The sequence below is a fragment of the Pantherophis guttatus genome, chromosome 4 (assembly GCF_059756535.1).
Source record: "Pantherophis guttatus breed Tessera chromosome 4, ASM5975653v1, whole genome shotgun sequence".
In the NCBI taxonomy this organism is placed as follows: domain Eukaryota; kingdom Metazoa; phylum Chordata; class Lepidosauria; order Squamata; family Colubridae; genus Pantherophis; species Pantherophis guttatus.
Window position 1 is genome coordinate 75591276 of NC_142066.1, and position 72089 is coordinate 75663364.

General features: G+C 36.7%; 1 protein-coding gene across 1 annotated transcript; it reads left to right on the top strand.

Moving 5' to 3' along the window:
• Positions 1 to 25757: 25757 nt before the first annotated feature.
• Positions 25758 to 49399, top strand: INHBA (inhibin subunit beta A). The gene is made up of 2 exons (XM_034416274.3): positions 25758 to 26449; positions 48157 to 49399. Exons 1-2 carry the CDS (start codon positions 26062 to 26064, stop codon positions 49020 to 49022), a joined length of 1254 nt encoding a protein of 417 aa, XP_034272165.1. The 5' UTR covers positions 25758 to 26061; the 3' UTR covers positions 49023 to 49399.
• The last annotated feature ends 22690 nt before the right edge of the window (positions 49400 to 72089 follow it).

Sequence of the window (72089 nt, forward strand, 5' to 3'; positions counted from 1 at the left end):
GTTTCCTTCTTGCATAGGAGTTCCTGGCACAGGTTTGATTATTGAATCTGAACCTTCTATTTGTCTGTCTTCTTAACTGACCAAATTTATCAACTAGGATTAAGGCTGGTCCTAACAGTGATCAAAGTGAAGCAGCTGGCAGCAAGTTGTTTGTCAGTTTAATTTGCTGTTACACTTTTTTCACACCCAGGAATGGGAATAGGTATAAAATAACATGGCTGGATTTAGAGACTTTGCTCCTTTATTTTGTGGCTGTGGTAATTGACTGTGTGCATCTGGCAGAAGAATGGCTTGAGCTGGTATAGGCCAAACCAAAATAACAAGGACTCTGGTTTTTAAATGTAAAAAGCTCAGGTTTAATCATCCATTCAATTGTAGAACTCATGTTGGATTCAGGGAAAACATTAAGGTTTAGCCTGAGCTCAGGGCACTGGAAAAATCTTGCAAAAGTACTATTAGTTACAAGTAAACTCTACAAGTAAACTCTTCTCTTTTAAAGAAGAATTGCATTCATTTCCTAAATTGGCCATTTCATTTGCTCCAACCACACTAATCAGTGTGATAATTATTGAAGGGTTTTCTTTTGTGATGTGTTCCCTCTGTGGTTGGTCATTCTTGACATATTGCCTACTTGACAGCCTCTCAACTTTTATTCTTATCATTGCAGATGAATCATTTCCTTAATAGCTTCTGTTCCCAAAACAATGTTTTTCCCAGTAAAAGTATTGCAAAGATCTGTGCTTATTTCTGTTTATCTAAAAGACATAATTAAACTATTCAAACCATTAGCATTTGGAAATATTACAGCTAGATGTGTGTTCTGAAAAGTTTAAATGTAGTTTATTCTTATTCCTAGAGTAAAGTCTAAAAAAAATTGCCAATATATTATAGTTTATTGCTGTAAAACATAGGCTGCTGAGAAGTCATTGAAATTAATGAGATTTAAATCAGCATAATATGTGATGATTGCAGTCACATATATTTTAATTGTATGAAAAACCTATCTTGTTAGAATCATGTTACGAACTTTGGGACTAAATTTATGTCACTAAAAGCAGTAGAATGGGATGAGTTCTTCCTCTGTCCCCAATTTGCAGACTGATATTAGAATTCAAGTTTCAAGGTTCACTGAAAAACGGTATTGATAAAATGTCCCATTTTTCTTCTATTTTTTCCTCTATTTTTCCTAGGCTATAGAAATTTTAGTGGTAGGATGTACATATTGCATGCTTAGCAAAATACATTGTTCAATTTGAAAAGTTTCAGTTTGTGCTGTGCCCAAATTTTATAGCATTCTTTAGTACTTTAACCACATAATTCATGTAACACAACTCCATTGGTTCATAGAATCCTTCACATTCCATCCTTTATGTTGGACACAGAATTCTCAATATATAGAATGGAAAGTTATGTCAGTTTTGACTCCTATCCCACTGGCTTCCAAAGCTATTTTTCCAATCTCTTGAAAGAATTACTCTAGAGGAAATTTCTAGCAGAAAATAAATGTATAGGCACAGTGAAAAAGAATGGAAATACATATATGTCAGTGGAATGGCTTGCCTCCAGCAGTTATGGGTGCTCCATCACTTGAGGTTTCTTAGAAGACACTGAACAACAATTTGTACAGAATGTTATAGAGCAGGGGTGTCAAATTAGATTCCATCATGGGCCGCCTCAGGAGTTTGTTTGTCCTTTGTTTGCCTCTTTGGGGGGTGCTTGGCCTGGTCATCACGGCCAACTGGGCATGGTTAGGTCCGGGGTGGCAGGGGCCGATCTGTTGCTGTCTCTGGGACAGCCCCACAGGCCAACTCTGCAGCCTATCACAGGCCTGATTTGGCCCATGAGTCCACGTGTTTGACATGTCTGGTATAGAGTCTCCTGCTTGAGCAGGGGATTGGACTAGAAGACCTCCAAACTCCCTTCAATTCTGCTATTCTATTCTATTAGAGTTGGGAATGTTAAAAATGGGTGAATAAGAGCACTTACAAAAGTAAATTTAGTTAAGAATATAGAGTCCTTATGTCCTTCAGTGATCAGGTTATGAGCAGAATCTACTCAAGGTATATATTAATTGTTCACTATGGACTATTATCTCCTTTGCCTTCTTGCATCTCCTAATAGTTAGAGAAAAGAATCACAGTGAGTTGTGAAGGTGGTGTGACTCTTAATTTTATTTGCATTCATTTATCTTGATGACATTTTTTGCTTTTCATTTGCTCCCTTTGCCTTAGAAAGTTTGGCATTCTGAATACCTCTTGGAATGTACTTGAAATTGAAGATGCTTTCATAATAAATAGTTTAGCTATAATCTACTGTAAAATATGATTTTCCACCAATGTTTCCCTGAAAATAAGCATTGTGACCTTAAAACTTTATACTATATTTTTTTTTTCCAGTCAGAGCAGCATGAAATTGAATGTCTATGTTTGGTCAGAAAGGCCATCTGAGAAGTGGTAAACATGTTCATGTGTCATAAAAGAAATACTTTCACAAAGCTGACTAAAGCCAGTTACCCAATCCTTTGAGAATGATTTCACCCATTCTGCTTCCTTTTAATCATTATTAATAAAATAGGGGATTATTTCAGGAACTTATATTGAATAGGCCAAAGTGACATCAACAACAGCTGAGCAAACTGGCTGAGTTTGGATGTGAATTTTCCCCCCTAATAAGACAGTGGCAATATTTGATGAAGCAAAGGCTCTTGGAGTTGGAACTTTTTTTAAAAGAGCGATCATTATTTTAATTCTTTTGCTTTATTTTCTAATCAAGTGATGTTTTGTTGACAAAAAGATGGACATTGCCTACATCTTATTCTGATATATTACCGGATGTGCTATACATTCCTTTTCATTTGTTTATATTTTTCTTTCCTTCTTGCTGATTTCCATTTGTCTGGAGCATGGGGAATTATAATAAGCCTAAATAAACATTAAACCCAAGAATGCAGAATGACTCCAAATTAATCTGCAAAACAAAGCTGGTTTTAATACCTTTTCCAGATTGATAGGGTCTTATAAAAATCCTGGTTGCTATTTAACCTTTGGAGGCTTGACCTACCCAAAATTGGATCTGGCCAATAAGAAATATTTATCATTGAACTAAAATAAACCTATGGAAATACTGCCTGCATAAATGAATAAAAGAGATTTTAATCCTGCTGAGAAACAAGACTTCCATTATATTGTTGACCATAGTATAGAGGTGTCTTACCTGACCGTAAGTACTTGTTGTCAGGTCAACCTTCCTCCCTCCCTCCCTCCCTCCCTCTTTCCCTTCCTCCCTTCCTTCCTTCCTTCCTTTCTGTAGCACACATAGGTTACTCCAGGAATCTTACAACATTTTAAAAATGACACCATATAATAAAAATCTATTGGAAAAACCATACTTCACACCCCATGGCAGAAACAAGACAATTAAATCAGGCTTTTCAGAAAAGCACAGGATGGAAGCCCACTGTACCTTGGGAAGAATGATATTTCATAAACAATGAAGCAAACAATGTGACCACAATCACATTGTGGTGGGTCCAGGCCCTTTATCCTGGATCCACCAGATGTACATCCCTAATTAATGGGACCTGGACATAACATGCCGGCCTTTCCATTCTTGTGGGCTGTGTGGATGTAATAGAGAGAAGGAGCCTGGCCCCAAATTATATAGGGTTTTAAAGATGATAACCACCTTGAATTGTACCTGAAAGTATATGTCAGCCAGTGCAATATATATGCACAAGTCTAGGCTTGCAAGAAATTGTTTGGTCCGCTGCATTCTGAACTAACTGAAGCTTCCAAACACACTTCAGAGGAACCCTCATGTAGCACACATTACAATAGTGTAGACAGGAGGTGACCAAGGCATGGATGACTGTGAGAAGGACCTTTTGATCCAGGAATGGGCATAACTGGTGCACAGCATGAAGTTGTGCAAAGGCCTTCTGCCACCTGCTCTTAGAGTAGGAGCTGCAAGTCCAGGAGAACTTCAGATTTCCACCTGATCATTCTGGAACAGTGCAGCCCCATTTATAGCCAAATATGTTAATTCTCAAAGAGCCAAACAGCCTGTAATCTAGAGCCACTCCATCTTCCCAGAATTCAGTTTTAGTTGTTGCTCCTTATCCAGAACTCAACAACTCCAGGCACTGAGAAAGGGTAGTTGCAGCATTGTTCAACTCACAATGAGCAGAACTGTACAACTAAAAATTATCAGCATACTGATAATTTCACTCCACAGTGAGTGGAGGGGAAAAGTCATCATACACCATGTAATGACAATGTGATGCAGTGAGTTTGACAACTCTGGTCTAAGCTATAACCCCTCTTCCAGAGAAAATTTATCATCACCAGAAATCACCTGCAGGTCATTTCCTGGGAGGCCTTAACCAGTTAGGGAAGGCACGAACCTAAAATACAGATCACTGTACTAATTTTCTCTAAGATCCTGTTTATTTCCTCAGGACAACTGATGCTTGAAATGAGCCCATGGTTGCCACATACTTAGCCCTTTGGCATAAGATTTAGAAGTTGTATACCAGGGGTGTCAAACTTGCAGCCCACGGGCCGGATGCATCACACACTGGCCACACCCACCCCTGGTTTAGCGAAGGGAAAAAAAGTTACAATATTCACGTGACAACAACATGACGCCATGACTTTGACACACCCCTGTTGTATACCAATAGCAGAGAAGATTCCAGTACTACCCCATCATCAGATCCCAGAGCTTAGGAAGAGAACTTGGTCTGCAGCAACATGAGGATTTAAACTTGTTTCTACAATCCAATCTGAAATACAGACATTCACAGCCTGTCATGTTAGAGATATGGCTTCTTGTCTGTTACAGATGAAAATACCTAACCTGATATCTGTAAATATGTGTGCTTGTTTATATGTCATTGTGTGATGTCATTGTGTCACTTACCATTGGTTAGTACTTACCATTAGCCCCGCCTTCTCTGTATATAAGTTCTTGCTCCTCCCAGATTAGTGCCTGTCTAATTGTGTTCCTGAGGAAGAAAAGAAATAAATATTACTATTACAAGAAAGCCTACAGTCTCTTATATATGGGCCTAACCAGGATAACCAAACTAGCAACAAATTGGTAGCAAGAGGATGGTTTGGTAGGCCCAACCGAACATAAAGATGCAAGACTCACATAACGACAAAAGAAGACCTGCCACCAGATACATAACGAAAAGAATGGCAGCTCAACTAACTCCTGACAAATATACACCACTTGAAAATATTAAGAAACAAACGCAATTACAAGAAAATGAACTGCTAACACCAAACAAAGAAGATGAGGTAAAAAGAAAAATACTAGAATTAATAGAAACAACTACAGCTGAATCAAATCTGCTTGTGAAAATCCGCAGCATAATAAACGACCACGGAACAGCAGCAGATAACGAAAATAACAAACAAGAAAACTGCAAGGTAAGAAATTCAACCCCTGACTTCAAAAATGACACCAAAGATGGCGACAGCTTCCCGCCTTTTTCATGGCAGCCATCTTACCCACCTAATACCTCTAAAATGCCTGACCAATTACTAAAAGAATTCCAAACCTCAAACTACGAAATAAAAAACAAAACCTACCAAGAAGATGATTACCCGAGTCCAAAAACAAATAAAAAACAATTATTTAAACAAAACAAAGCTCAACCTACTGAAGTAGAAATAGACAATGCTATACAGGTGCTAACTGCAGCACTCGGGACTAAACTAACAATACCAAACAAACAACCAGAAAATGAAATAGAAAATTCTAAACTACCATCTACCAAAGGCCAAAAAGAAATAGACTGTCTAAAGAAAGGCCTAGCCACCCGAAGAAAGACAAGCTGGCAATCATACTTACCTACTGAAGAGCAGCTCCCTGAACAACCCGGCTCCATTGGCAATGGCGGCCCGCCTCAAGCTCCACTTACTGACGACCTCAGAGAAGACTCCCCGATGAGCAGAGCAGCACCCCAGGCATTCTTCAGTCACCAGAGGCCCTCCGGAAACAAAGCAGAGCAACAGAAGGCCGTCTGGGACTTCACCCCAGGAGCTGCAGACACAGGAACCTCCCTCATCGACTGCTGGAGAAAAATGAGGACTGAGCATGCCCAGAACGAGCCTGCAAAGAAAGAAGAAGGAAACATAAATACAAGTCAGCGCAACATAGAGATAAGTAAATACAGACATACATCTACCATACCCAGGCCTTATTGTGAGTATGCTAAGGTCTTAAATCATGGACAGCTACTAAACATGAATAACACCTCACTACACTCAGGGACAATACCTCCAGACTTTATAAAATTGAAATTAGATGGAAGCAACTTAATGGAATGGGATCAGTGTTTACAGATTGTATATATGAAAGAAAATGTTTTATTTTTTATTGATAACCCACCAAATAAGCCTTGGACCTATGAAATAGACTGCCTCCACCACAAAGCATACTATATGTTAATTGTTTCTATTTCCCCAAGTATACTCCCCAGTATAGATCATAATTTAACTGTATTTGAAGTATATCAAAAATTATTCAGACTGTTCTATAGCAAAAATGTAGCCACTACCACAAAAATCTCTAGGGAATTCTATTCTGCCAAACTAAAACATGATACATCCATGAGTGAGCATATCTTGAATTTAAACGCTGTAAGAGCAGACCTTATTCAAAGGGGAGAAACCATTTCTGACAACACCATGAAAAGCATTATAATTAACTCACTAGATCACAGCTGGGATAACTACATTACACTAATAGATAACCTAAGTATAGAGCAAATTACTTTAGAAAACCTTACCAATAAGCTTATTACTGAAGATAGACTTAGAAGAGAGCGATATACACAACAAAGAGAAGGTAGAAATCAAAGAAGGACTGATTTCAGGGCCAGAGACAGATACCCACATGAATGTCTCACATGTGGATCTGAAAGACATCAGAGTAGAGACTGTCCCAAGAATATAGGATACAGTGACTCATATAAACACAAGGATAGAAGAATACACTTTTTAGACAGAACCTCCCCAGATTACAGGTATAAGAGAAGAGAATCACCACACTCTAGAGAAAGACAAACATACAGAAATAACCCTAGAGAAAATAAGAAAGGATCACTATATGGAATAAGAAATAATAACACTTTGATATCTGATTCACTCAACACCTGGCTCATAGATTCAGGAGCCACATGCCATACAACTCATAATAGAGAAATATTAAGTGACTTCACTGAAAAGAAATATTATATTAAAGTAGCAAACCAAAATAGAGTCCTAGTGAGAGGAATAGGAGACACGCATATAAAAGGTATAGGAAAAATAGAGGGGGTACTATTTGTGCCCGAAATTCCAAATAACATATTGGCAACCCTAAAGTTAAGCTTAGACAATGCAATAGAAACCACTTTCAGAGGTGGAAAGGTATTCATGACTAAGAACAACAGAAACATAGGTAAACTATTTACAAATGATGGACTAACATACCTACTGCCACAAGATAACGAACTAGTCTATGCAAACTATCAATTAAGAAACAAAAAACCAAATTCAGATAGCCATGATGAAAATAATGATAAGAATGCATCAAACACTGATACTAATATGTCTGAAAATTTAAACAATGGAAAACCTATTCACGATAATTGTAGTCACTTACTCCACAGAAAGCTAGGACACGCGAGCTTTCCAGTCATACGAAAAATGTTAGAGTGTTCCGAAGATTTAAAAATAAAGAACTGTAAAAATTACTTAGAATGCTCTGTATGCAATTCTTCCAAAATTAAAAACAAGCCAAAACCCAAAAAAGCCACCCGCACCACACAATCAACCTTTCAACTAATTCATATGGATGTAGTAGGCCCATTAAAACCTTCAATTAAATACAAAAAAAGATACTTCCTGACCATAGTCGATGACTATAGTAGATTTGGTTTTGTATACACCCTTAACCACAAAAGTGAGGTTTTCAAAAAATTTAAGGAGTTCTTTAAAATGGTAGAAACACAATACAATACCAAAATCAAACAAATAATGACTGACAGGGGGTCGGAATTCCTATCCAACGAATTTTCAATTTGGCTAAAATCACAAGGAATATTGCACTTTAAATCTTGTCCATTTTCCCCATTCCAAAATGGAGTCTCTGAAAGGAAGAATGGTTTGCTACAAACCATGGTTAAATGTGTGTTAGATGATGCTGGTTTAAAACAGTCATTCTGGGCTGAAGCCCTTAATTATTCCAATTACACTATAAATCGCTTATGGTCCAGTACAATCAATAAGACCCCATACGAACTCATGTATGGAAGGAAACCAAAAATTGGGCATTTACACGTATTTGGTGTATCTGCTGATGTATATGTGCCCTCACAGTTAAGACGCAAAGGAGAGAAAGTATCCAAAAGACTGATATTTATGGGGTACGAATCAGGAACCAAGGGATATCGCTTCATTGATAAAAATAATCACTTCATTGTATCCAGATCTGCCGTGTTTCATGAACACATGAACTGGTCAAAATTACATCTCAATGAAATTTACCCAGAATCAAAAAATATTACACACACGCACGCAAAACATCACACATCAGATACGAACCCCAAATCCACATCTACTAACAGAATCAAATGCCCAGTAATAGTTAATGATGAATGGAAAAAAGGACACCCCACTTTGAAAGTAGATCAATTAACCGAAAAAGAAGCTAAGTATATGCATAGCGATGAACATCCCCAGAATAGGCCCATTAGATCCAATAGGGGCATAATTCCTAAAAGATTAGATGATTACGTACTGTCTATCCAAGCTAAACACCTGACTCCTAACACATATGATGACATACTTAAGCTACCCCTAGAAGAAAAAAGTAAGTGGGAGGAAGCAATGAAAAAAGAGATGGACAGTTTGAGAGAACTAAATGTATATACACCAACAGACCTGCCCACTGAGAAATCCCCTATTGGCACTAGGTGGATCTATAAAATCAAGGAGCTAGAGGATGGTAAATTCCTATACAAAGCCAGGTTGGTGGCTCAAGGCTTTGCCCAAAGATTTCCGGATGACTATGAAGACACTTATTCCCCAACCGTTAGATCAGAAAGCGTGAAAACAGCACTAGTGTTAGCTTCTATCTTAAATCTGGAAGTATATCAATTTGACGTGCAGACAGCCTATCTGCACGCTGATCTAGATAAAGAAATTTATGTGAAAGCACCCCCAGGAAAGGATACAAAAAAGGGAGAAATTTGGCTATTAAACAAGAGCCTTTATGGACTAAAACAGTCCGGTAAGCGGTGGTATGAGTGCTTATCAAAGATACTTAAAAATATGGGTTTTGTAGCTACTTCATCTGATTTTTGTTTTTTCACAAAAAAAAATAATGATTCTATTGAATATGTTTTGATTTATGTTGATGATATATTGTATTTTGGACACGACAAAATTAAATGTGATAATTTCGCTGAACAACTAGGCAAAAATTTCAACTTAAAAATATTAGGAAAGGTAAATAAGTATCTAGGAGTCCAAATTGACAAAACAGATAAGGGGTTCAAATTATCTCAGAAAGACAAGATTATGGAACTCATACAAAAATGTAATTTAATTAATTCAAAAATTTGTGATACTCCTATGTCAACTGATTTTTATAGGAATGTGTATAATGAGTACGAACCATTCAAGGATAACACGTTATATCGATCAATTATTGGGTCCTTATTATACATATCTAATTGGACCAGGCCTGATATCACCCTTGCTGTAAATTTGTTGTCAAGACATGTAAGCAATCCTAACTCATACCACTGGGAAGGAATTAAGAGGATTCTAAAATATCTAAAGTCTAGCATTGATATGTGCTTATTCTTAGAACCATTCATTTCTGAAAAACCAACTTTGACCTGCTACGCTGATGCTGATTGGGCTACTGATTCAAAAACCAGAAAAAGTACTTCTGGATATGTTTTTCTTATAAATGGCTGTGCGGTGCACTGGTACACAGGCAAACAGAATTTAATTGCCACTTCCACAGCGGAAGCCGAATATGTTTGTTTATCCAAAGCGGTCAACAATCTAACTTGGTTCGATGACTTGTTAACCAATGTGTGGGATGAACCTGTTTATCCAATTATTATCAATGAGGACAATAAGGCAGCAATTGATATATCAGCTTCCGAAGCAATAGGTCAACGATCTCGACATATCGATATAAAATATAAACATGTAAGACAACTGTCAAGTATAGGATTTATTAAAGCTATCCATTGCAATACTAGTGAACAAATTGCTGATATCCTCACTAAGCCATTGCCAACCAAACAACATATGTATTTGACTTCCAAACTTGATGTGCATATATAATCTTAATAACCCACCATTAGTTAGGTATTTTAGAGGGGGATTTGTTACAGATGAAAATACCTAACCTGATATCTGTAAATATGTGTGCTTGTTTATATGTCATTGTGTGATGTCATTGTGTCACTTACCATTGGTTAGTACTTACCATTAGCCCCGCCTTCTCTGTATATAAGTTCTTGCTCCTCCCAGATTAGTGCCTGTCTAATTGTGTTCCTGAGGAAGAAAAGAAATAAATATTACTATTACAAGAAAGCCTACAGTCTCTTATATATGGGCCTAACCAGGATAACCAAACTAGCAACATTGTCACCAGTAAGATGTCACAGAGAATCATCACCTCCTTTTCCCAAATTTAGGACAGTCACTGGCAGAGGACCTGGAACCCAATAGGATGGCATCCCATCTCTTGCAACACATTTCAGGAACATATGCCAGGTTGGTTTATCCATGCACCACTAGAAATATGGACAAAGATGTTCTTGCTACAAAACTTTTTACGAATTTGAAAGAAAAATGTGATTTAATTTTTCAGTTTTATTTTTTATTAGCTTTAAATGTCAAAAGAATTAAGAATATGATAAAAGCTTGTATCTGACTGAAAGATTTGTACTCTATTCTGTTACAATAATTATAGCGATGTCCACATGAAGATGACATGAGAACTGTAGCAGCCTATCAGACCACAGAGTGTCCTATTGTCCTTGAATAGTTGAAATTATATTGGTTACAACATCATTGTTAACTAATCTCATCTCCTTTTAACCAAATGGATAGCATTATATATCCAATGGGAATCTATATTTATTTCAATGCCAGAAACATCAACATTCTAGTAGATCAGCAAACAGTGCCAAGACATACACTACCCTGATGTAGTGTCAGAGGGAACATGCTTTTTTAAAAAATACAGTTTTTTTAACAGTTCACAGTTATGGAATGTATAGTATCATTTCCATTTATTTGCTGTTATATTTTTGACTGGACTGTTAAGAAAAACGACTTTCAAATTTTAATGATGAAATGATTTCTTAATACAATAGGGAATAAGTGTATTAATATTTGTTGTATCATATCCATATTGACAGAAAAAGATCAAGTATGATTTTTTTTTGTGCCAATATGGATGAGTTTCCTTTTGCTGCATAGATTTGCATTTGCCATTTTGAGATGCAATTTTCCAGTTAGAGCTCTTTAAAGCTTTTTGCAATCTTTATACATTTGCTTCTTTGTACAGCATTATGTTATTAGCAAATGTGGTTACCTCATTGCTCAACCTAAATTCAGATTGTTTATAAATAAATTCAAAAGTACTCTTTTCCAAGAGACCATAGTCAAAACATCTTTCCAAGTTCAAATGCTCCCTTAGGTGTGAGACTTTTTCAAAAATAATTTGAAAGTTCAAATAAATAGGTTCTGAAGCAATTCAGAAGTAACTCAGAAACTACCTAGACTCAACATGTTGAGTAGTTTGTAGATATGAGTTTATTTCTGATTTAGCAGCAGTTCTTTTGAAATTAAAGCAAGCATATTTTCCCCTTTGCAAGGCTGCAGCCCAATGAAGCCTTTGATTATTTTCTCACTGATATTTTTTCTTGCCTCATCTAGGTCCTGGACTTGTACCATTGTGCTTGAAACTCACTCCAGACAAAATAAAGTCCGATTTGCAATCCCAGATTTCCATTGATCATTCGAGCTGAATGGATTTCTCCTAAAGATGGAAGCTTATTGTTTCATGCTTCAGAATCTTTGTCATTGGAAGTGTAGATTGCCATACTTCAGAACACCTTTTACTCATTGAGGTTGGCATACAAGCAGTATTTATATTGTAGAAGTGTGGACCATTGATTGTTATTAAACAATACATACTTCTATACCAGCACATTTTCAGGATTGACTCTGGGAATTGTTCAGAAACATCTGGATGTATGCTTATGGCCTTTCTACCTTAGCTAGATAGAAATAGCTTGGTCTCATTTATTCATTAATGAATTCACATTAGATGATAGCAATAGCAATAGCACTTAGATTTATATACTGCTTTACAGTGCTTTACATCCCTCTCTAAGTGGTTTACAGAGTCAGTATATTGCCCCCAACAATTTGGGTCCTCATTTTACCCACCTTGGAAGGATGGAAGGCTGAGTCAACCTTGAGCCTGGTGAGATTTGAACTGTCAAATTGCAGTCAGCTGGCAGTCAGCAGAGGAAGCATGCAGTACTGCACTCTAACCACTGCTCCATCACGGCTCATGATGTGTTAAAGACAAGGATCCTTTTAAAAACTATTAGAAAGTACCACAGCTGTGAGGCTGTTAACCAAGATAAAATATTCTACTCAATTAATCTTTGTGCAAAAGCAACTCTCCCTGTTTATTCCAAGATCATTCAATTCCCATTGCCAATTTTGATTATAAAAATTCTCCAGAGATTAAGAACAGTAAATCTGAAATATTATTTATTTTTTGTTGGAAAGCTCTTATCAAAAGCTATATAAAGTTGCGAGGTTGAGAAAGGATCTTTTAGTAATGATGAAAGCTCTCTTTAAAGATGTTAACGTAGTGCTTGCTTTGACATCATTTAAGTGCAAAGGGAAAAGTCTATATATTTTTATGTATTTTTAAATGTGTTTTGCCTTATATCTAGTCTAGACTGTTTTTCTGATGTTTTCAAGCCACATTTTTATTCATGAAAGTAGTAATATGATAAATTTGTTATGTTTACATTAGTGAACAATTTAAGTTAGTCCTGCAGTTTTCTTGGCAAGATTTTAGAAATGGTTTGCCATTATTTCCTTCCTAGGGCTGAGAGACAATGATAGTGCAAGGTTAGTACTAGAACTCACAGTTTCCTGGTTTCTATTCTGATGCCTTAACCACTATACCAATGGCAATGGATAGATGAAATGGATAGAGGAAAGGAAGTTAGAATTATTACTTTAATGCTGTAAAATGGAGGTGTAGTGTAGAGTTAATAATATGCATATGATAATTTTATAATACAATGTGTAGTCTGACATTATACAAGGTTTTTTGCTTCTGAATCATATTATTATTAATAATAATTAATAACTATATATTAATTATTGTTATGCTATTAATTATATTGTTAATTATATTATTAATTAATTATACATTACTGTAATTTATAATAATTATATTTTACAACTACACTAGACTACAGCTACTCTTTTTTGCTTATTTCTTTAAACTCCAGCTATAGGTATAGGTGTTTGCCAAGTTTTCATTTAGCTAACTACAAATCTGGTTTATGAATTTTGCTGAAAAAAACAAATGTTGCATATTTCTGTGAATAAATAGATTTTTGAATATAATTTGAGAGTACACACATTTTATATGACATTTTATATTTTATTTGACATTTTATATTTTATTTGATATTTTATATTTTATTTATTTATTTTTATTTATTTATTTATCAAATTTCTATACTGCCCTACTCCCGAGGGACTACAGGCCAAGATAAAATACAGATAATACAAACATTAAAAGTCCATTAAAATTATTAAATATTTTGGCTGAAAACAAATTTAAAACACCCAATTTGTGAAACAGATTAAACGATTTAAAAATTTAAAAGGGAGAGTTAGGCCAGGCCAGCCTGCTGAAATAAAAATGTTTTGAGAGCACGACAAAACATGCGCAGATCCTAGATCCTCCTTATCTCCGGGGGGAGCTCGTTCCAGATGGTAGGTGCCCCCACAGAGAAGGCTCTCCCCCTGGGGGCCGCCAGTCAACACTGTTTGGCCAACGGCACCCTGAGAAGCCCCTTTCTATGGGAGTGTACTGGTCGGTGAGAGGCTATTGGTAGCAGAAGGCGTTCTCGTAAATACCCCGGTCCGATGCCATGGAGCGCTCTAAAGGTGGTAACCAAAACCTTGAAGCATACCCGGAAGACCACCGGAAGTCAGTGCAGCTCGCGCAGGAGGGGGGGGGTCACATGGGAGCGCCATGCCGCTCCCATAACCACCCACGCGGCCGCATTTTTCCCATAACCACCCGCGCGGCCGCATTTTGGAGCCTCCGGGTGCTCCTCAAGGGGAGCCCCATGTAGAGAGCATTGCAGTAGTCCAGGCAGGAAGTAACGAGAGCATGAGTGATTTTATATTTTATATGACATTTTATATTTTATATGATATTTTGTTTCCTATGGTATTATATTTCTATTTGCATTTTCCCATGATTTATATATTCATTTCTATTCCACATCAGTTAGTTGATAATTTAAGATACCTTACATATTATACCGTAAAGTGGTTTGTTTGTTTGTTTAATACATTTTTGAACTAAGAACTGGGATACATTAATTTTTATCTACAAATTCATTTCAGGGTGTCTTATGCACTGAGAAGTCCAAATTCATTTTATTTTTATAAGCTTTTTTGTGCAATGCATTTCTAATCTGCTTGTATCAGGAACATTTGTTGCAAACAATAATGAAGAGAAAATGATGATATGAATGCAATGACATTAAATAAATGCTTCAGATTTATACTTGCATTCATCATCTGATGCAAATATGTAAGTTCCAACATTTGTGCCATAATGTATTTCAACTTTATATCTTTTGCCCTCACCAGTGGAGGCCCATGAGAACAACTAGCTCCATTTTTAAGTTTAATTGCCCCCCTCCCCAATTGTTGATGGAGGATCCTTATACAAATGACTACATTAAGTGTAGTCTGGTTCTAATGCTCAAAGAATATGTTCTAGATTTGGAAATTTAGTATATTCGCAGAAATAAAAGCAATTTAATAGCAATAGTCTTATTAATTGCTCTGAATTTATTCAAAGTTAAGTTTCAAGATTCAAAAAGGGATCAACTTAATTTTAATTAGTGATTTGAGAATTAATTTGAAATCTTGGCAATCAAATTCAATTTTAGCTCTTGTAAGAGTCCAGATTTGATGGGGGGGGAGGGGAATGATCCACAGGTTATAATAGGGAAACTTAAAACATCTAAGCTGCTTCATCCTGCTTTCATAATGAAAAATTAAGGAGATCTTTTGGAGAATTTTAATCTTGCAGATCTCAATTGGATACCTTCAAAGATAGAAAGAGAACTAAACAGTTTTTTTCATAGAGAATTAGTTAAGTCGATACATAGCATGTATACTCTAATATAAAATATAAATTTAGATGGATACTATGGTCAGTGGTATCAAAAGTTGCTGGGAGAATTAAAGGACTAGCAGGATTTCTATCCAAGTCCTGACCAATGGCATCCATAAGCAACCAATGTTTCTTTGTTCCAAGTCTATGCCTGAAACCTGATAGAGAAATAGTCCATATAAACTGTTTCCCCTTGGGTATTCCTCAGTAAACACAATCTTGATAATCTTTTCCAAAATTCTAGGTTATAATTGGTTATTAAGGATCACTGGATCCAGAGAGAGCCTTTTAGGAGAGAGTTACCACAACTTCTTTAAAGGATTTCAGTTCTACCCCTTTCTTGAAATAATACATTGATAAAGTCCAGGAACTAGCCTGTCACATTTACCTAGCTACATGGAAGATCTCTACTTTGATTGTATGATGGAGTTATAGTGATTAAAGCTTTGAGAAATCTAATCATTCACTTGAAACTTTTCACAACTTTAATATCAAAATCCAAATTCAAGACATATCCACAAAATGAATACTTGTATTCCTTCAATATCTGAAGTTTATCTTCAGAAGTTTAAAACTACTTTACAGAATGGCCCAATTTCTCCTATAATTACAACCATATCATATTTAAAAAAATGCTTTCTGAATTTAATCTTAACCAGGGTTTGATGTATAATTCTAAGAAAAAAAAATACTAAAGAAATAGTATAGGAAATGACTTCAATTGTCTGTGATCAAAGCCAACCAATAATAACAATATTAATACTCAGCGCTTACAAAGGCCTTTAATCTTCAAAGTACCTCGAATGACTGATTGTCTGCAAAGATTAGTAATGAGCTGCTGTCTTATGAATCTTTGCCACATCAGATCCAACTCAGGTCAAGAGAAACTAAAATGATGAATATTTGATAATTGATGACTATTTAGTTAACTGATTCACTGTTCGTCTAGCTATGAGCACATTTCCAAGTTAAGAAGCCACAACTGCCAATCTGTCCAATTGTTTAAAAAAACAGTGTGGAAAAAAGTTAATCACTTCATGAAAAGGAAAGGAAAAGAAAAGAATAAATATGTTAATATCACATTCATTTAAGTCTTATTAGGTGTTGATTTAGAGTTTGATTAAGGCATTTTTGCTGAAAAATGTTGATAATGCAATGACATTAAACTGATCTGATGGTATCACACATGATGTTATTAGACTAACAGTGTGGACATCCAAGGGAAATAGAAAACTTAATTACAATTAATCAAGCTAAATTTTGCTTTACTAGGATTTTTGAATATAACATTTTGATAGCATTCAATACAAGAAATATTATATTTCTTCCTTTTTTAACTGCTGATCTTTCATGAAAATTGCAAAAGAACAATTAAAACAGACACAGCAATATGCACAGACACAACAATGAGTCTATTTTGTATGCAAAAACTTCATGCTGATCATTTTTCATCTTCTTTTAACAGGTCAATCATAACATTTATCATGAAACTTGGTCCTTTTCAGTAAACATATAAATAGGAAATCAGAGGAAACTGAAATACATTTGCTGTTTCTTCTTCATTTTCAGACATTCATCTAATTTCTGAAAATGTTGAGCATGTAATATTCTCAGTTACATGAAGGTAATTTTTTCAGGTTCTCAACCTATAGGAGTAACATACTATAATAAATGTATATTGTAAGCAGTTTGATTGTGCACATGCTCTATTCAGGCCGTCAACTGGATATAATCCTGATTATGATCAAGTGAAAAAAAATTCTCTTTTGTTATAAAATACTATTAACATCTCAAGGAAAAGTTTGATCAGTATTTATTTGCTGATAGTTTAAAGTTAATGCTGTTTCAAATTCATCCATGATCAAATACTTCATAGGCTCTAAAGTTGAAGTGAAAGATACTTTGGACTCTCATTTGCCATCTGTGTTGGGATATTAGTTTCTCATTTTGAAAGGATTGCCAACATTTTATTTGTTGATGCTCTGCTGTTTATAACATGGATAATAATATTAAGAAGTCATCAGTATTTATGGACATGTTTAAAGTATTTGCTTTTCTCTTGTTTTAACTTGTTAGGAAGAAGATATAAAACAAGATTTGCGATGTATAGAAAAATAAAAGAAAGGTTTCCTGAATTAGTAGTGAAAAAATTGCTACTTGGAGAAGTGCGGGAGCACTCAGTTTTAAGAAAGTTTGGATCAGTGTAAATACATCTGCATTATACTTCATATAATGCTTTTCTGGGTAAAATTGTTTCTGAATACAGATTCACTTACAAACAACTTCAGGAAGAAGGCATTTTGAAGGATTAAACTAAGATCTTGGTCATTGTGGCTAAAAAGATCTAGCCAGGAAGATTCAAAAAGACAATAATTCTTCTTTATATGTGGGAATTCCATACACTGCTTTAAAAGAGAATATGCTTCAACCTCTTAAAACCATCCATGGATTTAAGATCTTAATCTAACAAATGCCCAATCTGGATCACATATATTTGTATGATATACAAAATATACATTTTTAATTATAAATTCATAAAAAAATGGCCGATTCCCTAGAAATAATAAGGAGTCCATGAAATTTAACTTCATTCATTGCTGACAACTGTAGGAGGCATTCATCTCCATTTAAAGACCATAAGCCAGAGCTATCTGAAGACATTTCCATGGTCATTTGGCCAGCATGACATCATGGAACACTGTTTCCTTCCCACAAAACTGGTGCCTATTCATCTACTTGCATTTGTATGCTTTGAAACTGCTAGGTAGGCAGGAACTAGGCAAAGATGAGCTTTCACCCCCATCATGCAACGCTTGGATCTCAAACCCGGGCTGTCGGGTCTCCAGAAATAGGCAATATTTTCCCAAGAAATAGGCAAATGATTACTTTCACTGCTCCCATTCAATTATAGTTTTTGGAATTTTCTGTTTTCAAAAGAAAAGATGAAAAACAATATATAGTTGATTTAAGTTTTTAAAGTATCCCTTATGATGGATCTGTTTATAGACTTATAGTGTATCTATGAATATAAGATATATACATTGAAGGTCTACAGTACTAATGAAAAGGCAAATAAAAAAAGCACAACAGAATTGTCATTGTATTTATATAATCTTTCATGGGTTATTAAAAATTTTTAATTCCCTCCCCTTCTTGAATAAATTTCTGAATTTTTTTATCTCAGTGTGGGATTTACTAGTATAGTATTATACTAGTAATATTAATTTTATTTATTCATTTGTTCATTGGGTTTATAGTTTTCTTCATTCCTAGGTGACACCTGGTAACATACAATTAAAAGATGTTACATTTAAAAACTGTGTCTGGGAAGGAAAACTCCATTACTGCAGGAAAAAGGTCCAACAAAGCTTAGACATCCATACTAACCTCAGGCCAGGTTTTCAAAAACTTAGGAAACGAATGCAGAGGGGAGAGCCATCTGGCTCTCGGGCGGGGGGGTGGGGGAATGTTGTTCCAGAGGACAGGTGCTGTAACAAAAAAAGAAAAGCATGCTTTGCGGCTCCCTATGAATGACATTGTTTGATTAAAGAGAACTGAGGCTTGCCGACTGCTGAATTTAATGATGGACAGAAAAGATTGGAGACAGGTACCCCTATGTCATAATGGGTTTTATAGGTGAGAACAAACAGCTTGAATTGCCTCTGGAAGGCCCCTGCCACTACTGCAAAGATATGGGTAACAAATCTACCACTGTCATGCCACCATGCCAATTGTAGATCAATTGCAGTTCTGAATGGTCTTCAAGGGTAGAGTGCATTACAGTAGTACATTTGTGATATGAGTACACATTTACATATCTTACTCTGATTTGATATTGATTTAATAGAAAACAAATGATGTCCTTTGAGTTAAGGAATAGCAAACTTTAATGCCATGTTAAGTTTCTATGTGTTTTACAAACCAAAGGTGAGAATGAGAATTCTGTCTAACCTCTGAAATGCATTTTCTTAAGATTAGTGTTATGTTTAGTAATTTTCTATTTATGGCTGAAAAAATATTCTCTCATGTAAGTTTTATTTTCCACAGGATCAGAAAGTAAATGCAGACTTTTCAATCAGGATAATTTACAGTGGTATGGCATTCCAAGAACTTTACACAATATTCTCTGTGAGTATATTTTTTTAACGCTTGCTTTCAAAGCAGAAACAAAGACTCACAGATTGTCCTTTTTGAGTCAAAAGTTTAAAACATCAGAAAAATTGAGCAACACCTACTGGTTTATAAGTGCAATGACAGTTCATCTTTCTACTCTTAACAAAGATTAAATGCAGAATTTTCAAAAGGCAGTTAATATGTTGATACAGTACATTAACATTTTTGTTTAGCAAACATATCTAATAAAATAAAACCAGGAATATATCTCAGAGGTTTTGCCTGAGGGGTTTTCTGGAAGGAAGGAATCCACCCAGCTATATTTACAGAAATAGTTATAATTTTACTTTTATATTTAGATTTGCAATATTTTAATTATTAGATGTTCAGTTAATTTAACTTACTGAATTTACTTAATTTAATCAATGATTTTCTGGCTTGTGAAAGAAATAATCATCCATCATCAACCAGATCATTTTTTTTTCCTTGGCAGGGAGAAATAATGTTTGAAGCAGCTCATGAATACGGCTTGGCAGAGCTTAATGCCAAGTGATGTGGAGGATTGTTTAAATGGGTCCTTCCGGCTCACTGCCAGCAGGTGCTGCTGTAGGTACAGGAGAAGAAAACAATGAAATCCACAAGGGGGAAAAATCAATGAAGGATAGACGGAGGTGGAAGAACTGAAAAGAGAGAGAGAAAGGAAGAGGGAGAGAGAGAAGTGAATGTGAAAAAAATTAGTCATCAAATGTAGCACTCATTAAGCATTTGGAAAAGCTGTAACCCATCTCCCTGAGGGAATAAGGAACATGTTCTAAAAAGAACAACAGTGTGTTTCACAATTTATCCAAACCCAATGCCTTTCTTGTTTCTGTAGCTGCAGTGGAATTACCAAATTATAAACTATATATCATAAACCTAAGGATCTAATGCTATGACATGGTTGTACAACCATTCCATTTACTATACTGACTGAAGTCATAGAACACCATAAATTGTGAAAAAATAAATAAGAAGAATAGGCAGCAAAATTAGATCTTTGATTTAATTCAGTTCTGTGGGTGTGTATTTATCTATTGGGTCATCCCTTTGAACATGGATATTGCAGATTGAAATTTGAAAGATGTTTGCAACTATGATACTGTTTTTCATGTTGCAATGCTACATTGACCCCCAACGAAAGAATAAGCAGGTAGCAAAAAGGCTAAGCATATTAAAAATAAAAACATGAGTCTGAATTCTCTTTTGACACTTCACTCTTTTTCACAGGAGTAAAAACATACATCTGAAAATGTAGTGTCTATATTTTCAAAATATAGGTTGCTGGAAATATAATGTGCTACACTTACAATATAATTATTATATATGAATTTCACATCCCTAAACTAATTTTCAAAGGGAACTTGAATAACTTTCAAATTAAAAATATAATTCTAATACAATATTAAGCCCTGAAAGTTCATATGTCAGGGTGAAAATGTATGGTTCTGATGAGAAAGACACAGGCAAATGAAACTCATCCAGCATTGCTTTTAAATAATTTTTCCAGGCACATTCATAGTAAAGGAGGTTCCATTATTCAAATGGAACTTACTTTCATTGTTATTCCAATCCTTACGATGTCATTGAAAAGTGCAATAGTACAAATTATAAATGATGAAGGAATAGCCATAGGTTTGTAAGGCTCAAATACTTGATTTTATATGTTCAACACTAAGAAACAAACAGCCTGAATCATAACTAACGTTTGCATTTTTAGTACTGGAACATTATGGTGATAAGATTCTTATATAACAATGAATATGGCATATTGGTTAAAGAACTGAATTGGAATCTGTGTTACATTCACACATGCCTGTCAGTCTAAAAATCAAGACTCTGGTAGCTTTTCAGATTAACAAATGTTATCAAAAGTCATCTTTCATCTCACAAAAACTTATTCCTTAAATAAAATTAATTAGTTTCAAATATGTTACTAAACTAGTTTTTTGCCACAATAGGCTTCTCTCCTCCTATGGTATTTATCAACCTGATATGATTGAAGGTTATCATGAGAAGAAAATGGAAAGGCTTATCTCCTTGAGGATATAAATAAATAGATATGAATTAATACTTGTAAGTAGCTAAGAAGAAATGAAATCACATATTTTGAATTCTTTTAACATGAGCAAATACAATGCCAATAATCATAACAAGGCTACAGGCTAGAATTATTCAGTTATTGTGTTCAAAATGCAATAAACTTTGATACTAGTATCTTTGGTTAATTTTTCCAAGGCTGTGTTTTAGGGAATTGTTGCATTTCTTCAAAATGTTTTGCATATTTCTCATTGAAAATCCTGACACAGAAAAAAAACTTTATAGACGAACTATTTTGGAAAAGAGTTTTCTGTTTGTTTCCCTCCACATCACAATGAAGAGGGAATGTGGTTAAATAACTTAAGATTAGGATGGACAGTCTATAACTCATAGATTCCAGGTAAACCTAGCCCAGTTTTGCAGCATGCATCAATTCAAAGATTGTTCATATCATAAAATCAGCAGTTAACCACCCATTTTTGGCAGTACAGACCTGCATATGTGTGTGCACGGACCCACACACACATTTTGAATAACATACCTTAAGACCCGTTTATTTAAAAAAGTTGAAAATATGTACTGAGCCATAAAAACATTGTATTTTTATGAAGTAGTCTTAGTTTATGTACAACAATTATAAGGCTCATGTTATGTGTGAATTTGTTACGATCTAGAACCGTGATGGCGAATCTCTGGCACGCATGCCACAGGTGGCACGCAGAGCCCTCTCTGCGGGCACGCCAGCCATCGCCCCAGCCCAGCTCCACTGCAGTCAGCTGGTCTTCGGGTCTCTGTCACTCATGCATGGGGAGCGGGGCGAATGAGGGGGCACTTGCATTGCATTTTGGGGGTTCACGCATGTGCCCCCTGTGCCTCATTTTTGGCCTGGAAGGCCTCCTGCACCAACCTGGAAGCCAAAATGGGGCACGGGGGGGCCAAGGCACATGCACACATTGCATTTTGGGGGTTCGGTCACGCTTTGGGCCTCAGCACCAAAAAGGTTAACCACCACTAATCTAGAATATTTCCTCACAATCTTTTGAAATGGCTGTCAGACAACTTGATTTAAAAAAAGATGTTTAAGAGTAACAAGCTCATTGTTTTAAATAGTAACTCACAATTTGTAAATCCATGTATTCATCTGAAGTATTAAAAAAGAATCTGCAAGGGGCTGGAATTTTTAAAAAGAGTTTATGAATTTATTTTGAGATTAAGATCTCTTCTTTAAATAAAATAAATTCTTTTTCTCTTCTAAACTATTGTTTTAAATGATACAAAGACTCATTTGAATCTTAGTTCAATATATTTAACTTCCCTAAAGTGTGTTTTTGAAGAAATTGTGTGCACTCTGGACCTGGAATAAGACAACTGTTCTGTTTGTTTCTAAATTAGAAACAGTATTCCAAACGTGTCTCAAGAATCTGGTTTGTTATTCAACTCCACATTTACTCCATAACCCTCACAAACCTCCCTGCTACTGCTTTTTTCTTCAGACAAGAATCATGATGCTCTGAATAATTTTGTTTGCATTAAAATAATATTGATTTCAAAAAAGCTAGACATATTCATTTTTGTCCTTCAAAAAATCCTAGAGCTACATGCTAAACCAAAAAGTTTAAATAAATTCCAGAACAAACCACTCTCTGCAACACTGCATGCCCATTTACTCACCAGCAGTCAAGAATCCCTTGACATTTTTAGACTTGAAGTCAGAGAACTACAGTTTCTCTTATTCTGGGAGTCAATGAGTATTGCATATTAAAATGGAATGCTACACAGGTTTTTGATTTTTTTTAAAAAATTCAGCCCAAATTCCCAGTTCAAATTAATAATTCATTTTACTTTAAGGGTTTCTTCTGGCTGAATAGATTCTTGTTACATCTCTTCTATTTTGTAAGATAGCTTACAATGCTAATAACAATATTAATAATGCTGAAGGCAGAAACAAACTATCTAAAATAAATTAAATAAAAACTTATTCCCAAGTAAAAGTGCATAAAATTGCAAAGTTAGTGATATCCTTAAATAAGCATATTGTATATGCTTATGACGTTTACACATATGAAGGCTAGCCATTAAGTTGCAATACATTATATCATTCTTCTAGATTTATTCTTTTAAGTAAGTATTAAATATTCTTTTCAGCACTAGTGTCTCTAATCTTTTTTAAAAAAAGTTAAGTAGCAGAGAAAAGACAAGAGAAAATAAATCCAAAATGTATTAGGGGCAGATCAGAAACTATTATTCATTTTTCTTTTAAATGAGTAAGTAAAAGGGCGAATGCTCTTGGAACAAAATAATATCTAATGAAAATTGTATTTCTGAAAAGATGGGTTTTTGTTTTTTTTTAAATGCAGATACAGATTATAGGCAATCTTTTGTCATGCCAAGCAAATAGGAATCTCCATTAGGTAATTGTCATGAAGTATGTCTCATACAGGAAAACCACTGAAATGCTGATGTAACGTGGCATTGGCCAATCGAGTTCCAACTCCATCCCACAATTTTAAGTATGACTTTTAAGTAAATGTACAGAATAGTACAAAGCTCTGTGATCTGATTATCATTACAGAGAGTTTTGAGATCTTGTCAAGTTTCTATGGCAGAGATCACTAGGAACCTGGGGGCCAGAAAGGCAAAATATAATTGTTGTATTCCCTCATTGACAGTCCTAAAGTTTTATCCAGAAAAATCATATATGGCATATGCCTTCCTTATCATTATAGAAATGTTCTATTACATGTCTACTATCACTATTAAATTTATCATTCAAATGTAAGCTTTTAGCCTATTAACGAAAAGCAAGCTGTCCAGAATGAAGGTGATGTTGCAAATATAACTACTGAAGGAGTGACACAATAGAATTTTTTTTAAAAAAAATATAATTTCTCAAGTGAGAAATATTCTCAAGTGAGAATATTTATATACAGAGTAATCAAACTTGGTGATATCAAGGGAGATCTAAGCAGCATATGTAAAGGAAATGAATGTTGCTTTTATTGTTAAAAAGCTGTATACAAATACACAAACGTACAACCATTAGTACATTTTAATTATTTCATTAACAATATATTTGTGATATTATTGTCCCTTGGATTGTCTACTTGTCTTGGAGATCATAGGATCTATTCTATTATTTGATGTATTTCTAAAAGACTAAATCTTAAATTGCAGTGTAAGAAAAATATGCAAAGTGGTAAATTCTTGGGTAGAGCTATATGTATGATTAAAGTAATTAAGATAATATAAATTAAATGGGACAAAAAACAACAACTGAGGTTTCAAACATGGTTTATTATCTGACCAAAATATAACAAAGGTATGGAATATCATCATTGTCTCAATGAAAACTAACAGTTGCAGAAATTAATGAAAATCCATTTACAGTAAACAAATATTTGCCTCTTAACAGAGCAATGTTTTTTTTAAAAAAAATCACAGGGTTTCAACATGTGGCATCAGAAAAAAAAGAGTAATTTCCATTAAATCAAATGAAAAGGATACAGTTTTAAATAATATGACTTTGTCAACTCGTTAAAATTTTCAACTTTAGTAATTTTTAGTTCAGTTCTCTCCAAGCTATAAGCATGGATTAATCTTAAAAGTGTTACAACAGATGAGAAAGGACTTCAAGTTTTAGTAGGAGTCCACAGATTTAGTAGAGCTGTCCAAGTCTTATTGTGGACAGAATTTGAAGTAGGAAGCAGTTGGAATTTTCCTGAACATCTCCTTTGGGTGTGTTCAGATGTATTGTAAGGCTATCAATAAATAGCCTTCTCATTTCAGTTTCACTTTATTAAATTGGTCTGAGGGACTTCGTGAAAAAGATAGGAAAAAGAAAAAACCCAGAGATGTCTAATGTGGGGTGGGGGGAAGGGAGGGAAGGAAGGAGGGGAGACAGGAAACTACCAGGCAACTATGAAAAAAAAAAAAGTGATTTCAAAGGCAAAAGTGGCCAGATCATAAGCCGGAATGCCAATATAAATGAGAAATATGTGCTAGAGTGCAATGAGCATAAGGAAGGCTTAAGCTGTTTCTCCGCCTTCTCAATCAGAGCTTTACTCATAGACAAAACTCCCTCCCTCTCTCATTCAACTCACTTAGGCTATCCTCCTCCCTCATTTCTCTCTGCCTATTTCTCAGCGTGTGCTTTGCCTACAGCGCGACAGAGTCAGACTCCTCTCACTGACAGTCAAAGACATCATTTGCACTTAGTGAATTCAGAGAGGGACCTTCCAAACCAAACTTCACCGAAAACTTTTTGTTCTTCCTGAAGAGAAAAGAGGAAGCAGAAAGGGGAAAAATCCAACTGGGTGAAGAAGTAATTGTGGTGGAAGAAAAGCCTTGCCTTTTTAAAAAGGAATCACAACAACTTTTGCTACAAGGATGCCTTTGCTTCTGACTAGAGGATTGATGGTGTTATTTTGCTGGATTATAGCACAGAGTTCCCCAGCATCTGGATTGGAGGGGCACAGTTTAGTTTCTGATTGCCCATCCTGTGCCCTTGGCACTCTCTCCAAGAATGTGCCCAGTTCCCAGCCTGAGATGGTGGAAGCTGTAAAGAAGCATATCCTAAACATGTTGCACTTGAGAGACAGACCTAACATCACTCAGTCAGTGCCCAAAGCTGCACTTTTAAATGCTATCAAGAAACTCCACGTCGGAAAAGTGAGAGAGGATGGCAATGTGGAAATAGAGAATGACATTGGAAGAAGAACAGAAAAGAATGAGTTGATGGAGCAAACATCTGAGATCATAACGTTTGCAGAATCAGGTTGGTGCTATTGAAAGTGGGGGTGAAGAGGAAAGCACAGTGTTGTTAGAATTGCAATTAACTTTTCTTTGTAGCTGTTACGTTCTAGATAAGGTGGTGGGAAAGAAAAGGGGAAAAGTGTGAAGGAATGTGGATCTCTAGAATTCAGCCTTGATTGCAGATGTTTTATTTATATTTACCAAACTAGCCAACAAGTGAAGTACAAGCATCTAACATTTTGGGTTCAATATTAAGAGGTGGATACTTCCTTCCCTACTTGAGAAAAGAACTGATCAGTTCTAATCAGAATGAGATAGTAAATAGGCAAATGGGCAAGGAGTGTTCTTTAAAATGGTGTAAGTAAAGAAAAAAAGTTACGATCAGTTTCTGAATCAACTCACTGTAAAATCTGTCAAGTTGAGGATAAATATTTGTTACTCAGTTCCTAGCAAGTGTTCAGGGCAGTAAAAGTGTTAACAGCTACTGTCAGAAGACCTAGTACTAAGTGGGGCAAATAGTTGTAGGCAATCCAAATTGTAATGCTGACTTTTGCACAGTGGGGAAAAAAAACAAAGCAAAAAAAGATGGTAGTCCTAAGAATTCTCTGCCAAAGAGTGCAACTTTGATGGGTTGCATTTTCAACTACTGGTACTTATTTTTCAACTCATTTTCAACTTCTGCAAACAGGTAATTAAATGATAAATATAGACTATCATTCAATGTATGCATTATCTTCACTGTTTAGCCATTGTACACACACACACACACACACACACAAACACACACACCACATCCATATGTGTGCCTGTGTCTAGACAGTCATATATTCAGATTTACCAATAATAAGAGATTAAAGAATCACAATTTAAAACTTTCTGAAAATTAATGCTGTTCCTTAGTGAAAGCACTTTTCAGTGATGCCAAGGCAGCTTGCAAGGAATCTCATTGTTTTGCTTACTCAACATATGGTAGTAAAAATATGCATAGGCACACTGAGCATTTTTGTTTAAAAGTTTGTTGGAGCAATATAAACAATTAAGGCAACTCTCTCAGAGTTTCCAGTTCTGAAAACCTGTTGACTCAGATGTTCTGTTTGCAGAAAAAGACATACAGAGAAGCATGTATGGTTTAACAGCAGACATTCCTGCTGATAAATGGCATGAATTCGCACTGTATGGTTATCCTTAGTATATATGTCAGTGTAGCACTTACCAAATTGCAACTCCCCACCACTCCACCCCGGTTTGCCTGAGAAGGGTTTGCTATGAAAGCAAAGGAAAATGACTTGTTCTCTCCTTTTAAAAGGTGGTGGGAAGTGATTTTACTCCAGTGGTTTTACTCTATGAAGCAATAAACAGTCAGAAGCAGGGAACTTGATAGACCATCTGATGGGCAGATACTGCCTCCAGTTTACCACAGAACTCTCTCTAAGACAGATGGAATGAAATGTGGTTTCTCGACATTGTGTGAGTTCTAGGTTTGTACTGTTTCTGCTTAAAACAGGCTCCAAAGGCAACTGTGTCATGCTTCAACTGTGGTGCACAGCCCAATTGGCTTAAAGAATCACATGGTTAATATTTGTTATGCCACTGCCCAGAAAGTGGCCAATAGTCCAGCAACTCATTATTTCTTTCAACTAGAATTTATAAATGTTCAAATTACTGTGATTTGTCTTTTGTAGAAGCAATCGTGATTATAATTATGTCAATGTTTTATTTGTCGTGTTATCAGTACTGACTAGAGTTCAGTATAGTAAAAGCAGGAAAACAACAGCAGCAACTGCAACAAAAATCCTGAACTCTCTTGAAATATATGTTCTTTTGTTTAGATTATAGAACATAATTTACTTCAAGCATAAAGACCTTCCTCAAGATCATTTATCTTTCTTCACCAGTTTATTCCATGCTGAAATGTGAAGGTCAAGGAAAGTTTTGTTGCACAAAACAATATTGCATAATATTCAATTTATATGCTGATTATAGCCCTCTTGTGGTTATCAGGTATCTTTTTAGAACTTTAGAAAATGATAAGAAACAACACTTTACATCTAATCATAAAGGACGTTTATAGAATATGGAGCTGTTGAAGTGTACAAGTAGAACTCAAAACCTGCTTTAGGTTATATTTAAAAAATAATTGAACAAAATATGAGAAATATTCTTTACCAGTATTCTGCTTGTTCTTGAAAACAACCATCTTTTCAATGGAGCAGTAGAGAATAAATGAAAGTGAATGGAAACATATCTTCAGTTTTGTCAAACTTAAATTATGAAAAAAAAGCAGTGTAGTTTTTTTTTAATTTTTGAAAGCAAGTTAATTAACAAAGTTATCTCAGTGGTTTCAAAAGTATTCTGAGAAAGTTTCTAAGTTATAGTTTATAGAGTTCTCACAAGTACACACATCCTTTCTGAACTGAGATTAAGATCATTTGAAATGTGGAAAAAATAAAAGGCTCAGAGGCAACTTTCTAGATGAAATAAGAAATGGACAGTTCCAAAGATTGATATACAAACTCATACCAAACTACAGATCCAAGAGACCAGGTAAATTCTTGGCAGGTGCTGCTGACAATCCAGATTAATTTTTGTTAAACTAATAATAATAAATAAATAGAAGAAAAATGCTAATTTAATATGGCATCACAACTACATTTATTATAACAATTAACAAAAGATATTTGAAAATTACGTAAAGCTTTTTCACTAGTAAGATCAGATTTACAGTCAGCTAAAATGCTTGTATTTTGAATTGCCTTTGGGAAGCAAGAATGACTATTGCTGTACTTATCAAGAATATCACAAAAGTGAATATTGCTGCAATAAACTATGGTAATCTAGCTAACACCCTAAATTTTACACTCAGATGACTAATAGCTACTGGACTATGTTATGTACTGTTGGATTTATAATATGCTATTGGTAATTAGAAAGCCACTTTGGTTAGTGGTTAAGGCATCAAACTACAATCCAGAAGTCTCTGACTTTTAGTCCTGCATTGGGCACAAAACCAGTTGGATGACCTTGGCCTGGTCACTTTATTTCAGCTCTAGGAATGACAAATCACTTCTGGGGGAAAAAAACAACCCTGCAGGGACTTGTCAGGCAGCATCTGAGAATCAGACATGATTGAACAGAAAAAAAATGGTAATTCAGCAAGCAAGTTTTTAAAAAGTTGTAAATTACAATTATGAGTAAGGAGGAGATAATATTGACATTCTAGTGAAAATGATAAGCAGGTAATCAGGAATAAATGGAAACTTTAACCAAATTTATACCAACTTTACCTGAATCTGAGCAGGTTTACTAAAAATAAATGTCTTAATGTTTTCAGAAGTTATCTCATGTATATTTTTACTTCCTTGACATCTGACAGAAAATCTCCACAAAAGAAAATGTAATGATTTTTTAAAAATAAATTTGCAAAAAAGTATTGAAGGGAGGCAATTTATTAAGTTTTCAGATTCATTCATTTAAAAAAAAAAGGTTTCCAGTGGTTCATTTTTTATATTGAAGACATAAAAGCAAGTAACCACAAGAGGGCGAGTGCTTTAAGGTCCGTCCGTCTCTCCCCCCCACCCCATTCCATTTCATTCAAATTAACCTAGCTTCAAGTTTCTGTTTTTTTTTATCTAACCGGCTCTGAAAGAGAAATTTTGCAGGGTTAATTGCTCTTTTCTGCTTCTTTGTCTTGTATTTTTTTATCCAGCAAATTGGAGAATTTCTTTAGTGATAAACTACTGAAGAATATGATATTCAGAAACAAAGCAAAGACAAAATGGAGAGGAAAAGGGGGGGGGAGTAGAGGGAGGGTGGCAGAGAGAAAAAGAATACTTGGAAGCTAAAAACTAGCTATTGTTAAGGGGGAAATAGTGGTGTCATTCTTTTTTTTTTTTTTTGAAGGCCATCTGACGAGTTTAATTTCTTACCCAACATAGCCTGAAGTGGATACTCTGTGAGGAAGGCTGGATTATAAATCTTGACTATTTTGCTTCTTTTTGCAAATTGGATGTTTGTTTTTAGTTAAGTTTCATGTATAGTGGGAACAACTTTACCAATCCATTGATAAGCAAAATAAAATTGGAAATATTCTTTCAATCTGAAATTCTTTCTGGGAAAGAATGACAGAAGCAAAGAAAGATATTGATGAAGGAGACTAACAGACAGTAATCGTAAATAGGTAGTTTAAAAGGGTATCCATGGCAGCTGAAGATATATGTGAACAGGCTGCTGTGTTTCTATATTAATATGTTGTTGCAGATTAATGGCTGCAATAATGGATGCTTAGAACTGTGCCTGAACATTTTACCGTTTCCTTCAGTTTTTACATTTGCTTTACTAGTTACCAGTGGAAAGGTTTTATCTTCAGGTAAATTTGCTTTGCAGGGCAGAAGGACCTTTCTCCTTTTTTAAAAAAAGTGAATTTTGAGTCAAGCCTTCGATTATCTTAGATTTTTTGTTTTGAGGCAAGTTGCAGCACTTATGCCCTGGCTTACAATGTGTTTATATTAATTACCAGTTTGTGACACGTATCAGGATATGTCCCGCAACCCTGAAGGAGTATTAAGTTCTGAGACTGAGTCTCTTGCTATTTCTTTGAACATTCTCAGTTTAGCTTTTCCAACAAATTGGGAAGGATAGGAAATTAGATAAAATGAGTCAGAGCATCACTGCTGCAACTTGCCTCAAAACAAAAAATCCAGGCCTCAAAGCAAGAAATCCAAGCTGATTGAAAGATTTTGATATTTTTTTCATTTAAAGCTCCAAATGAATCTGGATGTGTTTCAGATGGGTTTTAGATGTTCAGTGAATCAGATTAATGGGTGGATTTGACTCATTTCTGGTCACAAATATATGCATTGTAATGGTTCAGCTCAATCCAAATCTATTCATATTGGTCCATTTGCAGTGGTGGGATTCTGTCGGTTCCAGGGGGTTCGGCCGAACCCTTTGTTAAATTGCTGGCTCACCCCGCCCCTTGCCCCGCCCCTCCGCACCACTATTTATTACCAATAAATAGTGGTGGGCGAGGGGCGGGCGAGCCAGCAATTTAACAGACGGTTCGGTGTTTTTTTGTAATTTTATTGGCCTGCGGAGCTTCAGCATAGGCTAATTAGCCCCTTGATTCTATGGGCCTCCCGACTCTCAGCTGATTTGCTCTCAGCTGTTTTGCTCAGGGCTCTGCTGCTTGCTTGCAAAGAGTGCAGATTTTTTTTCCCCTATCTATGCTGAAAAACAAAACTGAAAGTAAAGCAGGCTGTTGGCTTTGCTGTAACGTTGGAAAATTAGGCAGGCAGATTTATGTTCTTTTTCCTCACCAAAAAAGGTAGGTGCAAACTACCTTTAGTGGAAAGGTAGTTTTCCCTAAAGAGGTAGTTCCTCTTTAGGGAAAAAGAGGAGAGTTCAAGATTTTAAAACACAAAAGAAAAAAAGCTCTATTTAAATAGGGAATTGTAATAATTGAGATACTATTAATTGTATATTGTGTTGAAAGCAGAAATGGTTAAATTGTGGTTTGGAGGAATATATAGGGGAAATTATTTGGTTTATTATTATTGGTAAATATACTTAATTGATTTGTAAGAAACTGGATTGCATGGAAATAATTGGAATATTCATGTTCATATTAATTAATATACAAAAAAGATAGTTATATAACTAATTGATTTATATTAAAATGTTGAATTTATATTAAACAACTGTAATATTACATAATTAACCAATGTGAGGATGGATATAAAAATAGATGACAATGAGAAGGGGTATAATATAGAATAGAAGGAAAAATTGAATTTGATTAAAATTAGAGATGAGGATGAAGGGTAATATTGTTTTTTTTTAAAAAAATAGATAAGGAATAAATATGGCAAAAAGGAAATACAGAAATTGTAAATTTAATTGAAATGACTAAACACTGTTTAAATTTGTGAACTGGCCAATAACTCTGTTCAAAGAAAATACATTGTATGTTTGTATGTGTGTTTCTAATTACTGCTATTTATTCATATTTATTCTCTTTTATTCTTTAAAGTTTAACAATTCATTCTTTATCTTAATATCTTTATATTTGTTTGGGGTTGCCTTTCTTCCATTTCATCTTTTTTACTGTACAGTAATCTTTCTCCTCAAACCTACCACCTCTCTCTTTTCTTTCCTTCTTACTTTCTCTTCCCACCCTCTTCTTTTCCTCCTCTCTTCCTCCCTCTCTTACCCTCACTCCTACTCTAATTTCCCTTCCCTTCCTCCATTCTCTTCCTTCCCTGTCTCTCCTTCTTTCTTCCTCTCTCTTCTCCTTCCTTCATCCCTCTCTATTGCTGTATCCTTTTGTGCATATGGATTACTCAGAGGGCTGAAAAAGTTATTTTTGACTGGTCCTCGCACTTTTGACCACTCCTCGAACTTACGACTGTCCTCACATTTTACGTTTTTCGCCCTATCTTGTCACCATGGTGAAGAGAAGCAGTTGTGAAATGAGTGACACGGTTGTTAAGAATGTTACAATGGGCATAAATGATGACCAGGCATAAGGGTGAGGACCGATCAAAAGTGCGAAGACCTGTCAGAAATGACTTTTTTCAGCTCTCTGAATAGTCCCTATGTGCATAGGACTAGTCAGAAGGCTGAAAAAGTGATTTTTGACCGGTCCTCGCACTTTTGACCAGTCCTCGTACTTACGACTGTACTCACATTTTATGTTTTGCGCCCTATCTTGTCACCGTGGTGAAGACAAGTAGTGGTGAAATGACTGACACAGTTGTTAAGAATGCCGCAACGGGCATAAATGTGAGGAAGATCATAAGTGCGAGGACCGGTCAAAAATGTGAGGACCAGTCAGAAATGACTTTTTTCAGCCCTCTGAATAGTTCCTATGTGCATATGGACTAGTCAAAAGGCTGAAAAAGTTATTTTTGACCGGTCCTCGCACTTTTGACCAGTCCCTGAACTTACGACTGTCCTCACATTTTACGTTTTATGCCCTATCTTGTCACCATGGTGAAGGAAGTAGTGGTGAAATGACTGACACGGTTGTTAAGAATGCCGCAATGGGCATAAATGTGAGGATGGTCATAAGTGCGAGGACCAGTCAGAAATGACTTTTTTCAGCCCTCTGAGTAGTCCCTATGCACATAGCCACGCCCACCCGATCACATGACCAGCTAGCCACACCCACCCAGTCACATGACCACCAAGCCACACCCCCAACTAAGCCACGCTCACAGAACCGGTTGTTAAAAATATTGAATCCATTTGTTATTCTTGAACTAAATAATTTCCAATATGGATGAATAAATTATAGATTTTATTCATCCATTTCAATGATTCAGTCAATTTGTATCAACTTTCCAAATTGATTGAATATCCAGAGTGAATGAAACATTCTCACTATTCCCTTGGATCTTCCTTCAAAACTTTGGGGAGATTCATTGTTAAAAGAAATATATCTATAAATTTATCTGTTTAATCAGCCAAGGTTCTATAATAGAATTACATCATTATGAAATATTTTCCATTGATTCCCTTGCTGCTTGAAGTATCCTTGTACACAATCTACTCAAGAAGTTGGGAGACTTTCACGAGAAAACAAAAATCTGAAAAATAAAAATCAAGGCCCTCCCTGAATTCACCACTTCTTTGCAAATGGAAGGAAATAGGACTATTTTGCACCTAGGCCAATGAGATTTAAATATGGTTCCTTACCAAAAAAAAAAATGATTTTAAGTGTAACTGACCTCTTTGGTAAGTAATCAAAGACTGGCACAGTAATTAGTTTTGCTGTAACTTAATGATATTATGCAGTGTTTTCAATATGAAGATATTTAATTTGTATTCCTACATATTTAATTTCTGTGCTGTGCTGTTTTGTTTAAAATGTACTGCAACAGGGACCTTAGGGTATGCTTATCCTTCACAAGGCAAGAACACATGAGGATAACTCTTAGAATTTTAGGTAGCCTGACTAGGAAAATTTAAAAAAAAAAATCTTGTCAATTATTTCAGAATTTGAGAAAATAAGTAAAGTAAGGAAGAAGAGTATTATGCAATCACTTTTCAAAAATAGCAACTGTGATCAATAAATAGGTTTCAGGCTGAGTATCTGTGTCTGCTTATTATTCACTTTGTTATTTGTGAGTTGAACTTTTTAAGACACAGCAGGGAGAAGTAAGGTGTTTAAGTGCCAGTTGGACATCTCATGCTTCTGGCTGCACTGTATTTCCCGCAAGCCTGTATGAAATGACAAATGGTATGTTAATATCCTGTAAATTATCTGAATCCACATGTATATTTCCTTTACTGACTGTTTTCTTAGAAAAATTCATTGTGATATTGTTTTGGTGGACATTGATCGAATTAAGTTTCTTCTTGTATAGAGATCCAAGACTATTGGCACTCAAAAATATAGCAAAATGCTAGCAATTCACATTAGAGAGATATTCAAAACAATATCAGAAGGAAGATATAACACTAATTGTGCACCACATAAAATGTGCATAATGACAAATGGTACTTCATAAGAATGTTGGGAAGGTCTTGGAATTCAGGCACAATTATGTTAATAAAAGAGTTTCCTACTAAATCAAATGCATGATAACACACTTGCCTTTTCCTGCATGAGTAAATGATTTCAATTTATCTCTCAGGCCTCAAGATTTAGAAGAAAAATATTTAGATGTACATTTAGGGACATAAGCAAGATAAGATCAAAATCTTTTTCTGATACTGGATAATATATATTTTCCATTGAGTGTATGTGGGATCTCTACATAGGAGCCTCAGTGAAAGTTTATAGAATAAATTATACAGTGCAGCTCCTAAACACAACTACTAGAGATGGGGATATCCTAAATGATCAATATCTACTTTTATGCAAGAAATTAATCAGACATTATTTATTTTCTTATAGAAAGGGAAAGGGGGCTTTAAAACAGGGAACTTTTGATCACATTTGCATTTATAACTAAACATGCCCAAAAGATATGTTAGTATAAATCAAAAGTTTGCTGTATAGAAAATAAAATCATTTACTTACGCTACAAAACAGAACAGCTTAAAATAAAGTAGCAGTGAATAATAGAAAAATTAAATAACATCTCTTTTATACTAAATGGCTACTCCTTTAATAGACTTAATATATGTACAATAGAAGCTTGTCTACTTACAATTAGGTTCCAATGAATTCAAGGGTAAGGAACATACTCATACATCAGTTAAGCATATCAAGCATAATTTCCAACATGCTAGCAGGAAGTATAATGTTTCCTGGAAAATAAATTTGATAATTTGTTAACTCTTGGAATATTTTAAAATGTATTAAATAGCCTTCATTTTTAAATAATTTGCCTGTTACAGAAATTTCAATTTTTTATTAAGCAAAAAATTCATGCTGGAAAATATGATTTTTTTTTTTGTAAATAATGTTTATTCAGAATTTTAATTACAATTGTAAAAATTAACAAAAATTGTAAACTTAGAGAACGAGAAAGGAATGGGAAAAAAGATTAAAAAGCACAGGAAAAAGGAAAAGAAAGAAAAGAAAATATAATCAAAAGGAAGAATGTATATATGTATGTATGTATGTATGTATGTATGTGTGTGTGTGTGAGAGAGAGAGAGAGAGAGAGAAAGAGAGTGAGAGAATCTTCATCACAAGTATAAACAAATGGAACCTTTTCACTCCTTGTAAGGTTTCACTCCTTGTAAGGTTAAACAAATATCTTTTTATCCCATGTCCCATCCCTTATCTATTAGTAAATCCATAAAACAACAACTTGCCAATACTGGTGTTGGCAAAAAGACCACAAACAATTGCCAGAACCTTACAAAAAGGAAGATTAATGATTTCCATAGAAAGTTTTAACAAAAAGAAAGTAACATGTTTCAAGATATTTGTGAAATATCCTTTTCCCACTTAGATCTTTCAAAATCCTCCCTTCAGAACTTTCCACAAGTTTTCTGCGGCAAATAATTTTTTCTATCACCTTTCCACTTGACATACATATATACAGTGCCTTAACCTAGAATGAATGAAATGTGTGTGTGTGTGTGTGTGTGTGTGTGTGTGTGCGCATATAAAGTGTTTTTCTATCGAGACACCTGGTCTACCACAACATGTGGGAGGGGGCATTCTGCTCCCTTTCGCCTTTCAGCTCCAATCCAGGCAGTTGCATGAAGGGAGGAGAACTTGTGACTCAGAAGGTTAATTCAACTGCCTAACATGCAGGAAGCCCAAGTTCGAATCTGAGTAAAGTATGACTAGCTGATGAAAGCTAAAAAGTTTGAAATAGATCTATACTAGTCTCCCTTTATTTCTTTATCATTTATATATATATATATATATATATATATATATATATATATATATATATATATATGTGTGTGTGTGTGTGTGTGTGTGTGTGTGTGTGTGTGTGTGTGTCTGTCTTTTTCTTTTTCGTAGGCTTTTATGTGCATATTCTTTCTAGCCAGGTTTTACCTACGTAAACTAAGTTGTTTTACAGAGATTTCACAGAACCAGGGCTGTAGAACAACTTAGTTTATGTAGGTAAAACCTGGCTAGAAAGAATATGCATATGTATATATGCATATATAGTGCAAAATGACTACTGGCATAAGCCTGATGATGGCAGATGGGATTCTGCCGAAACGTCGCTTCTACCCTTTTAGGGATATATCCACAATTACACGGGAAGAAACCCGAAATATTAACTATACATATATATATATATATATATATCTGATAATCGGGTCTTTTCCTGTGAACTCTCAATCTTACATGGGAAAAGACCCGAATACACCAAGACTTGCATACCTGTACCCGTGAAAATCTACGAATACACACACACACACACACACACACACACACACACACACACACATATTTAAAGAGAGAGGGGGGGAGGGGGAGGGGGGAGAGAGAGATAATGGAAAATAATGGTCAGAGTTTCAGTGTAGTTTTTTACACAATGATAGCCAAAAAATTAAAAAAAATAGGACTATTTCTGTTTCTATTCTTTAATACACTTTGAAGAAGCTGTTTTTCTCATTGGAAAATTGCCTCTGCATCTGCTCTTCCAATTTATCTGTGATTCTAAGAAATTATTTATACATCCAGATCCATAATGATAAAGCTTAGCTCTTGGTATTGTTGTGTTTTATAGTGCTTGTTGTATAGGACTACAGTATGAGCTTGTTTTGGCACTATGTTCACCTACTTCTTACTGTCACTCTATCACAAGCTGGTTTTTATTAGCTGGTTTGTTGCAAAGCCTGGTGCTAATTTAAGACTAAGAGGAAGTGGCTGATCCAAGATCACCCAGCTGGCTTCATGCTTGAGGCTAAACTAGAATCTTGGTCTCTTCACTTCTAATCCAGCACTTTAAATTAGCACCTAGATAACAATTTCCATAGTCTTTCAGTATGCTGTAAAGTTGGTGTTGATGCTTTGCAACCATATTGATGGACTTCCTTGATAACAATATCTCCCCTATCCTGGTCCTTCAGGTCCTCCAACAGAAGAGAATTCAAATTTTCTTCATAATTTTATTCATGTCAAAAGAGCATTTGTCATCATTAATACTGAAAATAAAGTCTTGTGTTTTTCATAGCCATATAGAAGTGATATGTAATAAGCAGTTTTAACATGATAATGCAGTTGTTTTACTCTGTTAGGATTAGAAAGATAGTAATGCAAATAAGGCAAGATTAGATGCTAATTCAATTCTTAGTGTATATTTTGTTATGCTTTCATTGTACAGCTGCTATGTTAACTCCAGGTATTAAATCTATCTTCCTCCTTTAGCCAATCAGGTACAGACTGAAATGGAAACATAACTCTCTATTTGATTATTTACGTCATTCTAATCTAAAGGAAAAATGTTGACATTCCAATAAGTTCATGACATAATCTAACTGTATTTATTGTTTATTATATATTCTCATTGTATTTTTTAAAATATTGTATTAATTTCTATTATGAGATAATTTATAATTCCTGCCAGATTAAGTGTTAAAAACACCTTTTTCTGACTGAAATTAATAAATTTAGGTTTTTAAAAAATCCCCTCTTGTTTAAAAATACAATTTTTTCATAGCAAAACTACTGTTGGAAAATTAGGGCCCTGAATTAAGGGAGGATTTTATTTTGTTTCATATGAGGCAGCGCTGTTCAGAGATATCTGTAAAATCTGACTGTTTTGTCAAAGTAATGAAAAAAGTTTTGCAGTGTTGCACTGAAAGTTCTGCTTCTTACATACATCAAAACACAAAAGGGAAGAGTTAGTGTCACAATGACACAGCACTCATTTCTTCATTGCCTCTGCCCTCTATGCAATCTGGTTTTGATTTGCAAAACATACTGTGAAATTTCAGTCCAGTTTTATTTATGTGTTGATGTGGTAAGCAGTGCCATTCAACCATATAATTATAGATGCCCAGTTATGTGAATGCATATTAGCAGCTTCTGTCCTCTTTTCTAATAAAGGTGGACATCAATGCCAATCATTTGCATCTACTTTCACTTTCACTGAAATGGTGGAAATAAATGCCACTTTACATTCAAACTGTGGAAATTGGGATCGTAGAAACACCCAGGAGCATAGAAGAGTCCAAAGGCAGATGCATGAATAAATGTGATAAATGTATTTATTCATATATCAAAGTATATTAACTATGTACAAAGGCTGTCTTAATATCCATTAGGATAGGGGGCACACAGCGTGTGTGACCACCCCTATCAAAGATCATGTCTCATGGAGAACAAACGTAAAAGAGAGCATGGTGGAGAGGGGGTTTTATACTCAGTGTAAGCCCCTCCTCTCCACATAGGGGTGGGGGCACTTTCTGCCTCCACTAGTGTCTGTATGATATATGTGCCAATGGCTTGCAAATACTTGACAGTTCCCCTCCTTGCGAGCCAATGGCATGCAAACATACAAATGCAATGCACAACAGATTTTACCCTGTGAGACATAACTTTTTACACAGATCTTTGTGCCTATCTGCTGGTAGAGGTTTTGTGAAAATATCAGCTGTTTGATATTTGGTCTGACAATGTGATAAAGATATAAATCCCATCTCTACTAGTTGCCTAACATTTTGATAGCGGATATCAATATGTCTGGACCTTTTTCCCACCGCATAGGCTTTGGCAATGCCTATGGCCCCGGTGTTGTCTTCTATAATTTGGATGGGCAAAGTCGGTGGTGTCCAGATGCTAGAAATTAAGGCATCAAACCATATCAGGTCGTTCCCTGCCTCTGATAAGCATGCATATTCGGCCTCAGCAGTGGAGCACGAAACAAATTTCTGTTGCCCCACATGCCAATGGATGGGTGCCTCATTTAATAGTACCAAGAAGCCCGAAGTACTCCTACGTGTCTTGGTATCTCCGGCCCAGTCCGCATCCGCGAAGCATTTTAATTGGGCCTTGTCTCTATTCTCAGGTTCCAAGCGAAGCACGTAACCTGCTGTGGTTTTGAGATACCTTAATAGCTTTTTAATAGCCAACCAGTGGAACTGGGTAGGATGTTCCACTTGTCTAGATAGCAGGTTTACGGCCAGGGCAATATCTGGACGGCTCCAGTTACTTATATATAGTAATGAGCCAATCACTGACCTAAATAGAGTATTATTTTGGAACTCTGGGCTATCCTTGTGTGCCAATCCATAATAGTCGGTCTGCATTGGGATAGCCGTTGGCTTGCTATCTTCCATTTTACATTTCACCAAGAGTTCCTCTATCTTTTCCTTTTGGGAGAGAGCAAAACCTTTTGGTGTAGTGATGATTTGTACGCCTAGGTATTTGTCCACATATCCTAAAGACTTTAGAGTGAACTTTTTTTGTAGGGTCCTGGCAAATATAATACTTCCCCCCTTGTCAGGCCCTATATAAAAGGTCATCGACATACACTAGGACTTTCTCCAGCCCCCCTTTGGTATCCCTTGTGAAGGTACATTTATCAGCTGGAGATGGATGGAAACCCAGTGATTTGAGAGTTTTAGTCAGGCATTTGTACCACAGTCTGCCTGATTGTTTGAGGCCGTACAAACTTTTCTTCAGAAGCCAGGTGTGGCCTTCCTGCTGTTGAAATCCGGGGGCACCTCTGACGTAAATTTCTTGTTTCAGATGTGCGTGTAAATAAGCGGTTTGCACATCAAATTGAAAAATGTGTTCCCCATGTGCTGCTGCGGTGACCAAAGCAGCCCTCACATTTTCCGTTCTCACGGTGGGGGAGTATGTTTCATCAAAGTCCTGCAAGTAGCGCTGTGCGTAGCCTTGTGCTACCAGCCGGGCCTTATAGAGGAGTTTGTTGTTGGGCATTGGCTTGACCTTGTAGACCCAACGGGTGCCAATTGCTTTCCTCTTTTTGGGGACTTCCATGGGGATGAAGACTTTCAATTTTTTGAGACTGTCCATTTCCCGCTCCATTGCCACCCTCCACCTGCGCTGTTCTTCCTCGGGAAGCTGGAGGACATCTGAGTACGTTTTAGGGGCCATGGTAACACTGTTGACCGAGGCAACACAGCCAATGTCCAACCTTTTGGGTGGCACCCCTTTATTGGAACGTTTTGACCGTCTGGGAAATTGCCACTCACCATCATCGTCATCTGGAGCATCGGTGTCAGAATTGGAGCTACCGGAGGTATCTTTCCAATCAAAATGGGGCGGGCCTCTGTCCCAGGCGCTGCGAAGATATGGTCGTTTAGGTGAGGCAGGAGGTGTGAAGTCACCCAGGGATTCCTTGTCTGAATCGTCAGAGTCAGATAGGGATTCATCACCATCTGGATCTTCGCTGGTCAGTTGCTTGGAGTTTGTTGGTTCATCCTCTTCAGGTGGTGCTGCTTGTTCAGTGTCGCTTCTAATAGGGGAATAACTGGGTTCATTGGAATGAATTTTTGACCAATTTGACCCCTCCTCAAAGGAAGCTGATCTAGAGACAATGACAAGGTTATTTTTATCTACAAACCTAGAGGCCTTGCTGCCGGTTGCATAACCTATAAATCTGAGCCTCCTTGATGCCTTGCCCCCCTTTCTTCTGAGGTGCTTGGGAATAGGGACCCAGGCATAGGAACCAAAAATTCTCAGGTGTGAGAGACTAGGTTTCCTTCCATGGACCAGGAAGTATGGGGTTTGGTTAATGGCACTACTCCACGTTCTGTTGACTAGATAATTAGCCATTTTGACCGCTTCTGCCCAAAAAACTTGGCTCATGTCAGCATCTGCAAGTAGGCAGTTCATGACATTCTGCAGCACTCCATTTCTCCTTTCTGAAGTACCATTCTCGGACGGAGTTCGAGGGGATGATTTAAAATGGAGGATACCTCTCTCCTTCATCCACTTTTCAAAAATCTTGGATGTAAACTCAGTCCCCCTATCACTCTGCACCTGAGCGATGCACACCTTGTGTTGCGTTTGGATCTGGTTGTAAAGATATTTGAAGTTGGTAAAGACTTCAGTTTTGTCCTTTAAAATAAATACATGGCCATAACGAGAGTAATCATCTACTACTGTTAAAAAATAACGCCCCCTACCAAGGGAGGGTCTAAAAGGACCAACCAAATCCATGTGTACCAGCTGATAAGGGTACCTTGCACGACGGGAAGAGACCTTAGGTATAGCAGCAGTTTTAGATTTTGCTGCCTTACAGATGGCACATTCCAAATAGGTATTACAATTCTTTATCTTAAGCCCATCAGAAAAATCTTGCATTTTCTTAATAACCGGGAAGCTGGCATGGCCTAGCCTGCGGTGTAATATATGAGCACAATCCAAATGTAAAGGTTTACCCATACATACTTTGTCAACCTTATGTATCTTACCATTACAAGCCTTGGTCTGTTCTGTAATGAGAGTAGGCACTGGATTAATGGTCACCTTAGATTTCCTCAGGGTTGGCTGAGGAGTTGTGACCTTAATGGGCTCAGCCTTAATGGCTTTGGATGTCCTAGGAGCTGGTTTAAAAGCTTCATTGGTTTTAGGTCCAGGGTCCTTGAGTTTGGACAACCTGGGGGCTGGCATAGAAGCTTTCTGCTCTATCTGGGCGTTAGCTCCCTGAGCCCTCTTGTTAGGTTTCTTGTGCCTTTTGACCTGTGCTTTTGGGGAAAAATAAGGCAAATTGTTGATTTTTACAATATCGCCAACAACACCCCCATTTTCGAAAACATAACCTCCACCCTTCTCGAAAACCAGTTTTACATTTTTATCCTCAGTCAATTTTAAGATGCTTAAAAGGTTGTTCTTGATTGAGGGAACATACAGTGCCCCTGTGACATCTCCTATACCAGGCACATTGATCACGCCTTCCCCAGTTACCTCTGCCTTGTTCCCAGTGGCAACTTTTACTGAGGACTTGAGTGGGTGTAAAACCTTAAATTGTTGGTTTGTGTTGGCTATATGCGTTGATGCACCTGAATCAAGAAGCCACAGCCCCTCAGCATCCTTTATCTGGGAGGTGTGGTTGTCACTAGTGACACTACAGTATTGGTATCCTTTATGACCACCTCCCCCTCTTCCACGGCCTCTTTTATTTTTACTGTGCTTAAGTCCAGCCGTGTTGGCCCTAGAGCGAGGGCACTCCCTTTTAAAGTGACCTTGTATGCCACAGTCAAAGCAGGTGGGAAGGGTATTAATCCTTTCACTTGTGTCCTGGCGCCTCCTCTGAGGCCTAGGCCTGTGATATGCCTCCTTCATTTCTTGTTGTTCCTCATCTCTGCGCCTTACATCTTCCTCAATAAAGCGGCCAGAAAAGTATTCTATATTTCTTTGTTCCCTAGAAACCCCTACTAGAGAAATAATAAAGGGACTCCAGGATTTGTCTAGGGAGTTCAACATCACACTAATTAAAGTGGATTCAGAAACAGGCTCCCCCCTCTGTATAAGCTCATCCCTCATGGCTTTAAGCGTTGCCAAATGTTCCCCCATTTTGACACCAGGTCTGAGTTTATAGTTGTGGAACATTCTTGACAATCTGCTGGTTGCAGCCATATTGTCACTATGGAACAAATTATATAGGGCAGTCCAAACTTCCTGAACTGTGAGGCCGTCTGAAAGACTGGCATACAGAGCTGTGTCTATAGAACTTAACAGGGTTGTGTAAGCTCTTTTATGCAGGAACTCAATTTCAGGGCTCCAAGGTAAAGGGGGTGGTCTTTTGATCATGTCCAGAGTATTTTCTCTTAAGAGAATTATCTGAATCTCTTTACACCATTTTTTAAAATTCTGACCACTTAAATGTAATTTTTCAAAATTATTTGGCAAAGTTACAAAATTATTGCCATTAAACTGCATGGGGAATTGTTCAAATGGCTGAAAAGAGCCTGTTGTGAATGGCATTGGGATCCCTAAGCCTGGGATTGATTGCTTAGGTCTGGCTCCTTTTTGTAGTCCTTCTGTAGTTTGAAGCAACTGGGCACGTGCAGGAAATGGAGCATGCTCCAAAGCCTTTTCTTGTTGGAGCTCCGATCTCCCTCTCTGAGCTCTGAAGTCAGGTCTGGCTGGAGCCTCAGAATAGGCCCGGACATCAGCGATGTGGCGGGGAAACCTTGGAGGAGTGGGAAGAAGGCCTGGAGATCTTTCTGGAGACTGGAGGCCCATCAGATGAGGTCCATGGGCTGGGTAGGCCTGGAAATGTCTCTGGATCTCCTCTTCTCCATCAGAGGAGCAGGATTGCAGCTCCGGATCATCCCAGCAGGGCCAGAAAGGTGCGGAGGCCTCAGCCTGGGCCTCCCTGGAGCATTCAGTGAGTGGTGAGCACCTCTGCAGTGGGGGGGTGGGAGGCTGCAGGTCCATCTGGGTTCCTCCGGGGGTGGGAGGTTGGATTTGGGGCCCTCCTTGAGTGGGCAGCTGGGTCTGGGGCCTCGGGGGGGCCAGTGGGTGGTTGCTCCATAAGTTGCAGGGCAGCGACCAGGGCCTCTATGGCCTCTTTGATGTTTGCCATGGCAGGCGGGGCCTGGCAAGGGGCTTGTGGGTTCGGAGTGGTCCTCTGGGCCGCTGGAAGGCTGAACTGACTGGCTGGCGTTGTAGGCCTGGGCTGTGGAGCTGGGGATGGCCTGGCTCGTGGTGCTGGCAAAGTGCCCAGGGGAGCAGCCATCTTGGAGGAAGTTGCCTCCGGAAGTGGCCTGGCGGCCATTTTGTTTGGCGGGAAACTGGGTGGGGGGGCAGTCTCTCTGGCGGCAGGCGCCATCTTGGAGAGATTTATCCTCTTTAATCCTTCATAAAATTGAACATTTTCAAACCTTAGACATTTTCTCTCATATACCTTTTAAGATACTATAATCTTATATTAAACATTTTAAAAATCTCTTAATACATCAATAAAACATTCTTAATTCATTTCACAATTAAATTTCAAAACCTACAGGAAGATATCCTTCAAATTTTCAATTAACCATTTTAATACTTCCATAACTTTTAAAAAGCAATCATTTTTATATCCAAAACTAATTATAAGAAAACACTTCCTTTATATCATTGTCTTAGAATAATTAGAATAACCTTTAAAAATACCAATTAATTAAAATTTTGAATTTATAATTTATTACTAAAATCCTCCCCCCCAAAAGAATTAATCTTCTATTCTTCCCTTCTTTCTATATTTTTTCCAATCCTCCTTCTTCAATAATTCTTTCAGCATTGCTCCTCCCCCTAATCTTCTCTTCAAAAATTTTTGAATTTTGATCTGAGGTTGATGTGTCTTGAAAGCTCGCTCTCTTCTTAAAATCATTTTCTCTGATTTAAGACCCCCATTTTGACTCTTCCTGCTTGTATAATCAATCATTTCATTCCTTTGTCTGTAAAGCCAAGAGTTGTTGCCAAAAAGTTTGTCAACTTGCAGTAAAGAGTCTACTTGTTGCTTTTCTTTTAATTGAGTGGAAGCGTCTGTTTCAACCTCCATTTCCAGCCTGACAGCGTCTTTGTCCTCCGAAATCAAAATCCTCTGTTTAAATTCCTCCTGTTTCTCAGCCAGCAAATCATTACAATTCTCCAAGCTACATTTTTGAAAAGCTCTTTCAATTGTTTCCAAAAGAGCAGAATTAAAAGAGTCTAATAGTTCTTGAAAAACCTTTACGGTCACAACTTGAGAATTTGCTGATTCACCAAACAGTGACTCTCCAGCCCAGATGTCAGCCATGTTTCAGTCTTCACTTTATATTTATCCAGCTATCAGGTCGACAAATCCAACTATTTTCCACACAGTATGAAGATATAAATTAATTGAGGTCAATACCAAATTCTTTTCCATGCCGCTTCCACTTTAAATCTTTTTCTTAGGGTACAATCCAGTAGCTGTATCAATGTTACAAGCGTTAACAAGCACTTTCACTAATAGCTTTTACTTACGCCCTTAGGTGCCATTTTCTGCATTTTTAAACGGAGTTAAAGTGTTACTTGCATTTTTTTCCTTCTTTTTTCTTCTGATTTGCTCTGCCAGCACTCCAAGCCCAAATTTAAAATTGTGTTGCTGGAATGGTCGCGGCTTCTAGCTCCACTTTAGCGGAGTCGTCCCAAGGTCCAGAGCAGATTGACAGGCTTCTAGGGAGCTCTCACCCTTTGTGCCCCAAAATTTCTCCTAGGGTGCTTGGGGGGCTCTACCTCCGCCTCTCCGCTCTTCTCTCTCCCCTTTGCCCAGGGAGAGGGTTTCCAAGCCCCAACAGCTGTTTTTCAGCTGTTCTGGGGCTTTTACGGTGCCGAGGATCGGGCGCCCACAAAGGAGCATCAGCGAAGCTCACGGAGCCAACCGGAAGTCCTGTGCTTAAATAATTTTTTTGAATCAGAGTTTAGATTTACATGTACTGTATTCCTTAAAAGTCATATAAATCTTTTGCAATTAATACATCTGATGACAGCTTGACTTTCAGAAAATGAGAAGATATAATTGCATTGCTGTAGAAAGCAATGCAATTTATTGCATATTTTTTTAAAAGGATCTTATCCCGCTTTTTAGTAAGGGATCTTCTCTGAGATATTTAAGTGTAATCAGTAGCTTTACACAGACTTAAAACAGAAATGATGGGACAAAGATAGCACTTCCAGGAAACAATTCTTCAAGTTAAATACAGTTTGATACAGATGTTTTTAATTGACTAAATAAAAATAATCATAATTGCAAGATAATCAGTAGCAAAGAAAAGTGTACTGGAATAATGAGGGACCAGATCAATGCATATTTCTTCAAAAGATCAAGAAAGTTTTCTACCACATTTCCATTTAAGGATGTCAGTGGTATAAGGATCTAGGGTTATAACACTAGAAAAAGTACTCTAGGTCTAAATGATTATTGATAAAACTTTATCATGAGATTGATAAAACTTTATCATGAGATCAAGACAGTGCTGTGTTGAATTTTGTATAAAATAACATTTCATTTTCAAAGCAATTATAACCATCAAAGTACCATTTTTTTACTAGCATTTCTGGAGAACATTGATCTTCCAGAAAAATCAACTACCATATCTCAAAGCTTAGCAATTAATGTAGAAATCAAAGATTTTGCAAAAATATATTAAAAGGAAATGCAGTGTATGTGTATACATTATACTCAGATTATGATTGACCTCTTGGCGTCCTATGGAAACATTTCAATAATTTGCAACTACTTACTTGCCATGATAATAGGTTTTGTTAATATATTTGAGTCAATAGAAGAGAAACCAAGGTTGAATTTGATTGACTAAAGAAGCCATCCAAAAACATTGCTACTTCACTGTTATCTCAGTGAAGATGGCTTTGCTGAAGATACTTTGTAATCATGTTTTGTGGATGTCACTTGAAGCTACTCCAATAAACCTGTGTTAGAACATAATGGTTTAAGCTTAGTTTACTATATATGTGTAAAGCTATGTCTTTGCACAGTTTCTTTGCTTGCAATGCACCTTTAAATATGAGGGACAGAGGACATTCCAGATATCTAGTACAGAGAATGATATATAGCTAGGTGTGTGTGTGTGTGTGTGTGTGTGTGTGTGTGTGAGAGAGAGAGAGAGAGAGAGCGAGAGAGAGAGAGAGAGAGAGCGAGAGAGAGAGAGAGAGAGAGAGAGAGAGAGATTCCTTTGGATTCATGGCAAAAAGAATGCTATTCTAAACATAAATACTTTATCCACATTCATTGTCTTCCTTCCTTCCTATCTTCAAATTGAATCAATTTACAAGACGTGAAGGAAAAAATAATAATACAATAATCACTCTCCTCAAGATGGCCACCACCATAAATATTTAATTCTGGTTTAAAGCATGTGGGATAGTCTTATTTTGGCTACTTTGAGATAAATGTTCAAATTGGAGGAGGGGGGAAGGTAGGTAAGGGAGGATGCTACATAAACCTTTAGGCAAGGAATTTTATTCTAGGCCACAACAGATCTATTATCTATTGCTAATGATAGGCTGAAAAATAAAATAAAATGTATAGTTTAAAGCAGTGGTCCCCAACCCCCGGTCCGCGGACCGGTGCCGGGCCGTGGAGTACCTGGCACCGGGCCGCGCAGCGGCCGGGGGACATGAACGCTGCAGCGCAAAGGCTCCTGGACCGTGCGCAATGGGCCGTGCGCAAAAGCTCCTGGGCCGTGCCCCCACCCCTGCGCGCGCTCAGCGGGCCGCGGCGATAAAAAGGTTGGGGACCACTGGTTTAAAGCCAATGCTTTGCTATGGTATTACTTTTTCTCTATTTTTTTTTTTTTTTTGTTAAAAACTGTTTTGTTGTTATTAAATGATCTTTCTTCTTTCCTTTATTGATATTGTAGGTCATTCCAGAAAAATGCTGCATTTTGAAATTTCTAAAGAAGGCAGTGAATTGTCAGTGGTGGCTCAGGCTGATGTATGGCTTTTCCTCAAAGTATCTAAAGGTAATCGTACCAGAACAAAAGTGACCATTCAACTACATCAGCAGCAGAAACTGCCTAAGGGCAGCTCTCAACTTGTGGAAGAGGAAAGTGGACGGAAGGGAGGAAAAAGTGAAATTCTCATTTCTGAAAAGGCGGTTGACACCCGTAAAAGTACCTGGCACATTTTCCCAGTTTCCAAAAGTGTTCAGGGTCTCTTGGATCAGAGAAGAAATTCCCTGGATGTGCGGGTTACTTGTGACCAGTGTCAAGAAACAGGAGCCAGCCTGGTGTTGATGGGAAAGAGGAAAAAAAAGGGAGAAGCTGTGGAAGGTAATGAAAGCACAGGAGAAGAGGAGAAAGAGCAATCACATAGGCCTTTCCTAATGATGCTGGCCAGGAATTCAGAAGATCGACACCACAGGCGGCGAAGGCGAGGCCTTGAGTGTGATGGAAAAGCCAACATTTGCTGCAAGAAGCACTTCTTTGTTAGCTTCAAAGACATTGGTTGGAATGACTGGATCATTGCCCCACAAGGCTACCATGCCAATTACTGTGAAGGTGATTGTCCTAGTCATATTGCAGGCACATCTAGTTCCACTCTCTCTTTCCACTCCACTGTTATCAACCATTACCGCATGAGAGGCCACAGTCCTTTCTCCAGCCTCAAGTCATGCTGTGTTCCTACCAAACTACGACCAATGTCTATGCTCTATTATGATGATGGGCAAAATATAATTAAAAAGGACATCCAGAATATGATTGTAGAAGAATGTGGGTGCTCATAGGTTGTGTGCATTTTGCATATCAGCACTTTGGGACAGTCTTTTTAACAATTTCAAGACAATAATTTGAAATAAAATGTAACAGGAAAGACCAAATATTTAACAAAACAGTTACATTTTCAACATAATAGCATCTAGTATTCAAATTAGAGACAAACAGAAGAAAGAAGAATGACATTGTTTCTAGAGCATCAAGGCAATGCAATCTTTATATTCTCTATATTTTATTGCATGGTATTCCACACTTAGCAACAAGGGGAGATATCTTTCCCTACCCAATGTTACCTATGCATTCAAGCCTTGATAACAGCATAGCTAAAATAAAAAATTTGACTGTTAAATCCAAAATGTTATTAAAATTCTATAAAAGCCATGTGCATGAACACTACATTCACTGGCACTTTTATTCCCAGGAATTTACCAATGACACAATGAGTGTGCACATAGATGATTGTGGAGGTTTCTTATGGCAAACACATACAAAAAACACGTGTGTGTGTGTGTGTGTGTGTGTGTGTGTGTGTATACACACACACACACACACATATACACATACATATATATATACACACACACACAAACACATACACACACACATATGTATATGTAAAGGGGACAATTAATGCAGGTGTACTAACCTTTATTTTCTGCACTATTTTTGCAAAAAAGTTTTAAAAAAGTAGAAAAGAAAGAAAGAAAAAGAAAGAAAGAAAGAAAGAAAACACAAAGTTACATTTCATAAAGGTGCTTATGACATTAGAACTATGCAACCAAGTTGATTTGAAACTTTACCAGAGAGAGAGAGAGAGAGAGAGAGAGAGAGAGAGAGAGAGAAAGAGAAAGAAAGAAAAAAACCCAGACTTAAAAAATAATAATGGAAGTACCATTTAATTTTTTCTTCAATGAAAAATACTTGAAAGGAACGTATTTGTCCAGTTACTGGGCCAACATTTCTACATTTTGTAAAAATGAGGAAAAAAATTTTTTTAAAGAAAAAATATTGTTTACTATTTGCACTACAAACTATGTTCAACCTGTCTTCTATCCTTTATTTAACAAGTAATTTGGGGAGGGATTTGGTTGGGTTGGAAGGGAGTTGAAAGCTGCACTTATTGTGAGCTATATAAGAACTGCTACAGCACACAAAATAGTTATTTTTATTATAATATTTTATATCTTAAAAATGTACACCAAAGATGTTTGTGTGAGCCTCTAAACAATTTGTTTTAAACTAATGTTATCCATAGGTTAGGATTTGATTTAAGGATCACTAGTGAAACTGGTTGTATTCAAACTATGGTAGATGATTTCTCGATGAATCTGACCACCAGATAGGACAGATATTCATTTATAAAGCCCTTAAATTATCCAGGGAACTTTGAATTAAAAACTGAATTTTAGAATACTGCAGTTGTGAACCATATGTACAGCAGCTGTACATTACTGGAAAGCAACACAATAGAAAGGTGCAATCCATATTTGTATATGTATGTGTATATACAATTTAAGCATTTCAGGCTAGGCTTTTAATGCTCTTAAAAATAATGTTTGTGTGCCAAGCACAGTGTATTATTCCACCACCACCACCACCACCACCACCCCATTTAAAATTATACCACTCTGTATAAAACCTCCAATATAAACATAGACCAATGTGATCTTACATCTTTCTTCAGTGGTAAATTTAAATTTCAAGACAGCAGGACCCAGTAACTCTTGAATAGTTTAAATCTATGTAGCAATTAATGGACAGTGGATATGCATACTGATGATTACATATGTTCATTTGAAAGTGTGAAAAACAAGCGGAGAGAGGCAAATGAATAAGAATACTTGTGTATTGCCTGGTCTTCTTGCATAATTTCTGAATTATATTGGAGAAAATATCTTGATGGATAATGCCAGACAAGTAATTTGCTCATTGTCTTGCCAATGTATTATTCTCCACATAGGAACTATTTCATGCTCTGCCAATATACAAGATTTATGTGTCAGTAATTTGTAAAATGCCTCTGATCAGTCTGCCACCATCAGCAGGCATTGTAGATTACCAATTTTGGTCAATGCAGAATATTTGTCCAGATATCTAGTAATTGTAAATCCCAGAATTCCAGGCAGCATGCTCAAAAGCCTCTAAATAGGAGAAGTTTGAATAGAGAATGGGTGAAAATGCTACAATGAAGTGGAATTGCACATTTTTGTATGAATGCAGAGAGTAACTTATGCTAATGTATATTCATCAGGAAATTTACATTAAACCTGGTATGTGACAAAGTAAAAGAATTCTGTTAAGAGTAGTGTTTCCTATTACCAGTTTGGGATGGAATCTGGTTAGAAATTTGAATTTTGCCCTCTATCTGGTACTACTTAAATGCATTCCTTTTTAAGTACAGATAAAATCCATTTGTGCTGACAGGCCTAGTATCAAAGTACTTTCAAGGCAAAAAGGATAAGTCAGCAGTCCTGCCTTTTTTTGTTTGTTTGTTATCCAATATAGCTGTAATCCAATGTATGGAACTATTTTATCCAATGTATGGAACTTTATAGATATAAAGTTTATACATTGCCACTGTATAAATCTAAAAGCAATTAGAAAAAGATGATATTGCAAATCTTCATTCCTCGGGTGAAAAATCACAAATAGTAATAATAGTTTGTGACATTGATTGAGAAGTGATTGCCATAGTCAAGAAGGGATGTGGTTGAGAATCTCACATCATGAAGTCAAGATATGGGCTAGCTTGATTTCATGAAATCTCTTAGAAGGTGGTATGTGGAACAGAGAAATGAATCCTTTCTCTCATGCATTTTAGTAAAGCATCAAAATGATCATCCTTGCTGATAAGGAAAAGTTGCTGATAAGTATGAAATTTTATGTTGCATTGATGGTTGCTTCAAGCAGTGTGACAAGGTTATGAGTTTGTCTGAGCACTAGTATTTATATATCTGTATCAACAAGATAGAAAATAAAAGGGGAAAATGTTTTACCTCATTCAGTAAATATCAAAGTATTTACTTGGAGATAAATTTAATTTAATTTACAATATATATATAATTCATAACATAATTAGTGTGGTATACCCTTATGGAGGTTTTAAAACTTCCATGTATCCATTTTATAGAAAGAAAATACATTTCATATTTAAAATATGCACAGGTGTTTTTCCAAATAATACAAAAAGAAAATGTAAGTAAATTATTTGCTTATGTAATACTTTGCAGAAAAAAGAACATTCACTAGTGATTTTGGAAGACAACAAAATCTTAAAGGGGAAGTGTTTGAAGTGATGTAATTGGAAACACTCCGTTGACTGTAGAAGATATGTTTTTCTGGCCTGTTAGTTACATGTGGAGTGCCCATGGTTATCGGAAATTCCAGCTGTATAAAAGTGAAATTAAGCAGAGGTTATCTGTACTTTAAAGCTTTGACATTTGAAGCAGCTACATTTAGTCAAATATCTCCTTTTTCTGATACAACTGCAAATTTTCTAGACTAAACAAGCCTTTCATAATAAATTCTAGGATGTTTAAGTCATGTAAGCAGCTATAAGGAAATCAGCTCTCTAGGAATGAGGCACAATCTTATAAATGCATACTCTAATTACTAATTAAATTCAGTGCAACTTACCTTAAGATAAAAAGGTAAAAAGTTAGCAGAATAATAGAAGAGTCCTTACATGAAGAAAAATTAGAAAGGGAAGATGGGGAACTTACTAAATATAAAAGTATAATTGGTTTGTACTCATCTTGCCCTGAGCAAGTGACTTTCAGAAAAACCTGTAACACAGGATGATTGTGAAATAAATGAAATTAGAAATGAAATTGTTTTAAAGGAGTAATTATAGTAACATCCATAGGACCACATCCAGTAGTAATAAACAGATCCTTTATTAGTTAATCATATGCTTATCATTATTGGCACGGACAACAGCACTGATGATTTCATGCTAGCTGAAAATAAGTGTATATTAATATTTTTGATGATATTTTCAGAAATCCAGTTCTATTTTTATTGAATGCAACTGCTCCATCCATCCTTCCTAGCTTGGTTTGATATTCAGATATATGTCTCTGTGATCTTTCAATCAATTCTAATCTATTTATCTACACTTTTCAAGTGGGTTGAGAAAAACAAGTTAACGAAGTGGCTTATAAAAACACACTGGAAAGAATGGGAGGTTTATAAATTAATGAACATGTATGTCTACCCGATTCCAATTGCATCCATATATATGTATACTTTACTTTGAAATCGCTTATTGTTTAACTTCTACAGTCATAGCTTTTTAACTTATAGCTATTTAAAGCATAAAGAAATAGATTAAATTGAATTGCTTCCTCAGAATAGAGATTGAAATTGCTATCCTATTTGACTAGTTTTTCAAGACTCTGCTACCTTGGCAAAAATATTTTAAGGTAAAAAATATAGATTAAGATCTTTTAAAAAGGACATTCATTTTCCTTAGCTACCTTTTTAAGAAAAAAAAAAAAAACTACCAGATGTTAATAAGAGGTTATGAAGGGATAAAACATTGGCCTGTGACTTTTGTAAGGTGCTGAATCTACCACATGTTCCTTTTTCTATCTTGCCTGGGCATTCTCTTGCTCTCATTTTAAGAGCTAAAAATGAAAAGTGTGGTTTTCACCAGCTATAGTTTAATATTAAGCATTACAAGGAAATAACTTTTTGTATCATTTTTCAGAATAAAAAGGGAGCATACCTGAGTCTTGACTATGCTAGAGCATGCTAGAGCATAGTCAAGACTCACTATCAATTAAATTGAAACTGAAATATTATTATTAGTATTTAAATTACACCTGGGTGTCAATCACAGAGCTCATTCAAATATGCCATTTCAAAATCAATAGAAACTTATTAGTTACCTATTATATTGGTATGTATTTTATTTAAAATCAATTTCATTTTTACTTTTAAATCCCTAGTCCACAAGTAATAAAGTCACTTTCTGATATTCTAAACTAACACTGAATTTCTATAATTTATAACTGATCAATATAAAACAGTCAAATTAAAACTCTTATGAATGACATATTTCCCTGAGCAAATGTAATCTACATTTCTATATATCTCACTATTTATTTTTTTAATGCAGAGGTTTTCATTGTTAATTTGCAACTGTTTAATTTTTTATTTAAACTTTTTAAATGATACATATCCCAACCCAATGAGAATTATCACTGTGTGGAATCTAGAATCTGTATGAAACTTGTCTCTTTGGAATTGGTTCTGCATGTAGAAAGTGCTGATAAGAAACAATGCAGTTAACCTCAAATACCTATCATAACAGTTTGGTAGCTTTCTCAGCTTCCATAACCTGTACAAGACTGATTATTAAATATTTCCCTCTTAATCTTTTCTCCAAGCTGTAAACTTAGAGCACTTAATGTTTTCTCCTTTGAGGCTAGACAGAAAGTTCCTTTCATATCAGGTAACATGGGATTCTACAGAGTTCTGAACTAAGGATATTATGTCTTGAGTGTGTGTCTATGTGCATGCCTGTGTGTATGTTAGTGTAAAATACATGCCCTCACACACACAAACAGACACACAAATCAACCTCTACATGTATACACATGAGTTATGACATTTTGTTGGAGTTGTTAATGTTTTATTGTTATTATTGGGTTACCTTTTTCGCATACTACATGCAGTGCTTTAACCAATGTCCATTTGGCTAATGTAATTAAAATTGTTAATTTATATGAGTACATTTCAACCATGTCATTGTTTTCTTAATATTTATTATGTAGATGAACTGGTATTTTTGCAGTATGTTTTAAGAAGTAACAGTTTGATATGTTCTTATTTGTGTTAGGATTTATTTATTTCATAGCATTCTGTCCAATATTTTATACCTGGAGGCATGCAATTTATACTTTGTACAGTTAGCAAGAAATTTTCATCAACTTCCAATAGTTTCATAAAATAAATAAAGGCTATCTTTTGAAAACAAATACATATTTGTATTTGATTTTCCTTTTATTTTTATTGGTTTGACTGAAATAATCCATGCACTCATTGTCAGACCAATAAATTTCCATTTTATTGTATGAAAAAAGAGGAAAAAATCTTGATCCAAATAAGATATTCTTCAAGCAAAACTAGATCAAGGCAGAGTTTGCTTCACTGAAAACGTTTGTGGCACAATGAAAAAGATTAAAAATGAAATACATACCCTTGTAATGTAAATAATTAAACTGTGGTAATGCTGGCATATTTAAGATGTTTAGGACAACAAATTTTATCCTTCTGTTTTAATTTCTTTTTCTTCTTTAAATTGTTAGCAAGTCAGCAAGTAGAATAAATAAAGGGAATTTCATTTGGCATGAATTGTCCAACTAATGTACAGTATAAACTAAAACAAAAATTAGCAAATACTTGAATATTTAAAAGGAGGGGAAATATTTGAAAAATCTCACTGGATTCCTTTTCATCTATCCACTAATTTAGATGTTCATTTGAAAAATATGCAGTCATTTCCATTTCCAGGTTGCAGAATCTTCAGTTTACTTTTCTCCAAGTTTTGAACATCTGCAATGGCATATATAACTGTTTCTGTATCAGAAACAGATATAACTGTTTCTGATACAGATATATCTGGGTTCTGCTTGTCTGCCATATCACTATTAAAGAGTAGTCTAATTTATTCAGTGGTGGGATTCAATATTTTTAACAATTGGTTCTGTGGGCGTGGCTTAGTTGGGGGTGTGGCTTGGTGGTCATGTGACCGGGTGGGCGTGGCTAGCTGGTCATGTGACCGGTGGGCGTGGCTATCTGCATAGGGACTACAGAGGGCTGAAAAAAGTCATTTCTGACTGGTCCTCGCACTTTTGACCGGTCCTCGCACTTATGACCATCCTCACATTTATGCCCATTGCGGCTTTCTTAACAATCATGTCACTCATTTCACAACTGCTTCTCTTCACCATGGTGACAAGATAGGGCAAAAACATAAAATGTGAGGACAGTTGTAAGTTCAAGGACTGGTCAAAAGTGTGAGGACCAGTCAAAAATAACTTTTTCAGCCCTCTGAGTAGTCCATATGCACAAAAGGACTACCCAGAGGGCTGAAAAAAGTGATTTCTGACAGGTCCTCGCACTTTTGACTGGTCTTCGCACTTATGACTGGTCATCATTTATGCCCATTGTAGCATTCTTAACAACCGTGTCACTCATTTCACAACTGCTTGTCTTCACCATGGTGACAAGATAGGGCAAAAACGTAAAATGTGAGGACAGTCGTAAGTTCGAGGACTGGTCAAAAGTGCGAGGACCAGTCAGAAATAATTTTTTCAGCCCTCTGAGTAGTCCATATGCATAAAAGGATACAGCAATAGAGAGGGATGAAGGAAGGGAAGGGAAATTAGAGTAGGAGTGAGGGTAAGAGAAGGAGGAAGAGAGGAGGAGAAGGAGAAAGGAAGAGGAAGTAGGGAGGAGAAGAAGAAGGGGAGGAAGAGAAAGTAAGAAGGAAAGAAAGAGAGAGGTGGTAGGTTTGAGGAGAAAGATTGCTGTACAATAAAAAAGATGAAAGAGAAGAAAGCCAATCCCAAACAAATATAAAAATATTAAAGAATGAATTGTTAAACTTTAAAGAATAAAAGAGAACAAATATGAATAAATAACAATAATTAGAAACACACATACAAACATACAATGTATTTTCTTTGAACAAAGTATTTGGCCGGTTCACAAATTTAAACAGTGTTTAGTCATTTCAATTAAATTTACAATTTCTATATTTCCTTTTTGCCATATTTATTCCTCATCTATTTTTGTAAAAAACCAATATTACCCTTCATCTTCATCTCTAATCTTAATCAAATTCAATTTTTCCCTTCTATTCTATATTATACCCCTTCCCATTGTCATCTATTTTTATATCCATCCTCACATTGGTTAATTATGTAATATTACAGTTGTTTAATATAAATTCGACATTTTAATATAAATCAATTAGTTATATAACTACCTGTTTTGTATATTAATCAATATGAACATGAATATTCCAATTATTTCCATGCAATCCAGTTTCTTACAAATCAATTAATTATATTTACCAATAATAATAAACCAAATAATTTCCCCCATATATTCCTCCAAACCACAACTTAACCATTTCTGCTTTCAAGACAATATACAATTAATAGTATCTCAATTATTACAATTCCCTAGTTAAATAGAGCTTTTTTTCTTTTGTGTTTTAAAATCTTGAACTCTCCTCTTTTGCCCTAAATTTCCCATTGTTTGCACCTACCTTTTTTGGTGAGGAAAAAGAAAAGAAATCTGCCTAATTTTCCAACGTTGCAACAACAGCAAAGTCAAACAGCCTGCTTTACTTTCTGTTTTGTTTTTCAGGATAGCTAGGGGGGAAAAAATCAGCACTCTTTGCAAGCAAGCAGCAGAGTCCTGAGCAAAACAGCTGAGAGCAAATCAGCTGAGAGTCGGGAGCCGATCTAAGCAAGGGCTAATTAGCCTATGCTGAAGCTCCGGGGGCCAATAAAATTACAAAAAAACACCAAACCCTTTGTTAAATTACTGGCTCGCCCGCCCCTCGCCCACCACTATTTATTGGCAATAAATAGTGGTGCGGAGGGGCGGGGCAAGGGGTGGGGCAACCCAGCAATTTAACAAAGGGTTCGGCTGAACCCCCTAGAACCGGCAGAATCCCACCACTGAATTTATTCTGTAAATACCACTGAATACATATAGATTCAGTTCCAGATTTCTGAGAACTACTGTAATTCCTTGTAGATTTTTGCAGATGGATCCATTTTTTATTTCACCTTGTCCCACATTCAGTTTAAACATTTCAGCTTTAACTCATCCTATTTATTAAGAAATCTGTCAATTCTTATTTAAATGGAGTTATTGCACCTCCTATACATATATTATTTCTAATGTCCAGTGGGTTTATATGAAAAATCTAGGCTGAACCTTAAAGAGAGTGGTATCTCAAATATTGCTAAAATCCTTTTTTTTCTGAAACCCTTTAAACCTGGATTGTCATGAAACATAGTTAAACAAAACAAAGTTGTGGATTTTTCCATTCATAATTGTAAATATATGTTATAATTTGTATAATTTTAAATATGTTGTTGGTCCAAGTATGGGACAAATCTTGAGCATTTTTCTTATGTGATTATTGGGAAAGGAGCAGAAAAAGTTCAACTGCACTTATTAGATTGTCCCTTCTATAATTTATGAATTCATGATTTAATTAGGGCATCCGTTGGAACCCTGACAGTCCTCTTGCCCAGTTTATGTAATTATATGTGAGGTGGGAGGATAGGGTATGGAAATCCTGAAATGAAAAGACCCTCTACATATTCCAGGCTCCCAATGTGATTGAAATCCCTTCTAAACATAACTATAAATAGTGCCAGTACTATACAAATTTTAAAATAGTCCCCAATTTATCTCTATCCCGTGGTATAATTGAAAACACTAAATCTGAAAATGTGTTTGTATATGGGTTTTAAGCTAAAGTGCAAATATTATATACATTAGCTATCTTTTAGAAGCCAAAAGTTAAATGCAAAATGCTTATATTCTGGTTCCCCTAATTAGTTGGTTTGTTGAAAAATCATTCTTGAGGTCCCTAGGATTGAGTACAAACCTTATTCTTCCCTTCAAAGGCTTTTTTTGAACCTTTTGCTTGCTTGTCCTCTCAAGTCAGCTTGCAATATCAATAAAAGCAAATAAAAAAGCAATAAAACAAAAAAGCAATAAAAGCAAAAGCTCACAACAAATGAATATATAATGCAATATAATACATGAAACAGAGCAGATAAAACCACAGCTTATTAGTGGTTAAGCATGCTTTTAAAAACCTGGGGAAATTGCAAGGGCTTTGTCTTCTGTTTAAACCATGATCATTTGAGTAAAAATATAATTTATGTCTTAAGCCAGAATTGGTTCCTGGATCTCTAGGAAGAGATGACAGAAATGCCTGGCCATCTGAAACCATAGTCCACATTTTCCTGTAAATTTTCTTATGTTATATTCCCACTCCTACCCCATATTTAATTAATTAATTAACCTGATCCTTGTCTCACTGAATCTGAGATGTTGGATATATGTCAATACATGCACTCATGAGATTTCAAAGTGTGTCACATTTTGTTTCTCAGACACTTGATTATATGAATTAGATCCTACCATTTTCCTGCCCATTGATGGTTGAACAGTTTATCATCCAGAAGTCAGCAACTCAACATATTCCATAACATGTGGTGATGAATGAATACAATTTATTTTGCCTTATTCTGAAATCAGAGCCATTTGCCAAAGAAATGGAAAAGTTCACCAATACTTCGGAAAATTTGTCAAAAGGTGGGCACTGATACTATTTGTAGACAAAAAAAAAAAAGAAATTCAGATAGAAAAGGGCTGCATTTCTTTGCTCGCAATAAATCTGCTTGGTGCTTTGTAACAATAGCAGTGATGAAACGGGGGGATGGATTAGCTTATCTATTTTGTTTCTTTGCTTTCTCTTTCATTCTTCCTACTCAAATGCCATAATGTGGAGTTCTGAAGGAGAAGACGATCTGAAAACCACTAAACCATACCTTTCAAAGATCCTGGAGGCCTGGGAACTACCAGAGGACCGGAAAAGTGCTGATGTGGCTTCCATCTTCCAAAAAAAAAAAAAAAAAAGAATCCAGGACCAATCAGCCTGACATCAATGTCTGGGAAGATTCTGGAAAAGATAATCAAGCAATGGATCCACAAACACCTAGAAACAAGAAAGCTATTACTAGAAGCCAGCATGGATATGTCAAAAATATATAATGCCAGATTCATTATTGCATTCTTTAACAAAATAACCAAATCAACGAATCAGCAAAATGTTGTGGACGTAATATACTTAGACTTCAGTAAGGCATTTGCAAACTAGACCACAACCTATTTTTTATAAGATTAAATTAATTGTGGGATAGACAGCATCACTAGATGTAACTGGCTGGCCAACTACATTCAATGTATAGTCCTCAATGGAGCTACATCTACATAGAGAAAAGCATGCAGTGGAGTACTACAAGATCCTATCTTAAGCTCATGTGAAGTTTTAGTAAGACTACCCTAGGAGTACTGGATCCAATTTTTGTCACCACAGTTCAAGAAAGATGTTGAGACTTTAGAAAGGATGCAAAGAAGAGCAACAAAGATGATTAGGGCTGGAGGCTAAAACATATGATGAACCATTGCAGGAATTGGGTATGTCTAGTCTAAAGAATAGAAGGGCTATGAATGATATGATAACAATCTTCTAATATTTGCGGGGCTATCACGGAGAACAGGGGGGTCAACCTATTTATCAAAGCCCCTCAAGGCAGGACAAGAAGTAATGGATTTAAATCTCTCAGGGAGAGATCCAATCTAAAATTAAGGAGCAATTTCTGACAGTGAGAACAATTAATCACTGGAATGGCTTAGCTCCAGAAATTGTAGGTTCTCCATCACTGGAGGTTTTAAAGAAGAGATTGAACAGCCATTTGTATAGAATGGTATAGGGTTTCCTGCTTGAGCAGGAGCTTGAACTAAAAGTCTTCCAGGGTTCCTTCCAACTCTGTTATTCTGTATTCTATATAATATTTTTGTAATCTTCTTTTGGGTGCTGGATATATTATGGCTTCCAGATATCTGGAATTGGGAAATAGTGTGTTACTTTTACAATTATCATTATTCAAACACAGTATTCTTTTATGGTGTTCTCCATACCTAGAAGTTCTTTCCACAGATCATTTTTGTTTTTTGTTGTCATACCAATAATAGGAGCCAGAAACTTCTATGTTTCAGATTTGAAAGCATTCTGCCTACTAAGGTCCCATCTTACCCAGATCACAATGATACAACTTTTTAAAACAACAACAGCAATGACAACTAATAAGTGTGATATGTATATTCCAAATATCTTCACTATTGTAATACCAACCAAACTACATGAACATATGTAAAACACTTAGCTTTTTCTCAGAAGCAAAGATAGATATAAGAAACAAGACAACTCATAATATTTTACTACTGTTATACTGATTTCATTTTTGAGCAAATCACCATTTTGTATAATTTTACTCCAACAGCTATAAATATATAATTTGACTCTATGCCATGAATTTAACAAATTCAGACAAGTTCCTTTGCCTTGTTATTTTTGGCATATTCAGAGAATAAAACTACAGACTAGAGGAACAATCTGAAATGATGTGAAAGTCATTCTGATAAAAATACTAGTGCTAGATTCAAATATGTTTGCCAAGAGAACTCTCTAGGGATGACATTTCATCTGATGATGCTTCTGCTTTTGCCTATTTAGTTCAAGTCTAGTTTCATGGTTACAAATCTAAAGATTAATCATTATCTAGTGACAGTATTCTTAACTGAACAGAGGCATATTTTATCTGTTTAAAACTTTACCTTCAACGGGACATTTCATATAACAGATTTGCACATTTACACAATCTCTATTAACTTCAATTTTGGTGAATTTTTAAAATATATTTGGTGGTGGAAAAAAATAGTTTTGCTTTCAAGGAAGAAATGGTTCCCCAAAAGTAATTTATTAATAGCCAATTAGTAATGAATATTTGTAATTGACTCTCCCAGTCATATTTCCCTTACAAGCAATGTAGGATTATATTTAAAGCTATTAGGATTTCCCAGCAATACATTTTCCATATTGTTTAAAATCAGAACAAATCACTGAATAAAGATTTTCTGATCAGAATCAGGTGGATTTTTTTTTGTTATATACAATATGCTATAATTCTCAGAATGAAAAATACATGAATTTATTGTAAACTATTCTATATTTATTTTTAAAAAGAAAATTATTGATTGATTAACTGAATGAATTCCCTGACAGATTATAGCCTTGATCAGTAGATAATCAAGTTATGAGAAAAACATGTAACTATGAGACTGCAAGACTGTACATTTTATGAGGTAACCAAGTTATCTCAGAAAAATATGCAACATCTTATCTTAAGTAGCTCAGCAACTATTTTAGCAGTATTAGATCAATTTAAGCATCTTGAAATATAAATATGAATATGTTCAAGACAGTTTCAATGGCGTCCCAATATTACTAAATGTACTGTACATATCACAATATAGCCAAATTAATCAGTTGAGTAGTTTTCAGATAAATACAACTTATATTACAGTAATTTATTCTAAATTTGTACAGTGTGAATCTCTGTGTCAATACTATATGACAAAGCTAACTATTAAAAAAAAAAACGTATCTAACATTTTCCAGCATTTTGACTTCTCTATATTCCAGCTATGGCTAAGGTCTTTAATTTATTTTAGTTATTTGTGGGACACCATCAGTTATATTTTGGCAATTGTTTATATAGTGCCAAGAAGTATGCAATGATCTTGTAAATCATTAGTGGTCATCGAAGTGTGAGAAGCAGAAAGCAAGATTGTAGGTTGTCCATAGATTTCAGTTTTATACTAATGTCTTCACTATAAAGTATGTAAGACATAATACCTCATAAAACTTGGTAATATTATATAAGAAATGTATAAGTGACAGTAAATATTTGATGTGATCAAGGATTTAATAACTATCTGTTAAATGAATTCAAGCAAAAATATGTTGTTAACATAAGAGAGTGAATGGATCAAGTGCTTTTTTTTTTTTTTTTTTTGCTGGAGTAACCTTGGCAATAACATAGCAGATTTCATTTTGCTTTTGAATAAAGATAAAAGGAGAAAATTAAGTGGAAACTGACCACATATCTTCATAATCCTAGAGTTGTCTTCCATTTTGCATGGTATTTTGGTTTATGAAACTTGGAGCATTCTAAAAAGTATGCAGATTTGGGGATGTGCAGCTGTCTGCTTTGTCTTCTTTGATCTCTGCCTCTACATAGCCATTCCAAACAAACAGAAAACAAGAAAAGGAACTGCTAGAAAGGTCACCTTCTTCAATCTCCATAGACAGCCCACAAACTGAAGAAATATATAATGAAATAAAATCTACATGTTAACATTTATATGCATTTTCAAGTTAGCTGGGCAAGAAAGTTAAGGAGTTAGGTACACAACTGGTTTTTTTTCATCTGTGATCTGGTTCAGGAGTGGGGTGGGACCTGGCAGGTATTACGGAGACCTGGTTGGGCCAGGAGGGGGGGGTCCCCCTCGTTGAGATGTGCCCTCCAGGTTTCTATGCATTCCATCAGTCGAGGTCCCAGGGGAGGGGTGGGGAGGTGGCGGTTCTGGTAAAGGAAGGTCTCACCCCAAAGGAGGCCACTGTACCTCAGATAGCTGGATGTGAATCCCTCCTTGTGAAGTGGGGACAAGGGAGGCAGATGGGCTTGCTGATTACGTACCTGGCTCCCTGCCATGTGATTGCCAAGGTGGCAGTGGAGACCCCCAGGCTTATGGTCATGGGGGACTTTAACCTGCCACCTGTCGGCGAAGCGTCTGAGGTGGCCCGGGAGTTCATGGCTTCCATGACGGCCATGGACCTGGCCCGATTAATTCATGGACCCACTCACATGGGAGGACACACTCTGGACTTGATTTTTGTCTCCGGACAGTGGATGAATGATCTCGAGATAGGGGAGTTAGTGATTGAGCCCTTGTCATGGTCGGATCATTCCCTTCTTAGGCTTGACTTTCTAACCACCATACCCCACCACAAGGAGGCAGAACAGACCAGATGGTTCCGCCCCAGGTGCCTGATGGATCCTGATAGGTTCCAGATGGAGCTTGGGCCACTTCCTGAGGCTCTGACTCATGGCTCGGCTGAGGAGCTGGTGGCTGCCTGGGGTAGGGTGGTTGCTGATGCTTTGGACAGAGTCGTGCCTGTGCGGACTTTGACCCATCACCGAGTCTACCTGGCTTCTTGGTTCTTCGAGGAGCTGAAGGAGATGAAGTGCCGGAAAAGATGCCTAGAGAGCAGTTGGAGATCTAGTTGCTCCGAATCCGACTGAACACTGGTAAGGTCTCATATTAAGACCTACCTAGTGGCAATAAAGCGGCAAAATGTAACTATTTTTCCGCTCTTATCGCATCGGCAGATAACCGCCCGGCTGCCCTATTTAGGGTGATCTGCTCCCTCCTCCATCTGGGAGCGCGGGAGGATCCCTTGCAGGGTCGTAATGAGGATTTTGTCCAGTATCTGCACAATAAAATCACTCAGATTCAGGAAGACTTGGTCTCTGACTGGGTAGGTACAGATGGGTTGATGGGTGCCGGTCTTGAGACTGCCATTTGGGAGGAGTTCGACCCTGTTGGTCCAGAGGACGTGGACAGGATACTGGGGCGGCTGAACACGACCACATGTTTATTGGACCCGTGTCCCTCCTGATTGGTGCTGGCCTCGCGGGAGGTTACGCAAGGCTGGCTCCAGGGGATTATCAACGCTTCCTTGAGTGAGGGTGTCTTGCCATCCACCTTGAAAGAGCGGTGGTGAGGCCCCTCCTCAAGAAGCCTGCTCTGGATCCGGCTGTTTTGGCTAACTACCATCCAGTCTCCAACCTTCCTTTCTTGGCGAAGGTTGTTGAGAGTGTGGTGGTGCGACAGCTTCCTGGGTACCTGGATGAAGCTGTCTATCTGGATCTGCTCCAGTCGGGCTTCAGGCCTGGGCACAGCATGGAAACGGCATTGGTCGCATTGGTGGATGATCTCTGGAGGGCTCGGGATAGGGGTTGCTCCTCTATCCTGGTCCTGTTAGATCTGTCAGCGGCTTTTGATACCATTGACCATGGTATCCTGCTGCGTCAGTTGGAGGGGTTGGGAGTGGGGGGCACCGTTTTGCGGTGGTTCTCCTCCTATCTCTCCGACTGGTTGCAGTCAGTATTGGCAGGGGGGCAGAGGTCGACCCCGAGGCGCCTTGTTTGTGGAGTGCCGCAGGGGTCAGTCCTCTCGCCCCTTCTGTTCAACATTTATGTGAAGCCACTGGGTGAGATCATCCGTGGTTTTGGGGTGGAGTTCCATCAGTACGCTGATGATACTCAGCTGTACATCTCCACCCCAGGCCATCCCAACGATGCCCTTGAAGTGATGTCCCGGTGCCTGGAGACCGTGCGGATCTGGATGGAGAGTAACAGGCTTCGACTCAACCCTTCCAAGACCAAGTGGCTGTGGCTTCTGGCATCCCGATATAGCCAGCTGGTGCCATCGCTGGCTATTGGGGGCGAGTTATTGGCCCCCAGGGACAGGGCTCGCAACTTGGGCATCCTCCTGGATGCACAGCTGTCTTTAGAAGAGCATATGACCGCCGTGGCCAGGGGGACTTTTTATCAGGTTCGCCTGATTCGCCCATTGCATCCCTTTCTGGATCGGGACTCCTTACGCACAGTCACTCAGGCACTCGTCACTTCCCGCCTGGACTACTGTAATGCTCTCTACATGGGGCTCCCCTTGAGGAGCACCTGGAGGCTCCAACTGGTGCAGAATGTGGCTGCATGGGGGATTATGGGAGCGGGGGGCGCACTCCTATGTGACACCTCTCCTGCATGAGCTGCATTGGCTTCCAGTGGTCTTCCGGGTGCGCTTCAAGGTGTTGGTCACCACCTTTAAAGCGCTCCATGGCCTAGGACCTGGGTATTTGCGGGACTGCCTTCTGCCGCCAATAGCCTTCCACCGACCAGTACGCTCCCACAGAGAGGGACTCCTCAGGGTCCTGTCAGCCAGGCAATGTTGGCTGGCGATCCCCAGGGAGAGGGCCTTCTCTGTGGCAGCTCCTGCCCTCTGGAACGATTTGCCCCCGGAGATACGAAGGATATCGGATCTCTGGGTCTTTCGCCGTGCCCTAAAAACTTTTCTTTTCCATCAAGCAGGGCTGGCGTGAACCCCCTCTTTTTTTAGCCTTTTAAATTGTCAATGGGTTTTAGTTTGAATGTTTTAAATTTTGGGCCAAAGTCATGTAATTCTTTTAAAAATTTTAAATTTTGTATTGGTATGTGTTTTAGTTCTGGCTGTGCACCGCCTGAGTCCACTAGGAGAAGGGCGGAATACAAATTGAATAAAATAAATCTGTACTTCCAATGAATGGTCAACATCCAGTAAAAGAGCAGAGGATTCTAATGAACCACTGGCTAAAGGGTTGGTGTTGCCAAGACAACTTTGGAGTCCTAGACCATGGTCTGCACTACCTCCATGATGGACTTTTGGCAAAGGATGGGCTGCACCTCATAAAAATCTTGAAGAATGTTTTCAGAAAATGACTATCTCAACTTATCAGGGGGGCTTTAAACTAAAATTGAGGGAGGAGGGTGACCAATCTTTAGGATATCCAGGACCTAATAGATATACTGTTTGATACAACTTGATACGAAGATGTTAAAGAAAATAGTCTAGTCTTCCTGAATTGTGCAGTACATATTAGAAGACAGAAGCCTTAACACTGAAGTTTACAGAAAACTGACTCACACAGATCAATATTTACATTTTGATTCCTACCACACACTGGAGCACAACATGGGAGTCACCATAACCCTACATCACCGAACTGAAGACCTGCCCACCAGCAAAGATGTGAAAGAAAAAGAACAAAAACACATCAAGGAAGCCCTCAGAACATGTGGCTATCCCAAGTGGGCCTTTATCAAATCTCAAAGAAGCTCCTCCATAACAGAAAATGAAGAGAACAATAAACGAAGCAACATTGTCATTCCGTACATTACAGGCATATCAGAAAAGCTCAGGTGGATCTTCAGCTAACATAACATACATGCACACTTCAAACCCAAGAATATCCTAAGGCAGAAGCTTGGTCACCCCAATGATAAAGACACAAACTGAGCAACATGGTATATGCAGTATAATGCAGTGAGCCATGTGCAGATCTGTACAAACAACTACTGCATAAACACATGGCAAACATAGGAGAACAAACACATGAGAACTAGATTCAGCATTTAAAAGACACAGGCCACTCTCTGAAGACAGCAAAGTCCACATTTTGGACAGAGAGGGCCACTGGTTTAAAAGAGGGTTAAAGAAGCCATCTATGTCAAAATTGAACAGCCATCTCTCAACAGAGGGGGAGGGATATGACATCATCTATCTCCAATCTACAACACAGTCCTTTCAACAGTTCCAAGAAGGCTCTACACCAATTTGCACCACTCAGGTGACTCTGATGATACAGATAAACCTTAACAACATGCTAAAAGAATGCAAATGGCCAGCTGTCTGAAAGAAGTATAAATCCTCCCATTCTCCACCATCTAGTCAGAGCTTTTCAGCTCGTTGGATGAAAAGTGAAATGTCTTCAAACTTGTCTCTTGAAAAAGCACCTTTGGGACAACTATGATCTAGATGACTGAGAATCTCCATAGACATGACAGAATAGTGTTTTCTTCTGCTATAGTTAAATTTCTAAATTAACAAATAGCTGAAATAATGAATTTTTTTTTTTTGCTTTAATTTATATGCCGCCCTTCTCCAAAGACTCAGGGCGGCTTTTTTTTTTTTTTTAATTTGATTTATATGCCGCCCTTCTCCGGAGACTCAGGGCGGCTTACAATGCATTAAGCAATAGCCTTCATACTTTTGTATATTTATACAAAGTCAGCTTATTGCCTCCACAATCTGGGTCCTCATTTCACCTATCTTTGAAAGGATGGAAGGCTGAGTCAATCTTGAGCCTGGTGAGATTTGAACTTGCAGTAATTGCAAGCAGCAGCAGTTGTTTTTTTTTTTTTTTTGAACAAAATTTTTTTAATTGTTTTTAAAATTCAAACAAATCAAACAAATCACTTATTTAATTAAACATTTGTGCAACCCCCCTTCCCTCCCCCCTCCCCGACTTCCCAGAAGAAAAATAGGGTATAAGTTTTACCAAACATACGCTAAAATATGCTAAATTAATGCAAGACATTAAAACTCCCTAGACCCCTTAACTCCCCTTCTACAGATTATTCATCAACCTCCCTTTAAACACAAAATAACATATAATCCTTTAGCCCTAAGAATTTTTTTAAAAAACCAATAACAAACACTAATAGATAAGACATACTTAATCATTTGGCTATTCCTCCTGCTTTTGTTCTCAATATTCAAATATTTTTAACAATAACTAAACCTTAATAAATCATTAATTGAACTCTCAATTCATTTAGTTAATCATTGTAATTAATCATTAATACATCAATAATTAGACCAGAAAAAATTAATCTTCCCTTCTTCCTTTCTTTCTGTATTTTTTCCAACCTTTCTTCCTCCCTCCTTCTTTTATTTTGAGGAGGTTTTGAATTTTAACTGGGGGTTGATGTATCTTTAAGACTTGTCCCTTTCTCAAAACCATTTCCTCTGGTTTAGAGCCCCCATATCGACTCTTCTTGCTTGTATAGACAGTCAGTTCATAGAACAAAGAATTAACTCGATCAGTTTGCAAAGAAAAATCCAGTTGCTGCATTTCAATTAATTGTGTGAAAGCCTCTGCCAAATCCTCCGAAACATCGTAGAGCTGATCAGTTTCTTCTTCTTTCTGCTCCAAATTATATTTTTGAAAAGTTCTGTCAGTTAATTCCAAAAGGGCAGGAAGAAGGTTTGAAAATTCTTGAGGGTCAGCCAGTTCCAGCTTCTTTGTCTTGATCAAAATGTCTCCTGCATTGTCATTATGCTTTCCTTCAAAAACATCCTCAGTTGCTTTTTTTTCCTCCACCAGTTCTGTAAATTTTTGTTCCATGATTGCTGTAAAGTTATTAATAATTTCAATTTGTTTATTCATGGCTTCCTTTATAAATTCTGCAAGGTCTCTAAAAAAAGCCTCCTGGTTCTGTGTTTCAGTTCTCTGTGTCATTTCTGCCGCCATTAAGGAGCCTCCACTTTCAGAAACTCCTTCCTCAGAAGCCATATTATTTTAAAAGAATTTTTCTTTTCAGAACCATAAAGTCTCTCAAACAGCTTTCTCAGATTTATTTGTAGTTTATCAAGCAAGATAGTCTTTTCTGGACCCAGCTCTCAAATCCAGCAGTTTAAATCCAGTCTCTGAGCACAAGTCTATTAACAAGCACTTTCATTTCCTACTTTCACTTTCACCCACAACAAAGACGCCATTTCCAGCTCCAGCTCAGCAAAATCAATAGAAACAATGCATCCCAGGAGTTAAGCATTTACTTGCAAAAGCTTGTTCTCCTGCTTCCGTTCTGTCTGCTTTTTGAAATCAGTTGATCTTCTTCTTGGCAGCAGAGTCAGTCACCAGCATCTGGCTCCGTTTAAATGGAGTCGCCATGGATCCGGAGCTTCAGTAGGCTAAACGGGGAGCTCTCACCCTCCAAGTCCCTGGAATTGCTCCAGGGGCTCCCGGGGAGCTCTACCCTCGCCCACCGGCTCTCCTCTCCTTCTTCTCCTGAAGAAGAGGTTTTTAAGCCATCTGACAGCTGATTAGAGCTGTCAGAATGGCTCGAAAGGAATCGCGGGGCTGGCGGTCCAAGAAGACTGTCCGCAACGCCAGGTGGTGCCAACCGGAAGCCTCCTCGAGCAGCAGTTATTAATAACGTGTTTTAGTCCACTGTACTACAGGCTCTTTTGAATCATAAATAAATTTAAAAAGATAAGCAATTGCTTATAGAAATATTGTTGTTATTTCAAAAAAATAAAATCTGACACACTTAAATGACAAAGTGTGGAAAAGTTACTTACACTATTAATATTGTATCAGAATTTCTACAAGTTCATTATTTATTTAGTTTATTATTATGCCAATGAGGAAAAAGAAGCTTTATGATCAATCTTTGCATTTGTGACTTTCATAGATCTGCAAAGAAAGGAACAGCTGAAGTAAGATCATAAGTCAGTCATGGTTTATTTTAGTGACTGCTTCATTTAATGCCAAATTGCTGGTTCCATATATGATCATTAAATGAGGATTATTTCCCATTAAATATGAAAAACTTAATATAGATGCTAATTTATTTATTTATTTATTGGTTCAATTTATATGTCGCCCTTCTCCGGAGACTCAGGGCGGCTTGCAATGCGTTAAGCAATAGCCTTCATATTTTTGTATATACTTGCTTAGTAGGGCTTTAGGTCCCCCCAAGCGGTGTTCTTTTTTATACAAAGTCAGCTTTTTGCCCCCACAATCCGGGTCCTCATTTTACCTACCTCGAAAGGATGGAAGGCTGAGTCAACCTTGATCCTGGTGAAATTTGAACTTGCAGAAATTGCAGGCAGCTGGTGTTACTTAAGAGCACTTTAGTCTGCTGCGCCACCAAGGCTAATGATTATTAACATTATATATATATAATTTAATTGAATACATTCTTTTATTTTAGTTAGTACTTTTCTTACAGCAGTGACACTAATTTTTTAGACTGGCCCAGGACCCTAAAAAGAGTTTGGTATTTTAATGAGTAACAAAGAGATATTGTGTCTGCACAAAGCCCACAGCACTTCTGCTAAATTATTTTTTAAATGCCCAGTTATAATAAATATATTTAATGAGATGAAAGAGGGAACAAAGTATAGATGCAATCTAGATAATACACAATTTAAAACCTTAAGATTAAAAAAGGCAGGGAGTGAAATCTTATAAATCAGCCTACAACATTAGTGAATGATGAGTATTTTCAAGCTTGTCTGTTGCTTCGCAGTCCTCAGTTAGAGTATGTGTGTATATCTTTTATTTAAGTCAATCTTGAGTCCTGGCAACTTTCTGAATAAATCGTTTTTCAAAAATAGTTTGGAATAATTTTTTTCCAAGAGTGGAGAAAAAATAACCAGCCCAAAGTCATCCAGATGGCTTCAGGCCTAAGGCAGGACTTCCTTACTTACTAGCTTTATACCTTTTATCACTGGACCAAACTACTCCCACCTCCCATCTTATCTCTTTCATATATAGTATTCTGTTTTTGAGTCAAGTTTTAATGCCTAGCAACCAGTGGTGGGATTCAGCCAGTTTGCACCACTTTGGGAAAACCGGTTGTTAACTTTCTGAGCAGTTTGATGAGCTGATTGTTGGAAGAAATCATTAGGGCAGAGAACCGGTTGTTAAATTATTTGAATCCCACCACTGCTAACAACTACTTGGGCAAGACCCTGAAGTTTTCTTGGAAAGGTTTTTTTAGGAGTGGTTTGCTTCCTAGATCTGAGACAGAGTGACTGACCTAAGGTCATCCAGCTGGCTTGTGCTTAAAGCGGGATTATAATTCATGGTCTCTCAGTTTATAGTTTGGTACCTGAACCACTACACCAAATTCTTTCTCTTTAACTATCAATCAATTAATCGATCGATCGATACTGGATTATCTGTGAAATCCAAAAAAGAGCTGTGGTAATCCTATCAATGACTACTATGTCTAAAGTCCATAAATCACCATTGCTAATATAGTATAATTTTTAGGAAGTGAAATAAAATGAAGACAAAGTGGAGAAAAGAATACTGTTATTGAAGTTGACATAATTTATTAGTATTTGATACAAATTAAATGGACAAATTAACATTTATTAATATTTTGTATGCCTATAAATTAAAATAGTGGCAGCACAATTAACATTTTGTTTTAATTTCCTTTCAAATTTTTGCAGATTATACAATTGCTGCAGTAATATTCACATAATGAATTTATTTGGTTTGTCATAAAGTCAGTGGTGGGATTCAAATAATTTAACAACCGGTTCTCTGCCCTAATGACCAACTGGGTAGGTATGGCTGGTTTGTCATGTGACTGGGTGGGCATGACCAACTCAACATCACTGACGTTGAGGGGTGTTTCATCTCACCAGGCTTCTCATGGTGGTGGGGATGCTGCAACGGTCGTAAGTGTGAAAAAGGATAAGTCACTTTTTTCAGTGCCATGTAACTTTGAATGGTCACTAAATGAACTGTTATAAGTGAAGGATTACCTGTACAAAAATACAAAAAGTTTCTTTCCTTGCAAAAAGCAAACACAATACAAATAATTAAATCACAACAGTTTAAATCCTTTTAGAACTAAAACACAAGCCTTGTCTGGCTCATTGCCAGAGCTCACACCCCAGGCAAGCTCAAGTGTAAACACTTGAAATAAGCTTAACTACAAAGAATGTAATTAGCACTAGAATGTAGCAAAAGAGCAAACACAGTAGCTGTTGCTTGT

Coding starts and splice junctions, on each gene's coding strand:
- INHBA (XM_034416274.3), top strand. CDS start 26,062: ATGCCTTTGCTTCTGACTAGAGGATTGATGGTGTTATTTTGCTGGATT. Junction 26,450..48,156: donor CATAACGTTTGCAGAATCAG/GTTGGTGCTATT, acceptor TTGATATTGTAG/GTCATTCCAGAAAAATGCTG.